Source organism: Pipra filicauda, unplaced genomic scaffold (genome assembly GCF_003945595.2).
Source record: "Pipra filicauda isolate LSUMZ 115617 unplaced genomic scaffold, ASM394559v2 scaffold416_size611912_pilon, whole genome shotgun sequence".
Classification (NCBI taxonomy): domain Eukaryota; kingdom Metazoa; phylum Chordata; class Aves; order Passeriformes; family Pipridae; genus Pipra; species Pipra filicauda.
The window spans coordinates 142,757-203,704 of NW_024104550.1; the positions used below are offsets into that span (position 1 = coordinate 142,757).

General features: G+C 48.6%; 6 protein-coding genes and 1 long non-coding RNA gene across 13 annotated transcripts; 2 read left to right on the forward strand and 5 right to left on the reverse strand.

The window, feature by feature from the left end:
• Window positions 1-12,699: 12,699 nt before the first annotated feature.
• PTS (6-pyruvoyltetrahydropterin synthase) lies at window positions 12,700-16,513 on the reverse strand. The gene is made up of 6 exons (XM_027734532.2): window positions 16,407-16,513; window positions 15,066-15,145; window positions 14,301-14,323; window positions 13,701-13,757; window positions 13,343-13,413; window positions 12,700-13,181 (listed from the first exon to the last, which is right to left on the reverse strand). The coding sequence occupies exons 1-6, from the start codon at window positions 16,478-16,480 to the stop codon at window positions 13,040-13,042; spliced, it is 447 nt and encodes a 148-aa protein (XP_027590333.1). The 5' UTR covers window positions 16,481-16,513; the 3' UTR covers window positions 12,700-13,039.
• A 1,463-nt stretch (window positions 16,514-17,976) lies between these two features.
• On the reverse strand, window positions 17,977-35,345 carry BCO2 (beta-carotene oxygenase 2). Of its 4 annotated transcripts, none has more exons than XM_027734484.2 (13): window positions 34,712-35,345; window positions 33,744-33,836; window positions 28,195-28,399; window positions 27,173-27,384; window positions 25,612-25,727; window positions 24,034-24,136; window positions 22,821-22,949; window positions 22,527-22,687; window positions 21,848-22,015; window positions 19,747-19,884; window positions 19,373-19,555; window positions 18,918-19,028; window positions 17,977-18,642 (listed from the first exon to the last, which is right to left on the reverse strand). In XM_027734484.2, exons 1-13 carry the CDS (start codon window positions 34,818-34,820, stop codon window positions 18,529-18,531), a joined length of 1,842 nt encoding a protein of 613 aa, XP_027590285.1. In that variant the 5' UTR covers window positions 34,821-35,345; the 3' UTR covers window positions 17,977-18,528. The 4 variants fall into 4 exon arrangements, with proteins under 4 accessions (XP_027590285.1, XP_039241434.1, XP_027590289.1 ...); XM_039385500.1 differs by having other exon boundaries at window positions 22,548-22,687; window positions 34,712-35,341; XM_027734488.2 differs by lacking the exon at window positions 34,712-35,345 and adding an exon at window positions 34,424-34,613.
• LOC120324079 lies at window positions 34,260-43,295 on the forward strand. The gene is made up of 3 exons (XR_005565081.1): window positions 34,260-35,075; window positions 41,657-41,858; window positions 42,929-43,295. It is a non-coding gene; the product is annotated as an uncharacterized LOC120324079 (long non-coding RNA).
• TEX12 (testis expressed 12) lies at window positions 39,070-44,863 on the reverse strand. 4 transcript variants are annotated; one of them, XM_027734493.2, is made up of 6 exons: window positions 41,586-41,865; window positions 40,992-41,100; window positions 40,836-40,898; window positions 40,162-40,273; window positions 40,008-40,059; window positions 39,070-39,842 (listed from the first exon to the last, which is right to left on the reverse strand). In XM_027734493.2, exons 1-6 carry the CDS (start codon window positions 41,687-41,689, stop codon window positions 39,698-39,700), a joined length of 585 nt encoding a protein of 194 aa, XP_027590294.2. In that variant the 5' UTR covers window positions 41,690-41,865; the 3' UTR covers window positions 39,070-39,697. The 4 variants fall into 4 exon arrangements, with proteins under 4 accessions (XP_027590294.2, XP_027590293.2, XP_027590292.2 ...); XM_027734492.2 differs by having other exon boundaries at window positions 39,070-39,857; XM_027734491.2 differs by having other exon boundaries at window positions 39,070-39,857; window positions 39,960-40,059.
• IL18 (interleukin 18) lies at window positions 44,552-49,082 on the forward strand. Its single transcript, XM_027734490.2, has 6 exons — window positions 44,552-45,033; window positions 46,502-46,575; window positions 47,185-47,193; window positions 47,711-47,848; window positions 48,420-48,565; window positions 48,694-49,082. The coding sequence occupies exons 2-6, from the start codon at window positions 46,509-46,511 to the stop codon at window positions 48,925-48,927; spliced, it is 594 nt and encodes a 197-aa protein (XP_027590291.2). The 5' UTR covers window positions 44,552-45,033; window positions 46,502-46,508; the 3' UTR covers window positions 48,928-49,082.
• Window positions 49,083-50,496: 1,414 nt separating this feature from the next.
• SDHD (succinate dehydrogenase complex subunit D) lies at window positions 50,497-55,377 on the reverse strand. Its single transcript, XM_027734494.2, has 4 exons — window positions 55,293-55,377; window positions 55,054-55,152; window positions 52,526-52,670; window positions 50,497-51,207 (listed from the first exon to the last, which is right to left on the reverse strand). The coding sequence occupies exons 1-4, from the start codon at window positions 55,330-55,332 to the stop codon at window positions 51,042-51,044; spliced, it is 450 nt and encodes a 149-aa protein (XP_027590295.1). The 5' UTR covers window positions 55,333-55,377; the 3' UTR covers window positions 50,497-51,041.
• An 822-nt stretch (window positions 55,378-56,199) lies between these two features.
• Window positions 56,200-60,642, reverse strand: NKAPD1 (NKAP domain containing 1). Its single transcript, XM_027734525.2, has 5 exons — window positions 60,540-60,642; window positions 58,867-58,967; window positions 58,508-58,663; window positions 57,953-58,006; window positions 56,200-57,579 (listed from the first exon to the last, which is right to left on the reverse strand). Exons 1-5 carry the CDS (start codon window positions 60,606-60,608, stop codon window positions 57,057-57,059), a joined length of 903 nt encoding a protein of 300 aa, XP_027590326.1. The 5' UTR covers window positions 60,609-60,642; the 3' UTR covers window positions 56,200-57,056.
• Window positions 60,643-60,948: the final 306 nt, after the last annotated feature.

Consider the following 60,948-nt stretch of genomic DNA (forward strand, 5'->3'; position numbering starts at 1 on the left):
TTCCTGAAGCAGAGCCCGGAATTCCAAGTGCTGCTGTTCTCCTGGGGGCTCCACTCCTCCACCCACCAACAGGAATATTCATTTAACTCATTCCTTTCACAGATTCACGAGAAGACAAGGCAGGGGAGGAACCACTCACTGGTGCTGAGCAAGGAGAGACAGACAGGGAGATAACTGCTGTCTGCTTGCCAGAGGAGAATAAAAGCCCGAGTCATTCCATCTGCTGTCACACTGGTAGCGTGGGTGGGAGCCAGGGAAACACCCCAGCAGCCTTTCCAGAGCATCCCTGGGTGCCTGGGGAGCCTCTCATTACCCAGGGGTTCTGTTTACTTTGGCACCTGCCAGCCCGACTCTGCCAGCCCAGCCAGGGCCAGATCCTGAATTCCCCACCCTGGCTCTGATCCCGTTCCAGCCCGAGGAGACATGAGGTGTGCCAGGCTCCTGTTGGCACCACCAGGGTCCCACAGCTCCCTGGGGTGTTTTTGGGTGCTGCTCTGAGCACAGTTGAGCAGTCTCAGCCCTGTCAGCTCCTGCTCCACCCATCCTGCTGCTCTCTCCAAGGATTTGGGGCGCTCTGGGAGCCCGGGCTCCTTGTGAGCCCCGTGACTCAAACGCTCCTGTAACACATGTGGGTGTCCCTCAGTAATTTCTGCTTCCTGCCCTTCCTCCATAGTCTTCACACCCCTTGGATTTGCTTCATTACGTGGGCTCATCCCTGGATAAATTAAGGACTGTGAAGTCACCTTGTGGGGTAAAAATATTAAATGTATTGCTTCACAGACCCCTCCTTTTGACAGTTTTCTGGCTGGATCCCCTCCCCACGTCAGGCCTCAGCTCCCACTTTCCCAGTGAAGTTCAGCCTCTCCAAGAAACCGATGAGGAGCAAACCTGAAAGGCCCCAGGGAGCAGATCCTGTAACAAACACAAACACTGTCACTTCACCAGCCCTTACCAGGATCAGTTTGGCCCTGGGTAACTTTCTGTTATATTTGTGACACGGTCCCATCCTGCCTTTTCTTTCCTAGGCTGAATTCTCCCCGAGAGTCCAACGCATCCAGCTTGAACCCTGTCCCAGTGACGTGCCTTTGAGTCACCCCCACCACCCAAAGGATGGCACAGGTGCCTTTTGCAAGGAGCCTTTATGTGAAACTGCCCCGGGCAGAAGCGTCACCAGGGAGGCTGGGCTTGCAAAACCCTTGGTTTCCCTTGCCATTGGCTTTTCCCCATTCCATTGGCTTTTCTTTTCCCCGTTCCATTTGCTTTTCCCTATTCCCTTTGCTTTTCTTTTCCCCATTCCATTTGCTTTTCCCTATTCCATTTCCTTTTCCCTGTTCCATTTGCTCTCAACCCTCTGCTTCCATTTCCATCTGCTCTCACATTGCTGACTTCCTTCCCGTGTTCCTCGTGGTGCTTCCAGAAAAGGTTGTTCAGCGGGTGGGGAAGAGCATTCCCTGTTTCCAGGGGTCCCTTGGAGGAACCCTCTCCTGCTCCCCTGCGCCAGGGGGGACGTGCAGAGCCCTGAGCTCAGCCCTGGGCTCACACTGGGCATCAAAGGAGCCGCAGCACTGCCCAGGGAAGCTCCCAGAGAAGCTCCCAGTGGGGCAGAAGGCAAGGGCAGAACCACAAGGCAATGAGGCTCTGCGGGAGCACCTGACTCTGTGAACTTGGCACATCAGAAAATCTCCCTTTCTCGTTTTCTCCACACTCTCTGCCTTAGGGTCAAGTTTACCTCTGACCAGTGTCAGCACCACTGAGCAGGTACCAGCTCTTCCAGCACATCCTCTCTTTCCCTGACCTCTTTCCTGCTGCTCTCCTCTCACTCTGCCTGTCCTGAACTCACTTATTCCTCTTCCTGCCCTTGCCCTTTTTCTCCCACTCCTGTTCAACGTTTATTTGAAGCATTTAACACACCAGTTTCTTTCTAAACCTTCAGGCCACTGGCAGGGCACTGAAACCCATCCGGGTGAGGTGCTTTGGGGCTGGACCAAGGGAAGATGAGCACAGGGAGGGGAACCCAGCCCTCCCCCTCACCAGCACGAGTGACTCAGCAGAGCCAGGGAGGAGGTGGATGGAGTGGGCTTGGCAAAACTGCAGTGTGAGGACACCAAAAACGCCTCCAGGAGTTCCTGTGTGCCGCCAGTGATACACCCCCCTCACCAGGGCAGGTCCAGATCAGGCTTTGGAAAACAATTTTCCACTGGAAGAGCGGTCAGGCACCGGGAGGAGTTGCCCAGGGAGAGGTGGTGGAGCCACGGGCTGGACGTGGTGCTTGGGGACGTGGTGTGGGGGTGACTGTGATGGGGCTGGGGGGGTGCTTGGACTCAACAATCTTGAAGGTCTCTTCCATCCTTGATGATCCTGTGATTCCGTGATCTGCAAGTGTAAGGGGGGAAGGAAGACCTTTCCCTTGTCCTTTTTGGGGGTGCAGCTCCTCTGCAGTCCCTGTGCACTCAGCGTGGGGCTCCTTTTCATTGCTGGAGGTGACTGCCCTCAGCACAGTCACTGCTGGGAACAGGCTCTGGAGTGATCCCTATTTCAGGGAACCCAGTTCAGGGCCATCCCCTGTAATTACTGAGTGTCTCACACCCTGGTTTCGCTCTGCCCTGTCCCTGTTCCTTTCCCAAGGAGGTGGAGGGTGAGCGGGACGAGCCCCTCCTGCCTTCAGGAACAGGGAAGTGCTCCTGGTGTCCCAGTGTCCCCAGAGGTCACAGCTCTGCCCCAACAGCTCGGGGAGCACTTGCACAATCAGCCTCACAATCAGCCAGTGGTGGGTGGGGAAAATGGGGAAATCCAGGCAAGAGGAAGGAGAGGAAAAAAAGAAACTCAGTCTTCTTTTTTTCACGTATTATTTGAGGGGTAGAGCCAAAGTGACTTGAGAAGAACCACCCAAGGGATCTGTCAGAAGAATATGTTGTGTGCATCAGGGGGGCTGTGAAAGGGGGTCATCAGAGACTGTCCTCTTGGCCCTTCACAATCCAGCTCTTTCCAGGCACGAGTAGAAGCTATATTTGAACATGTCTACAAGGATGTGCCCTGCCTGGGTTTTCCACACTTTCTGGAACTGTTTGGCCTTTCAAGACAAGCCTGGACTAGAGCTGGAAATAGGGCTGGATGCTCCTCCACAGTTCCAGAACTGCAGGAAGTCCTGCCAGAAGTTCCAGGACCATGAACCTGCAAGCACACCCCAGTGTTCACCGTGCAAAGGCAGCTCAGGGGATACACACTTGATTTCCATCCTCAGTGCTGTACCCACTGTCCATTTTAGCCCTTCCCAGCTGGTCACCCCTTTATTTTCACTGGTTGCCCCCGAGGATTTCAGGTAGGAGGAAGTGCTCTGTGTCAGTGAAATCTCCCCCTGGGGTGTGTGCCTTGATGGGGAGGAGGAAATATTTGCATTGACCTCATCAAAATCCGGGGTATAAATAGGCTGGGGAGTGTGAGGCTTCCTCAGCTCCCAGGTGCAGGTGTGGGAAGCAGAGACACCAAGGTGGATCATGGCAACTTCCCTCCTCTTGGCACAGCTCCTGCTCCTGGGGACACTGGTTGTCCCAGCACAAGCACAGACAGAATCCAAGTGTGCCCAGCTCGGGAATGTGACCGAAGGCAACTTCTCTGTGACAGTGACCCCTGGGGTGTACCAGGCAAACACAACCTACCTAGGTAAGGCACCTCTTCTGCAGCTCAGAGAGCTCCCACTGCACAGAAATGTGTCCCCTCTGTCCCCACCCCGCTGCTTTCCTGAGCCTCGTGGTGTTCTTAAACGTGTTTAAACTGTGTGAGCTCTGACACTCTTTTTCTATTTTGTTTCCCTTTGTTTCAGGCAGGAGATAGATAAACAGCACTAGTTGTTACCTCTGTGTTCCTATTTCGTGTTCATGCCTAAAGGGTCTATCCTAAATTCTCTTTCCTTCCTCAGGATGCTTTTTTCTCCCTTTTTGCCTCAGCTTGCCCAGAAGGACCCGAATGCTCTTGGAAACACAGAATTTGGGGGGGGAAGTTGTTCTGTGGTTTTGTTCCCTTTCCTTCTCCCTGACAATTTGCCCTCCTCAGTGGCAATGGCTGTAAAGACAAAGGGGAAGGGGTTACTTTGATGCTGACAAACATTCAGCACCAATCACAGCAAATGGCTTTTCAGGCTACGAAGTGGAGTTAAATGGCAGCCTGACCCTGTTAGTTCCCTGCCAGCAGATCTCCCTTTGCCCTGAGGTCCAACAAAACCTAAATCCTGAGAAAACAGCAGAGGAGAGACACCCTGGTCCCTTCCTGCTGCTGTGAATTGGCACAGATTCCCTCAGACCTCCCCCGAGGAGCCCCCACTGCAGTTGGTCGGTTTTTTCGTGGAGAAGTGTTTTGTTCCCTGCTGTTGTTCACCCAGGACAGCAGGGGCTGAACCTGGGACTGAGCAGTTCCTATTACTCTATTCCTGCGTGGGGAGGGGGCTGTGGTGAGTCCCCCTCTCTTTGCAGGGGTCACCTCGTGCCTCTGTCCCAGAGAGGGACACAGAGATCAGTGGGAGAGCAAACACTGCCTGGGCTGGAAACCCCGAGGCCGTGGGGGCTTCCAGAACACACAGCTCACTTTGTCCACCTTGCTCTGTTCCCCAGTGACAATCAAGGAGGCCCAAAACAGCACTGACAAGCCCACGCAGTTCGTGCTGCAAGCCCTGTCCCCAGGGAACGAGTCCCTGGGGCAATGGGTGGGGGTAACCCTGGAGAACTGCAACTCTGTGGACTCAGCAATACTGAACAGCACCCAGAATGCAGCCAACTGGACATCTCCAGGCACAAACGTGTCCTCTGTGCAGATAAGGTAAGGCTGCCCCTCCGCCCGGGGATCCGGCTGGCACAGTGCCTGGGGAGCAGCACCCGGAACCAGGAACCCACCTCTGCAGCAGGGGCTGGGAAAAAACCTCCTGAGGCTGCTCCAGATTTTCTCTTCAAAATACCAGGGGGACATTTTTGCAAAGCCAGTTTTGGTGTCCAGGATCTGGTTTCAGGACCTGCTCCCATCGGTGGGGATGTAGATTAGTCCCATGGAAATGAGGGCATTGAACAGCCCTCATTTCCATGAACACTAATGGGGTTGCATCAGTGGGAAGTGTTTGTCAAAGGAAACCAGAGCCATTAGTCTGATGGAAGGAAGGATGCAAGAGTTCCTGACAAGAGTGGCTCTAATTACAAGGAGCAGATGGTCACAGTTAATTGCCACCCTGTTACAAGGCATGGCTATCCCATCCAAAGAAGGGCAGGAAAGCAGCCAAAGTGGGATAAAGAAACAGTTTCAGATGTTAAAAATACAAAAAAAATGCAATATGGCTGGAGGGCATCATAAGTGAGGTCAGGATGACTCCAGAGTTCCTATCTCATCATCTGCTTTTAATGTCTCCTTTCTACCCCTGCATGGGTCGACATGAGACACTCAGCTTCTCTCCTTTTGAGTTTGTTCTCCTCTCTCTTCCCTCCCTCCACAGGGCATACATCATCTTCACTGATAAATCCACCCAGTTCAAGACTGTGACTCTCACCAGAGGTAACTAATCTTCAGCTGGGCAGTTCCAACAGCTGGGGGAAGGACACACCAAGCAAGGGCTTCACTTGTGCCCTGGGGCTCGGGGAGAGGGGAAGGAGGGACTCAGGGCACCTCCAGCTGGAGAATATCTCCTCTTTCCAATAGTCAGCCAAGGCCATGGAGTGGCAGAGGGTTTTCAGGTCACAATGTTGAACTCAAAACCTTTTCAGGCTTCCTTTCTGCTTTAAGGGGCATCAAAGGGTACAAAGCAGAGGACAGGCTTATTTATTTCTGCACAGGCTTCACCACCTGTTTGCTCTGCCATGCAGATGCAAAGTGGAAACTGGGGCTTTGCTCCCACAGATGGTGTTTCTGGTACTCCAGAGAATCCCCATCCAGAGACTGATGATGCCCCACTGATGTCAGGGGATATATTCAGACCTCTCTTGGCGTGGGTTCCCTCCTAATTCCTGTGAGATCAGAGTTGAACACAGACTCTGGAGCAGGTCTTGTAGCTCAGCTGGTTCCTTTGCCCTTCTAATCAACCCCGGGGGGGGGTTTCCTTTCATTTCAGCAGCAGAAACAACCACGTCAGCACCCACCAGCACCCCCAGCTCGGTGTCCACAGTTCGGGGCAGCTCCCTGTTCATCGCTGTGCTCCAGCTGCCCCTGCTCCTGGCCACGGGCAAACTGCTCTCCTAGAGGCCAGGGGAGAAGATGGCCCAGGCTGTGCTGCCCTTTCCCTCCCTGGGGGTGGGAGGGCAGGCAGCTGATCTACTCAGGAAATGTTTCTGTGTGTTAGGATGGTAACTGCACTCCAAACATTAAATTATGAAGGTCTGTTTGAGCACCAGGCTGATCCTCCCCTCACTCCCCTCCCTCAGGGCCAGCAAGCTCAGCCAGGTGGGATGTTCCAGAGCAGGGCAGAGATCCCTCTGCCCTGGGTTTTCAGCCAGAAAAGCGCAAAGTGGGCGAGAGCAGCCCCTGTGTCCCAGGGGACACTGCAGGAATCCACACCTCCCTCAGCCCCTGGCATTCTGGGAAGCACAAACCAGCAGGAAAACGCCTGGAGAGGAAACAGGTCCCTTCCTCCTCAGGGTACCAGATCTGCTGAGAAGCTCCAGGAAGGGGGAAGCAGAATTGAGCCTGGGAAGGGAAACTCTGGGTTTAGGATTCACGTGTCTCAGCCAGTTTAAAGCCCCTGGAGGAGACCCCCTTCCCAGGACAAGCTGGAGATCCTGCTGGCAGGGCACCTCCAAAACCACATAAATTCCCTTGGGAATTTATGCTCTGTATTTGGTCCATCATCTAAATTTTTTTGTTTCAGTGGATGACATAAAGTTTTCTCTGTTTTTGTTTTTTTTTCCCCCCTGGCTTTCTGGAATGGCAGAGTGGGTGTTTTTTGTTCTTGTTTGTTTAATCAGACAGCTGATTCTGCTCTAGGGCAAGATTGTAAAGGCCACCGAATGTCTTGATTTTATTATTATTGTTTGTATTTTTATATGGATAATGTTTATTGAGAAATTTTCAAACTTAACGGAAAGCAATTTGTTTCTTAAACTAATCTGAATAAATTAAGGAATGAAGGTTGGTTCTTGCACCTTCCATTATTTCCTGGCTCCCTGTGAAGGGGGTGGGGGGGCTCGAAGTGATTCTGATACTGTGAAATATTTGGCTTTGATCCCACAGATGCACATGAAGAAACAAATAAAGGTGAGGCCTATTTCTGCTGAACAAACATGAGAGTAAATTCTAACTCCCAGGCAGTGGAAGGTTTGCTCCTGAGCACTGAGGGCTTGGCAGTAAAGGAGCCTGAAAGCTTCCCACAGGATCTGGGCACCCCAGGAGATCATTGCCCCTCACCATCTGTATTTCTCAGACATCAAGTGTGGATTAAGAGGGATTTTTTTCCTAATTCCTACAGGATTTTCTGAAATAGTAACAGCTGAAATTAAAAGATTCATACCTGCTGAGGCTGCTTTTGCTTTAAAGTAGGAGCACCTCACTCAACTCTATTGCCTGTTCAGATTGTCCCTTATCTCCCAAAGCCATGGTTTGCACAAAAAATAAAGCTCTTCCTCCCTCTCACACCCTCAGGGTTCTCAGTGCAGGTGGAAATTTCGCTCGTTTCATACAAATTTCCCCCCATTTTCCTGTTTGCTGGGGGGTTGCTGAGGGGTTGGGCTGTCCAGCCAGAAGTCCCGAGCACAATTCCACAGATGGAATTTTAACCACCCGGTGCCTGGAGTGATGCACTGGTGGAATGTTCCTGCAGAATTTAGGGGGAATAAAGTTTTAGGGTCCAGCCACTAAAACTGGCATCTGTTCAGCAGGGAGGGTAATGAGCAGAGATGGGGATGTGGTTTATCTGCTGCTACTGCAGTCAACAACACCCAATAAAACCCTAATTAGTGCCGTAAATTACTGCTCCATTTCAGTCTCACTGTTGACCCATTTACCTCCCAAGATTACAGCCCTGGGTAATACATATGAAATTACTTTTAACGTGGGTAATACATATGAAATTACTTTTAAATATCCTCGTGGCAACTCCTATTTACCAGACTATCTGTGAGCTCAGGAAGTGCAGAGATGCCCCAGAGGGGGGGCTCCTGCTGCTTTGCCCCATTGCTGGAGCCTCATCAGTGGCCTCTTCCTTAACTTCCACCTTGTTCAGCAGCAAACACCAACATTTCCTTCCACAGCCCTGTCTAATTTCCCTGCTAAAAGTTTATTTCACCAGCATCACCAGGAAAAGGAGTGCCAAGGGGAATTTGTAACCGGGAATTTGAAGCCAACATATGGAAATTCTCTGGCTTCAGCTGGAAGGGAAATAAGAGTGGGGCCTGCAACTCCCAAGAAGCTCAAATCAGTGGGTGAAAGACACTGCTGAGACTAAAACATGTGAGAATGAAAACCAGGAATGGGATGTGACAGGGACTTTGCCTGCAGAGGCAGGGAAGTGGCTCTGAGATCTCCCAGAGGAGCTCTGAAGCCCAGTTCTTCAGGCCACATCTATGAAATCCTGAGCTGACCACGGGTACAAAGCAGTTACTGGAAGTACTGAGCTTTAAAACAGTGATTAATCATTAATAGGGTGATTACAGATGGACAGAGCTCCATTAAAAATGTTTCCACCCTTCCACTGACTTCCTGTCATCCCTGAACTTTTAACAGCTCCTGTGCTATCCCAGCTGATGCAAACCACCCCAAAAATCAGCAGAAGGATCCCAAGCTTTTGGAGTACAGGTTTCACCTCTCATTAACATGACACCCTGGGTGTCAGGGGAGGAAGGGCATAGCTCATCCTGGGAGCCACACAAAAATCAGGACTAAATTTTCTCAATTTGCACCACAGCAATTGGTGCTTTCACAGGTATTTAAATGTTACTCTCAGAGCAGACCCTGAGTTTTCCAAAGAGTGTCTCAGCAACCTGGGAATAAAAAAATCCCACCCCTGGCACAGCATGAGCCTGTTCTCCCTCCCATCCTAATGACTCTGTTGCATTCCCAGACACCCACACCCACTCCAATAAAAGGAACACGGGAGTGGACAAAGCACACAAAGCCCTGAGATCACTGGAGCCAGGGCTTTGCCACAAACCAGCTCCCCGTGCAGGGCTGTGAGCACACCCTCCTCCCTCCCAGAGCACACAGGACAAATTTATGCTCAGTGCAGGGGGAGAGCCACAAAATGCCCCTTAAACACCCCCCACACACTCTTGTTCTCTTCACCATCACTTTTCCTGTGCCCTTATGTTCTGCTTCCACTTGGAAATCGATGGCAGTTGGAGCCAGGGATGGAGCAAACACCCCAAAGAGCTTTAAAGCCCAGTGTGGTGGTTACTGGCTGGACTAAAGGATGTCTGCAGGAGGAGGGAACTGTGCTGGAGCATCCCTGGGCTGCCCCTGCCTCTGGTCTGTGTCTCTGCAGGCAGAGCCCTGGAAAACCAGGAATGGGAACAGCAGGGAAAACCCTGGGAACTCTGAGGCAGAGACAGGGATGGCCCTTCTCTGGGCAGCTCACTCCCACTGCTCACAGTGACCTTCCCAACCTTTTTGCTCCCTGTTTTCTCCCTCAGCAGCTCCCAGGACTCCAGGTCCCAGCAGCAGCAGTGTCGGGGTTGCTGATTAACCCGTTCATTGTTGGGGGTACAATAAAAAGCAGCCCAGGGAGTGGCAGCTGAGCCTGAGTGGCAGAGCTTGGCTCAGTCTCCCCCTCTGTAACCGTGTCCCTCCTGCTCTGTGCTCCTCCAGGGCTGCAGGGGTGATGGGAACACCATCAATCCCCAGCTCAACCCACAGTGCTCCCCTGGCCACAGGGCTTCAGGCACGGAGAGCAGAGTGAGCCTTTTTCTCCCTGAAATGAGGCAGAATGAGGAAAAGTTCCCTAAAAAAAAAAAAAATTAAGTAAAAAAGAAAGCTGGTGTTGAGCAGATTCCCTTTGAAGCTGGGCGGCCTCAAACTTTGCTTTGCCTCTAGTTTACAGAACCAAATGGTGACACTGGCTGATATATTAAATATAAACCTTCTTAAAACCTGAGTATTTACCTTTCCGTGTGCCAGGAAGGCAGAACTGGGTCTTTCCTCTCAGTCCCTACTAAACCCATCAGCACATTCCTGCTCTTCCTGGCATTACACTGCTCTGTGCATTTATAGGCACTAGAGCTGGAAGTCCTGCCCTCTCCTGGGATCAGCTCTGACCTTCAAATTGCTGTCTTGGGCCCCACTGTCACCTGAACAGTTCTCCTTCAAACAGTTCCATCACTCAGTAACTAAGTTATAGCACAGAGGTGCTTAAAGTTTAATTATGTGAGTTTGTTCTCTCCCTGTAAAACCCTTCCCTCCCTAAACTGGGAATTTGGAGGCTGGAATTCCCTGCATGGAGCTCACACACACCTGCGAAGATCAAGGCCCCTCTAAGCAGGAGAAGGGACAGAATATACTGTAATTTCAATGACAATTCCAACTCTGACGTTGCCAGCCCTTCCACCCAAGCCACCCCCCGGGCAACCCATTTATTTCCATCTCCCCACATCTGCTGAGGTTTAAATCAGAGAGATCAGAAGAGTTTGTATTAAGAGATCTCCAGGATGCACACAGCAATGAATACAAATACCCAGGCTGTGGTGGGACTTCATCAGGGCTGTGTTGCACTGGAAAAGAACAGGAATTTGGTCTGTTTTTTCCCTGCCTAGCACCTGACTCCATGCCAGTAACAGCCCTGGGCTGTGCTACACAGATGTAACCATTTGTTTGCTTGTTTTTTTTTTTGTCAACAGCTGAATTTCTCCTCTGATAAAGGCACCACATGATATGTCCTCGTCTTCATGACTCACTGAACACACCAAATGCTCTGTGAATCACCACCAGCAGCTCTCATCCAGCCTGATTTACATCATCTCAGCAAACCACAGTGACACACCAGCCCAGGGAGCAGCAGGAGGGGTCAGATAAGCTGCAAAACCTCCCTGGCCAGAGCCCCACTGAAAAAAAAGCTGAGTGGTTCCACATCTGGGGGGGGAAAAAGGAGGGAGAGGGAGCCAATGTGTCACCAGTGTGTTCCCTTTACCTGCTGCACTGAGCACCCTCTGCTTGGGTGACTCTGCAGCCAACTATTCACCAAAGCAGCACCTTTGGGAAGGGGGAAAAACCCCAGTGCTGGAGCTCCCGTGGCAGAGGGAAGGTTGGAATATCCCTCGTCTCCAGCCCTTTCTTACTCTTCCCTTTTTGAAGCTCGTCCAGAAAGTTTGAGCGAAGGTGACTCGAGGCAGGAGACAGCCCAGACCTGTCCTCGTGTAAAGCACTCACAATTAAAAGAGAAAAAAAAAAAAGCAAACCAAGTGTTTCTTGAAAGTGTAAATCCCACTTTCCAGCAGAACTGGTGGCTGCAGAAGGACACTCTACCCTCAGCCTGCAGCAGAGTGTGGCAAGGTTAACTATTAGGCAAGCTTCATTAAACCTTTCTAAATGCTGCTGTTTGCTCCCATTATTCAAATGCCTCATTTCCTTGTAAAGCAAGGGAATTACTACCCTGGATGTCATTTTTTTAATTATGTGCATTCAGTTATTCCTCATGGCCACAGCTAATCACTCCTCAGGACGTTGCCCGTGGGGTGAAGAGAATCACCCCCAGCACAATCACTCCTGCCTCTGGACAGACACCGTGACCTCGTGGCTCTTAACCACAGGAACTGTACCATCACCATCCCCTGACTGCTTTTCCATGCACTTGGCTTTCCCAGTGTGCCTCCAGTTCCAGGGATATTCAGAACAATTGAGTTGGTGTTCATTTAAAACCATCCCACAGCCTCAGCCCTCTGTAACAACCCACACTGCTGCACCTCCCAGCCTGATGGCTGGGGCATACCAAGTGCTTCTTTTGGCCACAAAACCCTCCCAGGATGGGATCTGGTGGTGCAAATACCAAAGCAGCTGTTGCTCACAGCAGCAGGAGCAGGAGCTGGCTGCTTTCTCCATGAAGTTTGATTCAGTTCCTACAGAACTCTGTAAAAATCTCCCTGAGAAAACAACACTCGTTGTGGCTGCCAAGAAGCTTCCAGGGGGGTTCTGTGGGTATGAACTCAAGGTTTCCCAGCTCCTGTCCTGCTATTCCAGCTGTCCATGACCAGCTGCAGTGTGGGAAGTGTCCTGAGGCAGGGATGAGCCCTCAGCAAGGGGAGGGTCGTGGCTGTGACTCCCTGAGCTGACACTGCAGCGCAGGGAACCGAAGCAGTGAGGAACTCACACTCCAGGGAGGGAAACTCGGCCAGAATTCTCTAAGATGAAGAGCTTTCTCCCAGCAAAACCTCCTCAAGAGGGGCATCTTTGGGGTGATTTAAGGGTTTGCTCTCACCTACTCACACTTCCACCCATCCAACAGGGCACTGCCACCACGGGGGCAGAAGCACTTTGCAGCTCCTCAGCTTCTCCTGATGATTCCCGTGGACACACTGCTCCCTTTGGCTCTTCAGCTGGGATTAGGAAGTGCCTTGTAAACAACTATGGTGCTCCCTATACCAGTTCCTTTGACAGAGAAAGCCCTGCCAGCCACGGGAAGGAAGGAGCCTGTAACACAGGAAATAAAGAGATAAGAAGAAAAGAGATAATCAGATAGTCCTCATTCTCAAAAATGCTTCTCTGTTTCATCAAGAAGCAAAACAACACCAAAGCCCACATTATTAAATGTAATAAATTAATTCAACATTTAATTAGAGAAAAATCAAAGCTTTTTGTGACCAGACACAACATACATTTTGCCAAAAATAAATTTTGCCCAAAAGCTGCTTTATTTCACACGGCACAGTTGCAGATTTCACATCAGCCCTGGTGGTTTGGGTTTGCAAAACAGGAACATCTTGAGAAAAAAAAATGAACAAATTCTGAGAAGCAGAGTGGCTGGATTGCTGCAAGAATTCCTGTGTGTCTGTCCTTATACAGCACAGGAGCAAGGTCCAGGGGTGGGAAACACAGTGAGCGGGGTCAAAATAATCCACTGATGTGATTGTGACCAGCTGAGCTGAGGCTCCTTTCACTTCCCAGCCGTTGTTTCTTCTCCTTTATAAACAACAACGTTCTGCTCCGTCTCGTGCACCTTCACCTTGTAAAGGATCCCCGGGGGCAGGAGCCTCTGCAGGTTCTCCCAGATGAACACGGCGACGTTCTCCGTGGTGCTGGGGGGGAAAGGGGGCACAGTCAGAGCCCACGGCAACCCCCGGGCACCACAACGGGCTGGGGGGGACAGTGGAGGCCACAGGGAGCCACGTGGGCACCTGATGGTGCAGGACTGAGCCTTGGGGACTGTTCAGTGCCAGGAGGAGCCCCCGTGACCCACCTCACCACCTGGGTGAAGTACGGCACGTCCTTGTCCAGGTTTTTGTGGTCCAGCGGCTCCATGATCGCCTCCTGCAGAGAGAGGAGGGAGAGCCTTGTCCCAGCTGGTCAGGGGGCCTGGGGTTCAGACAACTATGCACAAGGGACTGGAAGGTATGTACAAAAAAGAGGGTGAGAGCCCTACATACGGCCGTGAAACTCCTGGTACCGCTGAAGCATTTTAGTCTCAAACCGTTCCTTAATTTCTCCTTTATTTCCTGCCATCATCATCTCAGCATGTCTCTCCACTCTGGCACTGCACACATTGCTGAGCTCTAACCAGTTCTCCCAGGGGACATGTGGGAAAACAGTGCCATTACCTGCATGTATTCCTTGAGGTCTGTCAGGTTCATAACCATTCCTGAGACTGGGTCAATCTGCAGGGAAACCCAAAGGGAGATAAGCAGCCTGGCCTCACATCCTTATTACCTGCACAAATCAGACATAAATATCTGTGCTCAGGTCATCTGAGCCACGAGAGAAATAACTTTCTACTGTCACAGAGTTCCAGCTCTACTCCTGTGATGGTCCCAAAGGCTTGACACAGCCTACAAACAACTCCAGTGGTGCCACTCTCTCATAAAAGCTGACTCCAGGGAGGAACAATTCACTGAAAGAGTCTTCAAGCAACAATCTGGAGTGATGATAAGCAGGAAAACGGGCATTAAACTGCTCTGTTGAACAAGCAGGGACAAAACAGAGCCCAGTCTGAGCTCAGGGCATTCTCCCTTCCAGGAAATCCTCCTCAGAGACAAGGTGAACAGGACAGTGATTATGGAAAACCTCCTACAGTGATGAACACAGTTCCCACAAACACTCTGGGAAATGCAGCCCCTGGGGCAGCACTTCAGCCCTGTGGGACAGGGGGGCACATCCATCCTGCCCCCTCAGGAAGAGAAAAAAATGCTGATTGCTCTTACCTGCCCACGCACCGTGACTGTGACTGAAAACAGAGAGAGGGTCAGGTCACCAGGAGCTCAGGAACCCAAAGCCAGCCCTGCTGCTGTGGGGACAGACACCCCCCCACTGCTCACCCCAGGGACTGGGGCAGGGCTTTATGAGATGTGGGGGCAGCTTCTAAGTCTTCTGATGTAATGGAAGAACAGAGAATGAAATTAAGGGATGAAGTGTTTGCCACTTCTCTCGGGACTAGAATTGTTGTGCCTGTAAATCAGCTTAAAATTGAGGGACAGATCCTCATTTCAGCACCCTTTAACTTATCTTCCCTGGCAGAGGTTTTGGGGCACCCACAATACAGTGCAAACAGGGAGCCAGTCTAGGAGCTGGGGACATCTAATTCTGTGTGCTCAGGGTGCAGGGAGGAGGAGAAGGACTTGTGAAAACAACATTCAAATAACGTTTACAGGCTGTTTAATTTGCATGTCTTTTGCTTAGAAAAATCCTCATTCAAACCACAATGATTTTGCAGAGTGTAAACAAGTAGATTTGATTTATGAAGTGACATTCTGAGATAAATAGTTATTATCTATTCAACTGAATATACTGCAAAGCTATTCTTCACCCCCCTGCTGCTGAGGTTTCCTTCTAATTCTTAAAAAGACACAAAACCAGCCACTAAAAACTATCAGACTGGGCCCTGAGTGGCCCAGCTCTCCTGTGGGTTATTCACACCCTGAGAGCAGCCTCTGCCCATCACCACAGGAGGATGGAAGTCAGCTCCTTGCCTTTGTAGTTGTGTCCATGGCCATTTGGGTTGTTGCATTTCCCAAACAGCTTCAGGTTTTCTTCATCACTCAGTGATTTACTGTGAGAGAGGCAGACATGGCATGTCAGGGTCCATTCCAGGTGCTCATGGCTTCACTTCAGCCCCCATTGCTTTTCAGCTCTCCATCTATTCCCCCTCCCAAATTTAACCCACCAGTTTTTCCTGCTCAGCAGGCACAAAAAAAAAAAAAAAAAAAAAAAAAAAAAAACAAACCAAAAAACCACCACCAGAATAGTATTTGGGCCATACTGGAAAACAGTGAGGGTTTTCTGCTGTGTTTTTTTTCATCTGTTTCATTACATCTGCCAAACTGCTGTAAATGTTCCAGATATGAAATATGGCCCAAAATCACTCTCAGAAGGAAGTGCTTGAGCAAACTGTGCACATCAGCAGTTACCACTGATGAATAAAGCTTAGGGAGCTTCTCCAAGGAGTACAAAGCGTGACCTCCCCCTCTGAATCTTCCCTTTGAAGCCACTCTGCTCTGAGGAGCGTTTCAGGTCAAGGCATGCTTCGGGAATAGCACAGAATCCCAGAATCAGTTAGGCTGGAAAAGATCTCTGAGATCATCCAGTCCAACCTGTGACCCAACAGCACCTCCTCCCCCAGCCCAGAGCACTGAGGGCCACGTCCAGTCATTCCTTGGACACCTCCAGGGCTGAGGACTCCACCACCACCCTGGGCAGCCCCTTCCAGTGCCTGAGCACCGTTTCTGTGATGAAATTCTTCCTTATGTCCAACCTAAACCTCCCCTGGTGCAGCTTAAGCCTCTGTGCTCCCATCCTGTCGCCGGTTTCCTGGGAGCAGGGAACTGTCAGGGACTTTCAGGTCACAGGAACACAGAATATGCCGAGTTGGAAGGGATCCACAAGGATCATCGAGTCCAACCCCTAGGCCTGCACGGGCCCATCCCCACGAGTCACACCCTGTGCCTGAGAGCATCACCCAAACGCTGCTTGAGCTCTGGCCCCGGCGCTCTTTAGGAACACGTAAATTTCGAGGAAAAACCCCAGCAGATTAGGGGAGATATGTTTACAAACCGGGAGATGTTTACAAACCGGGAGATGTTTACAAACCGGGAGATGTTTACAAACTGCGAGACCCGCGCGTCTGTGTAAAACAAAGAGCTCCAGTTCTCGCTAAACCCCGCCGGGCACGGACGGGCGCGATCGGGAAGGGGCTGGACCGAGAGGAGCCCGGCCCGGCGTCCGCGGCTCCGCCGGGCGCTACCGCGGGCTTTGGGGCGGCTTTGGAGCCTCCTGCCAGGGCAGGGGAGCGGGGCCGTGCCGGGGCCGCTCACCTGTGCAGGCGGTGGCAGGCGCTGAAGGTGACGGAGCGCGACAGCCGCGCCAGGCGGGCGGAGCGCGGCGACATCGCGGGGCCGGACGGGGGCTGGATCCGGGGCTGGATCCGGGGCCGGACCGGGGCTGGATCCGGGGCTGGATCCGGGGCTGGACCGGGGCTGGGAACGGGGCTGGACCGGGGCGGCTCCATCCCGGCCCCGGGGCGGGGCGGGAGCGGCGGCACCGCCCGCAGGACCCGCCCGCCGAGCGCCGGGGATGCTGCGGGTCCCGGGGATGCTGCGGGTCCTGGGGATGCTGCGGGTCCTGGGGATGCTCCTGGTCCCGGGGATGCTGCGGGTCCCAGGGATGCTCCGGGTCCCGGGGATGCTGCGGGTCCCGGGGATGCTCCTGGTCCCGGGGATGCTCCGAGCGCCGGGGATGCTCCGAGTCCCAGGGATGCTCCGGGTCCCAGGGATGCTCCGGGTCCCGGAGATGCTCCGGGTCCCGGGGATGCTTCGAGTGCCAGGGACGCGCGCAGGGCTCGGCCCCCGCTCTGCCCCTCGACCTCTGCCCCTCGGTGCCTGCCCGCAGCCCGCGGTGCGGTGATACAAAGAATCCTGGGATGTTAACGTGTTGGAATGGAGATTAAACTTCATCCAGGTTGCTCAAGGCTCCGCCCAACCCGGCCTTGGACACTGCCAGGGATGGGGCATCCACAGCCTCCCTGGGCAACCTGTGCCAGCTCTGGCTGGTTGCAGTTAGCACAAGGTTGTTCGTGAAGCTCTGACGCCTCCTTTCCGCTTCCTTCCTCACCAAGAAAAAATAAGAGTTTGAAAGGAGCAGCGGTGGTGCCTGAGCTCCGTGAAACGCCTCCTTAGCACCGTTCTGCTGCCAGGGCTGGGCATGTGGCCTCGCTGGGGGCTGTGCCCTGCCCGTGGGTGACAGGATACAGCGGGGCGGTTCCACTGGTGACATGGAAGTGACACGGAGAGGAGGGAGGAGGACACAGGGCCGGAGCACCAGCAGCGGGAGGTGTTTGCCATCTAGTGGCTTTGACCAGCTCTGGCCTGAGCCTCCCTCTGCCTCTCCCAGGACAGCAGCCCTGGGGCACAACCCTTTTTCTTTCCCTTGCCTTTTCCCAAGACCTGTTAGGAAGGTGAAGAACGGTCTGAAGAGATAAAGCCCCTGGAGCACAAGAGCTCATATTTTGCTCGAGGAAAATGGTTCGAATCATTCTCTGGGCTTCTCACAATGAAGAAATATAAAAAGTATTTAATCCAGGAGGGGAATCCAGTCCCCTGAAGCCTTCCCTCTTACAGACAGGGCTTCCCCTGGCACACTGACCCACCTCCAACAGCTGGAGGAGCCTGGATGAGAGCTGGGATTTGATCTGCTCTACTTACGACCACAGGGATATCAAGGCCACAGAGGAGTTCTACATGTTTCATACTGGTGTTTCATACTGGTTGAACTGGGAGGAGGGCAGGAACCCTGAGCCATCAGAGCCATCCAGCTCTGCTGTTTAAGCAGGAGTGAGGTGGAGATGTGCCATGGATGTGACCATGTGAGGGCAGGGAAAGAGAGGAAGAGACTTCACCAGGTTTTATTTGAGGGCAGTGCCAGTGTACAGAGAAAAGCACAAGTACAGCTGCTGTGAGCACCTGCATCTACCTCCTGGAGTCCACTGAAGGCAACCTGTATGCAGTGGGGGTGGAATTACACCCCTTCATTGGGCCCATGTGGTGCAGGTTGGTTTTACTCCTCTCCTCTGCCCTCAGCCAAAGTCACTGCCCCGAGCACCAATGTTCTCTCCCCTTCAGAGCACACTGCTGCCAAAGATTTCCATTTTCTCCCTTGCAAGCCTCAGCATGGAAACCTTTGTGAACTGCTGCTAGCTGGTCTATCAAAACAGTAAAAAAATTAAGATAAAGCAGTGGGGCTGCTGAATGAAGGGGCTTCTGCCTCCCTCATCCCCTTGGCTGGGTATTGTTAGGAACACAGGAGTAACTCAGAGGTTATGGTAGAGAAAAAGCAGTTCCCTCATCCCCAAAATAATGCAGAAGTGGGAGGTAAAAGCAGCAAAGGTTTCTTTCTGAGCCTGGCTTGGCCCTGAGTGCCAGGAGGTGACGAGGTGTGTGGTCAGTGGGCAGTGAAGATGCCGTGGAACCCATAAGGCATTTGCACTGGGACCTCTGCTCGCCCCAGCTCTCTGAAGGTCTCTGCATCCAGGACAAGCAGGAAAGCACTTTGGTTCTGCAGGAGGAAAAGAAAGCCAGAATGAATGGCCAGGCTGAACCTTGTTGCACACAAGGGAGCCCAAATGTCCAGCCAGGCCACACAGCTCAAGCCTGTCAGACAGTTGGCCAGGAGCACTGGAAGTCACAGGAGCCACTCAAGAAGCACTGACATTCCAAGGAACGCTCCTGGGGAGCAAGGAACTATCTGCCAGGGAGCCTCCAGCTGGGTTCTGTGCTTCAAAAAGTTAACTAATGCTTTGTGACTTTGACAAACTACCAACAGTAAGTTACCTCAGTGGGGGAGACCACAACAGACAAGATGACTCCACTGTCCTCTGCTGTGGCATTAGGCACTGGCACAAACACAGGCTCTGATGGGTAGGATCCATCCTCCTGCCAAATCTAGCAAGCACAGGGACATATGGATGAGCTTCATTTCATTAATACTTGTCTGCTACAGTTAGCAGAGCTGCAAGTTAGAGTGCTCCCCACAAAGATACCCAGGCACACTCTGTGCTCCAAGAAACTTAAGAGTTCAACCTTTGAATTAATCCTTTGGATCCCAGCAGTATGATGGTGCCATCCTCTCCTATTGGGGAAGTGTGTCACATTCACAGGGGGAGAGATGAAATCAGGAATCTCATCCCAGACCCACCAGGACAAAGACCCCCAAAGCCCCTGGTAAATGACATATTTTCAAAGCCAGTTCAGTGAAACTGAAAAAGGTTAATCTGACTCCAATTCACCTTGAAATTCTTGGTCTCCACATCAACCTTGATCAAGGAATCTCCGACCAAATGCCCGAATCCACACCCGTAGAAGTACTGGTACCTCCTCCCGTTGGACCGGGAGTAGTTGATGTGGGGGAACTCCAAACCCCCAACCTTTTCAAAGCCCTCAGGGTGGAGATTTTCATGTGTGCACCAGACCTAGAAGAAACATGCATTACACAGGTGTTGGTTTAGCTCTGACAGGGCAGAAGACCTGACTGGTCCCACCACCACTGTGGGGAAGAAATGTTCTGGGAACGGGGAAGAAAAAAGATCTGGGAAGACAATGGCACGGGATGGCAACTGTTGCAGGCAATCTCCCCACAGTTCTGTGGGTCTTCAATACACACCTTTCCATCTGCATCTTTCACAGCCCTTGCCAGGGTATAAGGCAGTGGGTTCAGGTTTTTGCCCACAGGTGTGTCTGGATCCACGTGCAGAGGGAGCACAAAGCGGCGAGGGAAAGCTCGGGGGAGCGAGGCATAAACCTGTTACAGAGACAGCAAGTCATGGGCATGGAGAGAGGAGAGACACTGCAGGCTTAATGCATTTTTGGGGCACAATTCGGAAGTTTGAGACATTCCTCCCAGCCCTAAAATCATTGTCTTCTTTCTGCTATGTGTTTTACCCAGTTCTGGTAAGGTAAAACACATCATAGAAAGAAGTTCTCTGCACCTTCCAGTATTAGAGTAGAAAACAAAAAGACAAGCAATTGAAAGGGTCAGCATTGCTTTCACAGGATTAATTAATTAATTAATTCTGAGTTGAGTATGCAAATCCCTCCATTATCTTCCAAATTCAGCACTGGGACACACACTGCACTATATTTAGTTAGAACACTTACATTGTTCTCCATCACCCTCTGGATAAGTCTCCTTCTCCTCCAGATGGTAAGGCAAGCAGGAGACTGCTGTACCTCAGTTCAGTGCCTGAAGTTATCCTGCAGGATTTCCCTCTTCCATTCTCAGGCACACAAGGATTCATGTTTGGAAGTCCAGGGGAAGGATGGATGTACTTGGGGAGCAAAGGGGAGAGCAAACCAGCAGCCCCCAGTGTGACAGACATCCAGTGGTTTGCACGAGAGGAAGGATTCCACCATTGCCACTAAAGTTCTGTCCAAGCCAAGCTTAGAACCCCTCACGTTCCCATATATTAAGCCTTCTAAATAAAACAGGTGACAAGGGCCCTGCTTTGGTGGTTTTCAGTTACTTCAATCCGTAACTCACCAGTTCAACGTGAAACTTCACTTTAATCAGATGTGTTAATCCTGAAACCCTGTTTTCAAAGCTTTTATGGTTCATGTAACCCCAGTAACTCGGCTGAGGAACTCTGCCAGATAAATTATGGTTTAGTGAGCAAGCAAAAGCACTTCAGCATGGTTCATGGTTCATGTTCAGTCATGCCTTGGGCTTCTGAGGAGCCGTGAGCTTAAGGCTCTGTTCTGAAATGACTTGCACTCCCCTGTGTGTGTGTACAGTTTAATGGTTATGTGCCTGTCAGTTAGAGAATGTGGGTTTTGGAAACACGAGCCTAATGTTGACACAGGGACACCTTCAGCCAGATCCAATCCTGGCTGGTTTGTGCTCAGGGAAGGGGGGACAAAAGCCGGGATCAGTTTGCAAAGCACGAGATCGTATTAACCTTCTGCTGTACTCGTGTTCAAAACATGCTTGAAAAAAACCCAAACAAACAAAGGAAAGCAGAAGGAAATGACCTGGCAGGGAGACAGCTGTAGTGTTCTCAGGTCAGATCTGACTGGGTTCTAGACAGCTCAGAACACAGCGGGAGGAGGTTCAGACCTGCCTGGGCATGCAGGGCACGGCGGGTTTCCACTCCACACATCTGCAGTGCGAGACACTGAAAGCACCCCTGCCTTCCCCACGTGTGACCTATGCAAAATAACACCTCCAACACGGCCTCAAATGGGGCCTGTGGCAGAGATGGATAAAATAAGCAATTTATTAGAACGTGCTGTTGTGAGGTGACAGCGCCGGGGCTTCCGTGGCGTTTGAGTTTCTGTGATTTTCCTCAGCAATGCCACTTCTCTGAAACAATGCCTTTATAGCACAGGGTGTCTTCTTCCCTTTTGAAGTCGTGCAAAAGCTTGCCTTGCATAATTTCTCGGGGGAAAAATATTATTACACTGGGATAAGGAAAAGGAATGTGATTAAAAGCAAGGTTTTAAACCAGGAGGACATTCTGGCAGGCTCTGGAGCTCTGTGTCACACACCAGTTTTAAACCTTTCAAGGGAACACTCCATGGAGATTATCTGCTAAGAGATAATTAAGCGGATCATTAGATCCCCATTTTAGTTTTTTACAGCTGTGGGTCCTTTCCCCAGGTCACATCCTTGGCCTCGTGGTGCTCTCCATTCCAGCAGCCTGAGCCTTGCTGCAGAAAAGGAACTGGCCCAGCATCAGAGCCTGGGGAAACAGAGGCAGAGGTCTCACCTGGTCCAGAGCCTCCCCAGCCCTCCTCAGGTTCTGCAGTTTGTACAAGGCCAGGCTGGTGCCGTCGTCCTGGCAGCACAGATCCAGCACCACACAGCCACAGTCCTCAAAGGCATTGATCTGGTGGAAGGTGACAAAGGGCTTCGTGTACCACTGCCCTGGCAGCACCTGCAGGGACACAGGGGAGGCTCAGGCTCCTCTCTAAAGCTCCCAGCCACCCCTCAAAGGCTTTTACACTCTCTCTCTCCCATTTCATCCCCCATTCCTTGGGATCTGCCTTGTGTTACTACAGAAGGGCTGCTTTAAGCCAGTAACTAGGCAAAGACAGATGAAGAAAAGCCAAAATCAGGCCAGGCCAGGCCCCTTGATGTCCTGACTCCCTCCCTAGAGCATCTGTCCCAGGCTGGAACTGACCTTTTATACCCCTGCATTTCAGCCTCATGAGCCCCAAGCTGCTTATTTCTGCCTGTTCTTTCAGGGCTGGCAAAGAAGTGAATCAATAGAGAGGGAACTGCAGGAAGTAATCCCATTTCTAATGAATTTACACCCGTGCTTTAAAGCCTATATTGCAGTAGCTCCTGGACTGATTCATCCAGCTCCCTGGGGCTGCTGCCAGGCACTCTCCTCTTGGGATCTAAGGTTCCAGAGCAGCTGCTGCAGAGGCCAGAGATGCACCCACCTCCCCAGTGTGCTTATTCACCACGTGGAAGTAGGTGTTGCACTGAGGCTCCCAGCTTATCCCGTCACAAATGGTTTGGCCACGGAGCTTGGAAGTGACAATCTGGAAGAGATTCAGCTTGAGGGGTTGCTCAATGAAAATGATGTAGTTTTCAGTCATTCCTGAAAAGAGAAGGAAGGAGACATCACCCAGGTATGAGATGGGAAAACACCCCAGGGGCAGGGGGCACTGGACAGCCCTGTCTGCCTCCCAGCAGCCCAAACCCCCGGAGTCTGAGATGGAAAACTGCCTCACCAAAGCTGTGATAGTAGGATGGTTTTGCCCTGTCCATGGGAGGGATGGAGCACAGCACTTTTGCTCCCTCTAATGTGTCAGTGCAGCCTGAGCTCTGTGGAGGGACCCGGATGATGTTATAGCTGGACCCTGGAGGGGAGAAAGGGTGTTCAGCACCACTGAGACTTCACAGGCAGAAAACCAAAGTCAGGCTCTGTCCTTCCCACTTCCCAAGAGCACTGGAAACCACAGTCAGAGCTTCACTGAGCAGAAAAATCAACAGCCTGTCATCAAGTCACTAAAACAATCTACAGAGGATTATTTAGCAAAACAAAACAAAACAAAAGATTGAAAGAAGAAGGATCTTCTCAGGCTGGTAAAGTGCCAGCTCATTTTACTGTCTGCAGTGCATTCCTTAGGTTATCCCATAATAGCAGGATCAAGAGCAAAACCAAGTTCATAGCTAGGGTATCAAAGGAAATGAAAACTCTGAGCCTTGGTGATGCTCAGTTAATAAATCTGAGCACGTGGGCAGGAGAGAATGGCATGTTTGAATAATCTAGAGTTTGGTCTCTCCAGCTGAAAAAAGCATGTGCTACAAAGCTGGATATTGCTCAGGGCAAAAGGAAATGAAAGCAGCATGAATGAAAAATGATCAAAACTGGGAAACTGTGGAGTGAACTGAAACCAGCCTGAGGAATCATAATAAAGGGCAGTGGCTGCTTTCAGAGACCTCAGGCACCTGCAAAAGGAGGTTTTCACATAACTAACAGTGAATGCCAGCCCTGGGCAGCCACGTCAATGGAATTAGATCCCAACTAGAGATGCTCATTGTTTTGAGAAGAAGAAAAATCTCCCATAAAATTCAGCTTTGCCTAATGTAGCCAGGTGACTCATAAATTCCATCTTCTCTCCTGCATGAACCCGTGTGGTGCTCATCAAAAGCCAGTCACTGCAAGTGAAGATGGGACTCAAAAAATCATTTTCCCTTTTCCCAGCAAAGCCTGGGAGAGGGGAATCTGCTGGATACTCACAGGCCAAAGTCAGATGGATGTGAAACTAAACGCTGAGAGAGGCCATTGCTGTGGGACTGACTGGCACTGTAAAACAGAACCAGCCTGGCTTCTCACCACTTTGACTCAAAGAGAAACAGCAACTTCAGATGTTTCTTCCACCACTGCTCCTTGGAACAGCACCCAGAAGTGTCCTGTGCCCCCTGGCCAGCCCAGCTCACCGTGTTTCCCATAGGAATTGCCCATGTTGTAGGTCGTCCCATCAGACTCGTAGTGGGGATGAGCAGTGGCCCCGTTCACTGCAATGAACTGGCTCCAGTCTACCTGCAAATGCCAAGGATTTTCAGTCAGTGCAGAACTTCCCTGTTGCTCTGCAGAAAGCCACAGGCTTCCATGGAAGTCTGAGGAAGAAAAGCAGACTTTATCCATTGTTAATAATGTGGGATCTGGACTTAACTCTTCAGTTTGCCTGTAGTCTTCCTGAAATCCTTGAAAATTAATGATATTTCTCTCTGTGTTAATCCTGCCAGTAAAATGGGACTAACAGCACAAGCCATTCCTTGGGAGACACGAACATTCCAATTGGCACAAGTGACACAGTGGGAATGTTCCCATGCAAGCATTTTAGCTGGGACCCCATGCTATAAGCACAGACAGACGTGTGAAGAGACAGTCACTGCCCCAAAAAAATCACCAAGAAGCTTAGAAAACCAGGTCCCATCTCAGATTGGAGAGTTTAGATGTGAAATCATCCCTTCCATTTCTTCACTTAGCCCAAAAATAACAGTCTGCATTTAAAAAAGCAGCTAAAGGGGATTTTTTTTTTTTTAAATGGAAAGATGGCTCGACAGAGCTGAACACTCAACCTAAAAATCCCCACGTGTCTTCCCATCACTGCACTCTGGTTTACAAACCAGATCAAACGAATCACCCAACTCTCCATTTCAGTGTGTAAACTGAGTTTCCTCATGACTCACTACTGATCCTGGAGGGAGAGAGGGACTCCTGGAATGCCTCCCTCAGGATCTGAGGGCGCACTGAACCTGGTGTTTTGTGGTATCAGGTAGTCTGGTTAACACACAGGCACAGGAGTTAATCCTGATTTAGGAGGGCAGAATCCTTCTCACAATTAAACACCCAAATCCCCTCGGAGGGTGCAGCCAGGGGGACACAGAGCTGATGCTGTCATGTCACAGGCCATGTTCTGCCAAACTCAGCCACACTCCTGGGAGATGATGCACAGGACACAGGGAAAGACTGCTCTGACTTTCTGTTCATTTGCTATCAGGGGAGAAAATAAAGGGGCAGCTGAACTTTGAGTTGACTTTACATTGAATTAACTCATTTGCAAGAGAGTTTTAGCCAAGACTTGAAGGACAGTTCTGGAGTGTTTAAACAGATGTGAAAGGCAGAAAAAGGGAAGAGAGATGAAGTGACAGGGAGGAGTGCAGCTCTGAGATCAGTGATGACCTTTTTCCTGGGTGCACTTTTACTCTTCACACACTGGTAGGTGCAGACAAGCCCAGACATGCAGTGAGAGCACAGGAAGAGTGGAGCTGTGCCCAGACCTGCATCTGTGTCTCCCCTTCCCTGCCACAGTGGGCAGTGACTGCATCTCACCCCCGAGAGCTGCCTGGCTGCCGAGGAGATTTTTCAGGGCCTCAGGCACGAAGAGATGCTCATGGCTGTGGTCCAGACAAAACCTTTTGGAATCTAAGATGCTCTTAGGAGCAGCAGCAGATTCTGTACCACCAACTAAGGGTTCTGTGCCACAGTTCCCTCATCCCACCTGCCCACACCTTTTCCTTCGTTTCAAGCGTTTCTGGGTCCACCTTGTACATGAAGATGTTCTCACTGCTGATGTAATAATCTCCTTTATACAGCACGTAGTTCACATTGGCATTGTCACTGGGTCCTGAAACAAAATCCTGGGGTTGGGCACAGCTCTGCTCGAGCTCATGTCACATTATCTCAAGTTACACATGTTTAAACAATAAACCCATTTGCAATGACATTAATTCCTCTGTGGCTGATTAGAAATACCTCACTAATCTACAAAGGCACTCAGGGAACTGTCTGTGCAGGTGAACTCGGGTTAAAGGGACAAGGAGTAGTCCTTGCAGAAATCACTGCAGTGAAGCCAAGGTGATCTTCCTATTTCTCTACGCCCTCAGCTCCTGACCTCTTATTTGTTCATATTTTTATTTGTCCCTTTCCTCCCCAGCCAAAGCCCCCTCCTCTAAAAGCCACGTGAAGAGTGCCATGTTTGATTTACAGCACTGGAAACGAGAGGCAGGACTTGAAGCTACAACCTGGGCTGAGGGGAAGGCAGGGATGCTCTTTGTGTGGGACAAGGGATGCTCCTGCTTCCTTATTCCCTTTCTTTCTAAAACTGAGTCAGGGAGATGCCTTTTGAGAGCTGCAGACACACACAGCCAGAGCTGCTCCTGCTGCTCCAAGGGGAGCTGGGACTCACTACCAGGTGGCTGGGAAGAGCTGAGGGAAAAGCTGTTCCCACAGTTGAATGCTGTGTGTGTGGTGAACACACAGCCTGAGGCTGGGAGAGGAAAAACCCAGAGGACAGCTCTTCCTGTAGTGAGGAATTCCCTCAAGCCTGTGAAGAGTCCAACAGGCAAAGGGGGGGCGGGAACAACCTGCTGGAGCTTGGGAAAGAAAAGGGGGATGTAGACAGTTCTGAAATGTGTTGAGAGAGCTGGGCTGGGGAGCTGGGGAGCTTCACTTGAGAACAGGTGACATGGCAGGATGGGGTCCATCTCCTCAGGGAAGGTGAGAAGCAGAAGATGGTCACACCACGAGCAACAAGTTGCAAACTTCAGGTCCGTTCTGGTTTTAGTGGGAAGCCCTGTGCTTCATTAAGCCAATTTCTTCCCTGACACACATAGGATCCCACAGGCAATGGAACTTCCCCTCCTGTGCAATACCACCTCTCACCCTACCCATATAATCTGCACCTTAGTCTAGGAAGGGAAGGATTAGCCCACTTACCCTACGAGCTTAGCAAGGCAAAGCGTTTTAAGGGCAAAGCTGTGTCCCAGGTAGAACACAGGTTGTAATGCTCATTACCAGCACTGCACAGGTTGTTCTTTGGAAGCAGATTTCTGCTGGAAACTTGCAACAAACTGGAAGCAGGTGACGTGAGGTGGCACACTGAACCGAGTGTGCCTGTGCCAGCCCAGCCTGACGCCCACTTCCATCATTTTTCCTGTCGTTATTCCCACGGGGCACACGCTGAGGAAAACCACGGGCTCAGCATAAGCCCACCAGGCTTCCTCACCCCTCCCTTCACAACCAACCACAGGCTCCCCCAGACAATTTCTTGTTTCTTAGAGCCCCCCTTACGTGGCATCTCGAAGCGTGACATGAAGCGCCCGAAGAGGCTCTTGCAGGGGTCTGGCATTGCCAAGGTCCCGAATTCCGAGAGCACGATGCGGTTGTGCTGCCTGTTGGTCAGGTAGGAGTTGCTCTGCAGGAACCTGCTCCTGTAGGACACCCTGCCAGCCCTCAGCTGGAACTGGTGCAGCAGAGCCATGCCATCGAACCAGTGGTTAAAGCTTCCAGGAGTTACCAATGAGGGATTAAAAAAAAGAGATAAATAAGCAAGAGATTTTAAAAAGGGATGAGAGATAAGAAAACAGGTAGAAAAAGATATTAAAAAGAGATCAAAAAGAGATAAAAAATACATAAATTAGTAAATTAGAGGTTAGTAAGAGGTGAGTAAGAAGTCAGTAAGAGCACTGGAATTAGGCACTACATGAAGTTCTGATCTACTGTTCCCTCTTGCCTTTAGGTTTTTATTATTTGTAAAAGGTAATGCCCAGATCCCACAAACACTGAACCGGGTGCAGCTTTGTTTGGGAAAACATTTGAACTGAGTGAAACAAAACAAGTGTATTTGCAGCTGTGGGACATGAAGTCTGAGATTGGTATGTGTAAGTTTGGGGGGAAATACTCTGTACTGGCAAACCAGTCACTCTGCAAAGACTCCTGCACAGGGAATAGAATGTCCAATAGAAATTACTGCTGAAAGCCCAATGGCACAAGGAGGAGCCTTTAACTCTCAGCTCCTTGAAGGATGTTATTCTCTCTAAAACAAGAAATCTGTGAGACTCTCAGAAAACCTGATGGTCTCTGGGCATGTGATAAGATGATAAGTTGCTGCCATCAGCTCTGCTGGAGGAAGGGCTTGTTTGTCACTTTGGACGTCACTTAGAATGGCAAGGGCAGGAGTTGCCTTCTTGAACTATTTCAATATTTGCTTCTAAAGCAACACACAGAGTTTAGTGCAACCAACTTCCCAACTCCCTGCCCTGGAGTTCAGGGATGGACTTTTGTCAGTGGCAGAGGACTCACTCGAGACTTACCTGTCATTGCCAAACTCGAACTTCCCGGGCCCAGTCCTCAGAAGGTTGCCATTGATCCATTTGGGAATATGCCCTTTGACCTTGGCTGGGATGGGCTCAGGGGTCTCCTCCATGCTCTGCACTAAGGGGGAGATGCATTGCAGCCCCCTGGGTCTGTGGCAGAGGATTTGCTCTTTGGGTGGGCTGGGAAGGTAATTCTTTAAACCTGCAACAAAAGCAGGGAAAACAAAGAAGAAGGAAATTAGGATTTTCCCTGTAATAATAAGGTGACAATTGCTAGAGGTTGAGTTTGGATGTCTAGAACAACATTCAGCAGCCAGGCTGGAGTGGATGCTCAGGGTGAAGCTGTGTTCCCACAGTAACCCCACACATCCCCAGGGAGCTCAAAACCCAGTGGATTTAACTCCACTGTAGTTAACCCATGAGAGAGACACCAGTTCTGCAGCCCAAAGGAGGTAATAAAATATATGATGATAACTTTTAACTGCAGGAACTTCTGTTTGCAATTGATTTCATAAATAACTGAAAGAAAAGGGAAAAACAAAAAAAGGAAAAAACAAAAATAACTGCAATCCCTCCCCAAAAATGGCAATCAGGAAGAACACAAATGCAACTGAGCTGAAGGACATTTACAGGACAGGACAAAAGAGATTTACCAGTTATATTTGGTAAGTAAATAAGCAGTAGCAGAAAGGGATAATTTCTGATGGAGCCTCTTGTTTGACTGCAATAACCCCCTGGTTGGTCACAGCTCCAGGACAAAAGCACCAGGAAAGCATGAACTGATTGGAATGCTGTGAACTCCCAGTGATGTCAGTCATTGGCTCCACCAGCCTGGTTTGCAAAGCCTCATCAACACAAGGATTGTTTGAGCAATCCATTTAGCTGCAGAGGTGGATTTACCTGTTGCCTTTCCTGCCAAGGCTCCCTGTGCACAGGGCACTGGAGCTGCTTTGCCTCTGTCCCTAAGACCACTGAACTAACCTTGAACTGATGGCTCCGAGCTCTAAGTGGAATCCTGACCCAAAGGACAGCGTGGCACACAGAAACCCCAGCCTGACCAGCTCTGGCACAGGCACCACCACACACTGCAGGAACCCCAGACCATTTACTGAACTTGCAACAGCAATTAGTTCTGGTTTCACCAGCCACTTTCACCTCTGCTGCTTCCAGCCTCCACTCTTCAGCCCAGGTGACTAAGTGGAGCCCTGCACACTTTACCTGTCAGCCTCTGGAACTGTGAGGAATAAGTGGGTGTTCTTGCAAAGGTTGTAGCACAGTCACAGTTGGAAGCAAAAAGAAAATGCCCAAGGGTGGCAAAAGGTCAGTGCCAAAGAAGGGGCAAAAAGCCAGACAGGGGATGTGGCAAAAAGGTGACAGTTCTTGTATTCCCTCAGATGGTTCAAGATTTAAGAATAATTAACAAAATAGTCAAGCCTAGACACCCTACAGCTCCTGATCCTCCTACTTTTCTGAATCAAATTCCCTCTTCTCACTGTTCTTATTCTGTACTGCACTGAAAGGATGCATTTTGGAGTTGTCCAATTACTGAGGGTAGAAAACCACCCTCTGCCTTTGAGTGGGAACAAGAAGGGGGGAAAGTAATTAAGCAACAACTTCCTTGGACTGTTGCCACAAGGATACACTGAATCCCTTGTTTGGTTTGGACAAACCTCACAAAAACTTTTAAATGAGCTCTCATTACCTCCACAAGGTTCTTTCAGGATGTGGATGATTAACTTATCTCAGGGAAGGACAGAGAACCAGTAGAAGACTCCACTGAGAACCTGCTTAATTTTTTAGCCAAAAAAGGACTGAGAGTCTCTGAAAACAAAACTCAAATGGTAGAGACTGAAGTTAAGTATTTAGGACATATTTTAAAGCATGGGTCATGATGTATAGATCCAGAAAGGGTTAAGGGAATCTTGGAAATCCCTCTACCAAAAATGAAGGAAGAATTCCATCAATTTTTAGGGCTAGTAGGATTTTGTAGGGCTCAGATAGAAGATTTTCCAACAATTTCCAGACCACTGCATGATTTGTTGACTCAGGGAAATCCAGAAGTAATTATTTGGATACCTGAAGGGAAAAGGAGTTTTCAGAAACTAAAAGAGTAAATTAATTCAAAACAAACAAACAAACAAATTGCCCTGGACTTGGCTTTTACTCACAGCTTTAGCAAGGATAAGAGCCAAACCCCAGGAGTCTTCACTTATCTCCATATGAGATAATGTTTGGAATCCCTTGTCTGGTTAGTTTGCAAAAGGACACACCACACAGAGGTAAAAATCTCCAAAGCACCAGAAGTCTGAGACTTCTCTTAGAGAGAAGTCTTTCTCTCCAGCTAGAGGAGAAAGAAGGAAAACCTGAACTTATGCTACGTAGAAATCGTGCCCCAAACGTCTGCTCAGATGATCCTCCCAATTTCCAGTGACCAACAGTGAAAAGGAGATGAAACTTTTGCTCCTGTCTCTTTGTTGTCACCCGTGTAGCAGTCAGGAAGAAGGCAATATATTTTTGGCATTTAACCTGACCAGCTGTGGGGTCTGGGGAGGGCCAAGAGGCTCCGAAAGCTGAGCCAGCACAGCCAGAACGGTGGCTCAGTAACCCTGGGGAGGTTCATCATGGCACAGGATATTGGGAAGAAGAAAACAGCCCTTGGAGTTATATCTCTCCCTTTTATTCCAATAAAAGCTTCATTTTTTTTTTTTTAGTTAGCTCCTCTGTCTCCTGGTTTTTTATGCAGCTCTCAGTCCCTGGATTTTCAGAATTTGCTCCCATCTCCATCTTGCTGTTTCAGACAGAATAATTGCCAAAGAGCCCAGTTGGCACACAGCATTTTTCTGAACTTGCTTCTTTAGAACAACCATGAACAGGGTGGGGGTTAGGCCTGCAGGAAGGCAAACTGCCAGATTCCTTCCAGGTACTTCTTCAATTTGCCAATACCCAAATCCCTCTTTAGCTCTCTAATACGATAATAATATAATATATTATAAGAGGTAATTAAGATTTTTAAAACAGAGATCAGAAAAGAGATAAGAAAACAGATGGAAAAATATTTAAAAAGTACAAATTCAGCCTGTGTAGCTAAAGCAATTAACCTCCAACCCCATCCATCCTCCCCCTCGTGGAATTCAATTAAGCTCTGATTAAATCCTTTATCAAGCACTCAATCTGATCCCAACACTGGTGCCACAGAATATTTTCTTACACAGAAGTAGAAGATTTTCATGTCAACCAACCCCTGGCAGGTTCAGTGACTGCCATCAGAATTTGCAGAACTGCAGCCTTAGTTTGCTGAGCTGCAGCTTGCAAAGATGCCAAATATGGATTAAAAAATGAGAGCAACATGTCCCTAAAGAGACATTTTGCATCCAAGCAGGAACAAAGATGGCATGACTGAGGATGGCACCACATCCAAACTTTCTGGACATACACTGTAAATGGGAATTTTGGAAAGGTACTTCACAGAAGAGCCCGACCAGGACTGGAAAAAGACCTCCTGAGTCATCCCCTCCCAACTGCTGTCCCACAAATTCATATATATGAACTCTACCTTAAAAATGACTATGTTTCCTGGCACTTATTCCCCCTTTGGATAACTGCTCATTGTCCAGCTGATTAGAAAAATGCTTTCAATTTACAAAAGGACTTTATTCATGGGACAGTTTATCCCCCTTGTTTTTTCTGGCAGAGCTTTGGTGGTTTGTGTTTGCCAGGGGTTGTATTTAGAGTGAAGAAGGGTATCACTTCCTAACCTAAGTAAGCCAAGGTTTTTGTTTCCCTTGTCCTGTGATAGCCATTCATGTGCTTATTATCTTCTTGAAAGCTGCTCTAGTTAGAATTCATCTCAGAATTCATTCCAAGACAATGTCTACAAAAGAATGGACTGTATACAAGAAGTGAACACCCCGTCCTATCAGACCAGAGACTCAGAAAGAAGCACAGCAAGAGAATGGATTATTTTTCCTTCTGGAAACCACTCAAACGAGCTCCAGACCCTGAGAGAATTGCATGCAAGTTGTAATCAAACCATGACATCCAGGTGAGGCAACACACGAGTTTTTCAGAAACATGACAAGTTATCACAGGATAATTCTGAAGAGCCAGGAGGAAGGGAGGGTACAAGGATTTAAAAAAAAATTAATCCTGCACTTCTTATTAAAAAAATTAATATGAATAATAAACCAAAAATCTATTTCATTTCATTGCACCCAATCTGGATGCACTGAACATACAGAACACAAATAATTCCTACTTTAACGTAATTTTCCTGAACAATTGCAAAAAAGGTGTACCACCTTCAGGTAAAAATTCAGTCATAAATCATAACTGATTGTAACTTCCAGCTACCCAAGAAGGGATCAATCTCTGCAAAAGACAGAAGACAGACTCGTTTGCAATGTTACACAACACGTAATTAAAACTATCTATGGCTTCCATTCTTGCTACACTTCAAGCTGGCAGAACTTTAATACACAATAAAAGCTCTACAGTCCCAGTGGGGCTCACGGAACACAACAAGTGAAAATCAGCACAGTATCACAACCTGCCCTCTCAGAAATCTCATTTCTTGACTACAGTTCCCATCCTACTGCAAGCATTTAAAAATACCTCAAGGTTTTAAAAATAAGCTTTAAAACTAAAAATCAGCACGATATCACAACCTGCCCTCTCAGAAATCTCAGGTTTTTTAACTGCAGCCTCCATCCTACCTTAATGGTTTAAAAATAAGCTTAAAGCTGAACTTCCTTTGGCACAGCAGAGCAGAGGCAGTGCCAAATAGGGAGCTGTACATTTTCCTCAATTCTTTCCTAAACATTGCAAGCAATTATTCCAGAGTTATCCCAACCTGGCAGTTCTTCGGGTGCTGTTTCTGCTCACAGCAAACTGACATCCCAACACTGAGTTACATCCAGAAAAAGTGGGATGAAGGACAAGGTTCCTGAAAAAGTTTCTCTAGAGAAGAAACCACCCCAGCTGCTTTGTTTGTCACAGTGGATCAGACATTAAATTGTACTTGAACAATCAGAAAATCTTTCCTGGTGGATGGAGGAAACACAAAAGCCATTTGCCAACTGGAAGACTGGAATCACGTCGCAGGGAGCAAATCCACCTTGATTTTAACCTACGGATTCAGCTCCAGGGCACAGGGACACCTCCATTTTGTCTCCACCTGCAACTGCACAGTTTAATTGCTCGGCCCTTCCAGCTCCCTGTTCTGTGATTGTGGGCATTAAGGGGCACAGTTTGGTAAACACAGTGCTCAGGGTATTCTTCAAGCAGGGAGGGTGAAGCAAAAAAATTCTGCTTTCCCCGAGAATCATTTTCATCCAGGAGAATCCTCTGGCACAAGTCACGACCGGCATCATGCTCCCTATAAAACACAGGCTGGCACAGCACGGGGAGCAAAACGATTTTCCCCATCGACCCAGCCCAAAGTGAAGTTGCTGTACTGTGGATTTGTGCCTCCAGCCCTCCCTCTCTGCCCTTCCCCAGCTCAGCTGAGTGTCCCAGGCTGGTTTCTGCACTGGAGGGGTTGCACTTGCCTGGTGGGCGCCGGGAGGTCCCCGTGCTGGGCTCCTTGTCCTGTCTGGCTGCTCGGTTTCCCATGGTCAGGGGCTCGGCCACCCACTGCCTCGCTACCAGCCAAGGAAGCAGAGAGGAACACAAAACAAGTGACAGGAAACACGGGGGAAAAGAAATGGAGGAAAGGAGCAGAGAAAGGCCCGGCCAAGGGAGGAAAGTGTCGGTGCAGGGGAAATACCTGCTCGTTTCCCAAAGGCACCAACAGAAACGGATCTTACACTTTGGGGTGTTCTGGTGGCACATCGGAGAACTTTTCAGATCTTTGGATACCCCAGGAGCAATGCTTTGAATTTAGGAAAACACCACCATCACCACCATCTAACCCCAGAAATTTTGGTGAATTAAGTTGTGATCTTTGCTGGTTCCCATTGTGTGGAAGCAGGTCTCAGACCAAAACAAAACAAAGCAAAAACAAAACAAAACCACCAAAGAAAAACCCCAAAGCAAACTGACAAAACCCCAAACAAACGAAATCAACGAAAAAAAACCCCAAACAAAAAACAACCTAGGCAGTGCAGCGATAACACAAATTGCCGGGTTTGGTTGTGATGCAAGATCCCTTGGGGTAGTTTCCATCTTGTAGGTTCAGATGGAAGCTCCACCAATGGTCCTGGCTCCAAACCACCCCCTCGCAGCCCACCTAGAGCTGCCTCCCGTGCGCAGGGAATCTGCTGGGCACCGCTCTGCCAGCTCTAAACCATCCGTGTCTGCTGTAATCCTCGCCCCTCCGTTTCTCTATTCAATAAATCACAGAGAATTTCTAGCATCTAACAGAGCCCTTCGGGTCGCTCAGCTCCGAATTTCTGATCGATGGAGGTGAGATCGCCCTACCGACCCGTGCCAGCAGCAGCAGCAGCAGCAGCAGCAGCAGCAACCCTCCTCCCAAGGCGACAGGACAGAAGGGTTCGGTTGTTTATTGCGTTTTTACCTGGAATGAATTGCATCAAACAGCAGAGGAAATACTGCAAATGCGCAAGCAGGAGGCTGACGGCGGGCAAAAGGATTTGGGCTAACATATTCCGCCGGGCAGAAGGCATCGGCTGGGAGGTGGCGGAGCGGAGGTAGCGGTGCCAGGGCGGTGAGCGGGAGCAGTGATGTGTCGGGAGATGAGCGAGCTGCCTGACATCATCCTTTCACAATAAGAGCCGGGCGCTGTGTCCCGGCAGGGCTGCCAAGGATTCCTTGATCCATCCAGCTGCCCACGCTCCGCTCCGCGGCTGCGGCCGGGCCGGGACCTGCCGCCGGTCCTGGATGCCGCCCCGGCCCCCCGATGGCGGCCGCACCTGGGCCAGGTGAGCTCGGAACTGGCGGGGCGGTGCCGCCGCTGGGAAAACGCTCTAGCGCTACGTGCCTGTTGTACCTGGGGAGCGGGAAAGAAAGGGGAGATGTAGCAACGGATCCGGGCAGCCGGGATTTTAAGGCGGTTCTCTCGAGGTCTCCCGTCGCCTTGTCTTCTCGTTCGCACATTAAAAAAAAAACCCGTCTTGTTTTGCTGCGAGACCTGAGTAAGCATTTTGCAGCTCAGTGAATCTCGAGGCTTTAGGAATGTTGGCTGCCACGCCAGATTAGCCCGTCGAATCCGACAGGGAAGGACCAGGCTGTGCCCTGCTGTTCCGAGCTAAGCCGGACCTAGGACAGAGCCTTCCTCCGGGATGCGGGGAGGAAGCTGCCAGCGCTCTGCAAATGCGCCGAGATGAAACCTTTGTTTCGTGGTATTAAGCAGCTCTTTGAAGCTGCCCTGTGCCCTGAGAGGGAGCGGGGCGGCACGCACAGCTCTCCAAGGACCCCACTGCACAGACAGATTAATACTCATCCTAAATCTTCTGCTGCAAATTAAGCTCGTTTCTTCCTGTCCTTTCTGCACGATCCAGGGAACACCTGGCAGCCCCAGGTGCTTTTTGCACCCCATCTCTGACCGTGCCCTCCCCTGAGCTGTGCTTTCCTAAACAAACCCAACTGCCCTAACAAACCCAGCTGCGTCAGCCTTTCCTCACCGATCACTTTTCCTTAACTTTTCATTTCTTTTGGTTCCCACTTTCTTTTAAGTAAGACCAAACTACCACAGAGAGAAGGACAACTATGTTTCCTTGTCTTACTTGCTGTGCTGTACCAAACACATTTCAGCTGGTATTTCACCACCCAACACCACCAAACAAACCCTAGCTGTTGTTCTGGTTTGTAAGAAACACTTATGACACCCCTTGTCCGTTTTAAATTTTATTTAGATTTCAGCTCGACCCTTTGTCTAATTGAGATTACAGTGAATTTTCAATGACTTCTAGTTTGCTGCTGTTTGAAAAATTAACTGTATTCTCTAATGACCTTCTTCTAAACCATTCAGGTTAATGTGGAATAAGCAAGGCTGGAAGCAGATCTCTGTAGGATAAGCTGACCTATCAGGAAAAAAAAATGAGTATTCATTGACTTAAGTAGTCCCTACTTCCTGACTGCTCTTATTTTATATAATATCATACAGGATGGTGCCAATTGCTTTACACCGAGCTATGCCCATCTGTTATTTTTCCACAGCAAGTCAGCTTTCTGATCAAGGATTTTTTTTTTTTTAATTTATTGTTCCCCCAGTCATAGTTAAGAAGCTTCCTTCAGACCCCCTCCAGGCTGGGAGCTGCACTGACTGTTTTTTTCTGGCTGTTCCCCCCCCCCCCCGATGATGCCAAGCCCCCTCCCACTCTGCTCTCTTCCAGTGCCACCCCAGTCATCAGGAATTCAGCCAATTCAGAGAGGAAGCACAAAGATCCTGTGATTAGCAAAGCTGCATTCTGATTAGTTCTACACAGCCTTAAACACATCTATGACCTGCTCTTTTTCTATTCTGACCCCCCCATTCCCACCTCTGTGCTAAAAGGCAGTTCCATTTTCAGTAAACAGTCACAACCAGCCTTTTTCTCAGGGAAGAATTCTCGTCGCTGACTATCTGAACTCTCTCTGCATCATCTGTTATTTCCCATTTTCAGCTTTTAAATAGAAGAGCAATCAGAAGAACCAAGTTTTTTAATCACTTACATTTTCCAGCCTGTGGAGGTATTCACGGCAAGCTCAGAACTGCAAAAGACTCAGTGCCAAAATCCCCCTGACTTCAAGAGGGTCGGAACTTTGTCTAGGCTGTTTCCAGGTTTAAAAACAAAAATCCATTTATATTGGGTTACTGATCTGTAATCTTAGACGTTCGTGTTAATTTACAGGCACTGGGGCTTAAACAAGGAGGGGAGAAGCTTAAAGAAAACGTAGTTACCAGCTGAGCTTCACTGATCAGATTTTGCAGCTTTAAAGCCAATTAATTTTCTGTCCAAACCTCCTTCAGTAAAACGGGAAAGCGGATAGTGGTGGGATGGGTGCCAGTGGGGCTTCACGTGGAGCTCCCTCCTCGGGGACAGGATGGAGGAGCTTTTAGTGGCACAGCAGAAAAGAGAGAGACAACTTGCTTTGTTTCTCCCAACAAACACCAAAATATGTGAGAGGAGGCAGAAGCATCATTCGTGGGGTAGGTGAATTGTAGACAAGTAGGAAAACAGTCAAAAGCTATTTTCTAATGGCTTAGAAGCAAAAGAGTGTGTAATGAGTACTCCCAAATATTCAGATATTGAGTGGAACACTGAAGGGCAGCCAACAGAAAAACACTCTCTATTTTTGGCCAGCACAATAATTAAGGAAAGCTCCCTTTAATCAGGAAGGGATTAATGTATGATTGATTAATTGCCATTGCTGACATGTTAATTAACTTCAGAAGAGGAGAGGCTGGTTTATTTTCAATGGATGTTTTAAGTTTTGTACACTTGCCATTTCAAGCCAAAACGTTCTAAAACTCCCTATTTAATTAATTTTACTCGGTTTACTTATACATATGTCCTCACATATATTCATGCAGCAAAATCAGAGGGTTTGTTGCTGTTGGCAATTTAAAAACTTTTAATAAGCACAACCACATTGTTCATATGCTCACCTAGGTTACTGTGGCCATACTTCCTGAATTTACTTTCAATACCTCTTCAAATTCCCCTTATTACTTCTTATATTCCATGCTATTAAATTATAACATTAAATGACAACCAATTGTTTAGGAAATCACTGTAGAAAAACAAGTCATCATCCAGAGAGTTATGTCTTGGATTTAACTGCATTTCCATGCCAGACTAAGCAGTTCTTAATTGTCCTAAAAAGTGGAGCTTTACTAATTTTTATTGGATTTTATGAAGTTTTTTTAAATAGAGCAAATTGCTGCAACAGTAACACTTGATCCCCTGAGGGAGGAAACTCATAGAACTGTTGGATCACGTAATCTAAGTTCTGTTTCTTAGTAATACTTGGACATATTGGCCACAGAAACTAAATCCAGATCATCTAAAAAGGCTGCATAATTTTCCCAAGCACAAGCAGAGACAAATGCAAGTAACAGGCAGATATTTGTCAGTAATGAAACTCGTGCAATTTTTCTTTAAAGGCTTGGATAAGTGACTGTGGGTAAATGTCTAAATTCAGAGACTTTAGAGATGTCAATTTAAAACTCTGGGGTTTGTCATCACTGTAGATGAGCGTAGATTTTAGAAGCCCTTAGGACAACATATTATAAAGTTTCACTTCCTGAATCTTCTTCTCTTTTTCCTCCCACATTTTTCTGTTTAAGCAGCACTACCAAGAGTGACTACAAGGTGAGATTACTAGGAAAAAAAGAAAAAAAAAAAATAGGAGACTGGTAAATATGATGCAGACCATTGGCAAGACTTTTGAAGGTCTTTACATGCTAAAGATGCAGATAGGCACCTTACGGGATTTTCCAAAATTCCTAAGCGTGTAAGACGCTTACACCACGATTAGGCACTTGGAAAATCCTGCTAAGGACATATCTTGGATCTTTAGGTACCTAAATCTCACCCTCCAGGTCCAGTTCCTCTCATGGTTTGTTCTAAATCGTGTCACTTTGGACACGTGGCACGTGTGCTTGTGACTTTTAGTTAATAAAAGGAGGGAGAAGGAGGATGGATTCAGTCTGAAATGATTTTAAGAGAAAATTAATACACAGTCCTGGTGGGGTAACAATGTAAATATATCTTATTCTAGCACCAGGGCTTTCTGGCACTTTGCTTTATTAAATAAGCCTCACAATTTGTACATGATCCTCAATACATTCTGTGTTTCATCTTTTTTAACAGAGTTTAGTGACAAGAGAGAAAAAGGGCTCGAAAAAAACTCCTTGAGCATCCTTAAATAAAGTGAATATACAGCAAACAATACTCATGTAGCCAAAATAAAAGAGCATTTTAGACCACGTTATTATTGTCTAGTTATTTATTGACATCACAGCAAAGTTTTGTGTGCTTTAATGTTTATATCAAAATGGCCATGAAAAGCTGTACAAGTGTTAAATGCATTTTCAAATTAAGACTTTATACATTTCCCAAAGTATTTTTCTTAATAGAACTCTCCTATTTCTAAGCTGATCTCTTCAACCTGTTTGTATTCTGAGACAAAACTGAAATAACATTGCAAGTACATTCTACAAAGACTTAAGCACCAAAACATTTTCTAAAGTAGAAAGAAAAAACCCCGAAAACTAAAACAAACCCAGAAAATGATTAGAATTAAATAATCTGAGGTCCTTTTCCACTTACAAAATTTTGTGTTTCATAGGGAAATTTCCGTACTATGTTCAATGGGTTAACAAGTAAAATCCTTATGTTTTAGTGTTTGAAAACCTTGGAGTCACAGGATTTAAAAGAGATATTAAGAACTGGTTTTACTAACTATGTATAAGTCGCTGCTTAAGTTGTTGAAGGTTTCCTGGAGTGCCGTAAATATTTACCTAAGAACCAGACACCATAACACTCCTCACGGTTTGTTTGAATACACAAAATAGACTGAGTTTGGCTCTGCACTTCTGCAGTTGAGTGAACTCCATTTATCCCTGCAGGGTGTTTGCCATGACAGTGAATCTCTGTTTCAGACTCTCCCTTTTCTGCTTTAAGTCCTCGTCTATGTCCCTCGCTTCTTTTAAGATTCCTTCCAGTTCTTGGACACAAGAAGCCTCCATCGCTGCTGTCTCACTTAAGTGAAAAAATCTGTTGTTAAAATCAACACCAATGCCATTAACCTTCTCACTACTTAAAGCTGCTTTTATGCTTTTCTTAAAAACATCTTGTCCATTAGTAGTTCCATCTTACCTAGAGAATTTAGAAAGAAGCTGTACAAATAGCACAAAGTTAACTTGCCTTATAATGTTAGCATATTTTGATAACAAGGTCATAATTTCTTTGTTCATATCTGCGAAAAGAAAAAAAAAAGCAATTTTATTTAAATATCTGAGCGGATCTCAACATAAATTAGGTAATTACACACTCACTTTCAGTATATTTAATACATCACCATTTAAAACCTTTTCCAGTGGTTCAGTGTCGTAAAGGGACTGCGAGTCCTCAGAAAGAGCCAGATCTGTTTTGTCAGGGAAGGACAGCTGAGGATTTTCTGGCGCTTCATTCTAATAACAGAGCACATTAAAAAAATACAGCTTCTGGGACTTAAAACGAGCTTTAGCACGGAGTTTAACTGAGGGAAAGAAGAGGTTTAAAAAGACCTCGAGAGAAGTGTATTTAGAGAAAAAGCAAGCGGTGTTGGCTTCGGGGCATCACGAACGGGCACAGCATCTCGGGCAGTGGGTGGGAAGTACCAGCTTGAGATCTCTGTAAATATATACATACTTTTTTATACATACACTAATATACATACTGTATATATACATGTGTGTGTATATGTATATCTATGTATTTATAGATATATATCAGTAAAAGCCAGCGTATGTCAGCAGCTCGCCCTCAGAACGTTCCACGTAACTGGGTCTCAGTGCACGCCCAATTCTGTTGGTCTTCAAACACTAAGGGAAGCTGCGGTTTCCTTACACAAGAAAGTCATACCTGGTTCCCCAAACCTCCCTGAAGTTACGTGGAGCTCTGGGCCCTCCCTCCGGGCCAGGAATCCAGAGCAGGACATGGAATGAGGGTCCCCGTCCTCCCTCCCTGCCTGCCTGCCTCAGCACCGCTCACCTCCATCCTCTGACGTTTACTCCCGCTCTCATCAGATTTTTGCGCGTTGCTCGCCATCGCTGCCTGACAAAGAGCACGGGGGGTTTTGCTGAGCCGTCACCTCGTGCGGCTGGGGGGGATATTTGTGCAAAATCGTGTAAAACCTGCAGCGCTCACCTCTGCGAAGGAGCTCTCCTCCCCGCCGAGGGGCAGCGCCTCAGGGCGCCCTGAGGGGCTGGAGGCGGCGGGGGCAGGTCCGGGGGTGTCCCGGCACAGCCTGGGGTGCCTGGAATCCATAGCCAAGGGGATTTAAACCTTTCCCGGTCCCCTCCTGCCCAGGGGGACCACGGGGACCCTCAGACCGGCGCCTTCCCCTCCGGCTCTGGGCGGGCCCTGGGCAGGGAATGGCCGTGAGGGGCCGTCCGTGAGGGCACGGGGGTCGAGGGACGGGGGACGGGGACAAGGGATGGGGACAAGGGATGGGGACAGGGGATGGGGACAGGGGATGGGGACAAGGACAGGGGACAAGGGATGGGGACAGGGGATGGGGACAAGGACAGGGGACAAGGGATGGGGACAGGGGATGGGGACAAGGACTGGGGACAAGGGATGGGGACAGAGGATGGGGACAAGGACAGGGGACAAGGGACGGGGACGGGGGATGCCCCGCTCCCCTCAGGGCTGGCAGCACCCCCAGAGCTCCTGCCCAGGCTCCGGAGCGGCTCCTGCCTCAGCCGTCCCCATCCCTGCCGAATTAAAAGATTATTCTACCTGCAGTCACTCAAACATCGAGCTGTCCCCCCAGATAACGTGTTTCGTGTCTCCTCTAACCCGGTCCCAAGTCCCTGCAGCCCCTGAAACGCCGGACGGATCATCCGCCGCTGGATCCGCCTCAAAACTCGAGCCACTGATCAGTAAAACCTGAGACAGCAGTCACTAAAATGAGCAACTCCGCCAAAAATGCACAACTGCCGAGACCAGCTCTTCTTCAAAGGGTTTCTCTGCAGTGAAAGAAATTATTTAACGATTTGAAGTCATGTTGAAGTAAATTTTGCCTCTGGGTTGTTTTGCTGTCTTTCTGTGTTGTTTTTTTTTGTTTTGTTTTTTGTTTTTTTGTTTGTTTGTGTTTTTTTTGGGTTTTTTTGGTTTTTTTTTTTTAATATCTCTAATTTCTTTTTTTAAGAAAGAAAGGATCTTAATCTCACATATGTTATCTGATTAGGCTCTGAAATTAAGATCTCGGTACAAGAAATTAAACTGCTGAAGGAACGAGAACTAAATACTTCCCCAAAGTAGAAACAATATTCAATATGCTGACACAGCCCAATTCACTTATTCTTAAACATTTTATAGATATTTATGTTATTAGCGATACTATCTAAACATTATGAAATAGATATGATAGATTGGGCTTTGAATTTGGCCTTAAGGTGTTTATTTAACTGGGTTATAATTAGTAGGTTAAGATATTTTTATTAACAGACCATGTGAATTAGAAGAAATAAAACATCTGAATTTTCTTTACCGCTTTCAGTACGTTATGGATGTGATAGTCTGTGGAGAAACCTCAGTCTAAATATAAAATAAATTAAAAAATTATCTAAGGTGTGAGAGTTAACTCTTACTGGAGTTCCACATCCTTCAAGATTGGAGAAAAATCATAGAAGTGATTACTCTAAAAATAGTTCCAGTTCCCTTATTATTGGAGATATTAAATGCCAGGAGAAATGAAAGCTTAAATCTTATCACAGAAGCCATTGTTTGAGTTAGAGTCTGGTCCTTAATAAATGCAAATATTTACAGAGGAAGAGAAGGGAACGCCTTTTATTCAGTGTGCTAAATGACCTTATTGATTTTTAGGCTCTCAAAGGCTGACAAAAAAGACCAAATCCTCCTTCCTGATAGTTTAGTATGTAATATCAATAGACCAAAAATATTAGTGCCAGCAGTTAGTACAAAGTAAATAATATTGGCTGACTGGCATTGGTTTTGCCAAGTATAATATTATTTAATGTTTCATTAGCTATCTGAACGTGTATTTAAACTTAATGAGAAAAAAATGGCTAAATGGTAAATTATTGATACAGCATCTTTTTTTTTCTATTCTTTTGCAGTGAAATGAAAAGTATCTGGGAATAAGAATCACCCAAATGGGGAACTGCCCTGAATAAAGCTCTGGTGCCCAAATTTTCAAAAAATATTAAAAATCAATTGGAGTGAATAAAAGAGATGTGAATATTACTTTGAAGCAGAAAAAAATTATTCAGAGGAAGAAACTTAAAAGGGCTGAACTGTTTATTTTAATTGAAAGAGACCAAGAGGCATTTTGATCCTACTTGCAGAAAGGAACTATTTGTTACGAAATGTCTATCGGGAAAAAGTACAGAAATGGGTGACCAGAAAGAGAAGTCAGTTAAATTTAGAAAGATATATATTTTTTTTTTCTCCTGTTAGAACCAACCATTCAAACAACACACCAAGGGGTATAGTGGAATTACAGCTGCTGTATATAGAAATCAGCTAATTGAGATCCAAATTAAATTTGGATCTCCCTGGGATGCAGATTTAGGTAAACACAACTGTAACAAAACAGGAGCCTGACATGGAATGATACAACTTTGATGTCCTGCTGGAATTCAGTGAGTGTCTGTAAATAGGGATATATATTTATTATTTGAAACAGCAGTTACCAAAAATGTATTTTTCCTTGTTTGTCTCTGGCAAACAGGAGGTTTTACTCCGTTGGAATTAATAAATCCTTTGGAATTAATGTCATCAGTTTCTCGGAACAAGTTTAAAGAAAGCACGTCAGTTCTGCAGCTGGTTTTTCTTCCAGCATGTCAGTGACGTGCTGGAGGGTAAACCCATTCAAACCCACAGTTATTAGTAAAACAGCATTTTAATCTTTATGGTTATCATTTCAGATGAGATTGGAAGCGTGCCTTTGACCTCAGAATTACCTGCCTATTTTTATCAGATGGATATTAAAGCATTCCTACCTTTTTTTTCCCCCTCTCCAAGGGCAGTAACAGGCACGTGGGAAGGTGAGGGAGTGTCTTGGGGTCTTAGCTACATAAGTAGCTCCAAGGGAGGAATTTAGGCGCCTCTTCTGGGATAATCTCTCGTTTCCTTCCATCACTTGCTGCCTTTCGGGGTTTTGTGTGTTTTTTTTTTCATCCCTACAAGTTCAGCCTCTCCCATTTCCCCATGGAGCTGCACAGCCGAACGCCCTCCTGCCTGGCTAATGATCATCATTACAAACAGAAAAATCGAGGCACGGGGATTTCCACCAGCGCCACCAAGTTCTACAAACTTAAACCCCCAAAAAAACATCGGTTAATTGCTCACTCCCAAAGCTGCGGTTCCTGCTTTTTTAGGGCCTTAATTACCCCATCAGCACACGGTGGTGGGCACTGCAGCTACAGCAGCGTTTGTTGCTCCAGAGCCCCCAGGGGCAGCACGGAAGGGGGGACAGGGAGGGGTTATCCCTAAACAGGCGCCCGGACTCCCGCCCTGGAGCTGGTTGTGTTGGAAGGGATGCGAGGCGAGGTGCCCGCGGTGCCGATGTTATCCACAGCCACCACACGCAATCTTTCCAATCCCAAACCGGTTTCCGGGCAGCGTGCGGGGAAGGGGAAGCCGGGGATGGGGAAGCGGGGATGGGGACGGGCGGTACCTGTTTTCCAAACCTCACGGACCGGCTGCTGCGGGGCCAGGCAGGGCTGACTGACATCACGGGAGCGCATCCAGCCTTCCCCACCACCCACATTTGCATATGTGCCGCGTCTCCGGCGAGGGGAAATGCCGCGCCACAAACGCAGACGTCGGCAGATATCCTGGGAACGCGCCCCGATCTCCTCTGCCGCAGAGCTGCTTTAAGATTCTCCCCGCCCGGCCCCGCCGCTCGGCCACCGCTTCCCCGCGGCTCGGGCATCCCCCGCGGCTCGGGCATCCCCCGCGGATGGTCTCGGGAGAGCCCCGGCCCCAGTCCCGACCCCGATCCCGGCTGCGGGAGCGGGTCCCGGCGCTCCCCGCCCTCCGCCCGTCTGTCCGGCTCCCAGCATTCGCCTGCAGCTCGCCGAGGAGACTGCAAGGATCACCGCGGGCTCTGCTCCCAACATTCGCCTGCAGCTCGCCGAGGAGACTGCAAGAACCACCGCGGGCTCTGCTGCCACCCACTTCGAGCTTCTCCCGCCCCGCAATCCCGCTTTTCCACAGGGTGAGTCATTCCACGCCACCTCGAACAGTCACCTAAAAACTTTCAGCCTTTCAAGCCTGCTCTTTTTACTGCGTCACGGTTGGACTTGATGATGCTGGAGGTCTTTTCCAGCCTTAATGATTCTGTGATTCCGATTCAGTGATCAAGGGAAGAAGCGCAGCCACTTTACGCGTTTTACCCATTAAACCAAGGGCCTCAGATCAGTAAGTCCTGCCTACCCCTTCCCCTCCGCTCCAGAGTAACAGCGCAGTCCTTGGCTTGGTGGTTATTTTGCTGTGGATGAGGCTTGCAGGGGTTGGTGTTGGGGTGTCTCGTTTCTAAGGCAGGGGGTGCATGTTTGCAAACAAAGATGCAGCGAACCTGGGTGTCTCTTCTGCACAAACTATAGACCATTAGGGTTTTTTATAAGGAGGATAAGAAAAAAATCACTCTCAAATACGTACTTAAAAGTGCTTTACTGAAGGGACAAGGAAATTCCCCAGTCCCTGTGGCTGATGGGTGTGTGCAAGTTGATATTGCTCAGCTTCTTTGTATAGAAGATCTTTCTGGAGTGATGAAAAAGCTTTGGAAGGACGCCGGATATTCTGATTGCACAATGAAACGCCAGTGCAAGAGCCGGATCTTCCTACTGTTCTCCTGGTTTTAATGCATTTATTTAGTGCAAGGGATATGAATAAAGCTAAAACCGATGCTGAGGAATGTGTCTGGTGCAGGGAGGTTTGCAAGCAGCAGGTTGGGGTGCAGGTTGAAGTGGAGGCTGAGCTCTGGGTGGGAGCCCAGGACAAGAGGCTGTGAATTGCCACACCTTTGGCTGACAAAGGGCTTGAAGAAGGCGAGAACAGCCAGGGATGGTCCCAGCAGTGAACGTCTCTGGCCTCGGGAATGTGGCTGCCAGGGAATCTCCTGAATGGTCAGACTGAGTCACTTCGTTAACACCAATTATTCTTCCAGAATCCCTGGTTGTATGTTGGCATTAGAGGCAGAGTGCAGCCCTGGATCAGTTCTAATTACCCCTGAAGTGTTTAAGAAGGGCTGGAACCTCTCAGGTGCAGAACTTGACTGGTCTTCAATGATTAGTTCAGGGTTTGTTGGATTTTGTTTGGGGTTTTTTTGTAATAAAGTGATTGTTGTTATTCCTAAGGGAAATATATCCTTTCTTCTTCCCTCTCCTCTGTGTCACTCTTGAAAGAGAATAGCTGTGAAATCAAGATCAGAATTCAAGTTGAGATAAAACACCATAAGCAAATCAATGTTACTGCAAAATAAATTCCATCCAAACTTCCCGAAGAACCTCCACAATTCCAACTCCAGGTGCCAAAGACACAGCCCTTTGTGGGGGCAGTCAGAGGGGGAACTAAGTTTTGGGTATTTTGGCAGTTCGGTCTTTCCTAGGGGAAGTCTGTGTGGATTTAGGTTTATAAAGAAGCATTGTGCTTAACTCTGAACCCTCTCCCTGCACCTCTGGCAGGGTGAAGATGAGTGCTGATGAGATCCTGGTGCGTGCAGCAAAACTTGGAAAAAACCTCTGCCTCTATTTTATTGGTAATTATTATCTGGGAAGCATTGAATAACTTTTCCTGCTTGAATACTGATTTAATGCAAGTAATTTGTTGGTCTGATTTCAGCTAATTTTGCCATAAGCTTCAGTTTTAAGTGTTGTAAAGGACACTCAGAAAGTTGGAATACTGTGGGGTGGGCTTGGAGTAAGGGAATAAATTCCAGTCTTATAAAGTCAGTCAGAAAACAGTTTCTTCTTTATAAGCAATTAGATCCTTGTCCGTTTGCTCACTCAGAATGAAGGTTCTGATTAAAACAAAAATCCTCATGCAATTATTCCTCAGTTACAGGCTTAAACAGACCTGTTCACCCTTAAATAACCCTAAACCATTTTGCATACCTCTGGTTTGGTGGTAGCTGCAGTTCTCAAATGACTGATGTTTTCATCATCACCATGAATTTGTCTGGCTCACAAATAAAAACACTCTCTGCAGTGACACCAGCTCAGCCTGGGGAGTGCAACTGGGAACATGTAGGTGGCTGCCTGGCTCTCAGCCTTGCCTGGGTGGAAAGTGGTTTCTTTTGTGGGGGCAGAGATTAATCTTGTTTTTCCTGTCCTTTTTTTTCTTTTCTCGTCGCTCACTGGGGACCAAGACGACGATGGTAAGCTGAGAGCTCATCATTTGTAACTTCACCACCAGCTTTACATGAACTAACGTGCTGGTGTTTTACTAACCCACAGATGCTCTGTGTGTGCCTTAGAGGACAAGTTTCAAACTTGGCTACTGCAAGAAAAAGAGAGCTACAGCTGCCCTGCTCCTTCTTGGAGCTCGTGTTGCTTTAATTCCTCCTGGGGTACAGGGCAGTGCCCTCCCTGACAGCACCTTTTCATGCCATTCTAATTGCTGGGCAAGAGACAGAACTGTTGCATCTGAATTCTCACCAACAGGCACAGCAGCTTCTCTTGCTCAGATATAGATATTGCTGTATTCTGGGAAATCCTGGGTTGCCACAAGCCAGAGGTGGAAAGAATGACACGGCCTTCTTTTGTTTGAGGTTGTCATTCTAAGAACTCATGACACGTGATGTCCTTAACAACAAGAACAAATTCACAGGGGGCTGTCAGAGCTGAGGGGACTACAGCTGAAATATGAAGAAATCTTCCTTGTTATCTCCACAGAGCTGGAATGTGATGCCTTCTGCAAGGAAAAGGCTCTGCACAGAGTCCTTCGGAACGTGAACAGCCAGTTGCTGGTGGTTCGCCCAGATCTCAACCTGGCAGCCTTTGAGGATGTGACAGACCAGGAGATGCAATCTGGTACCTGTGCCCACTGCACTGCTCCTTTACTCTGCAGGGGGTTTGTTCTCTCCAGCACTGACTCTAAAAGATGAGGCTGAGAGTAAGGACTTAAACTTCGTTTGTAAGAATGAAGATGAGCCAAGAGAGCTGAAATTTTGTGTCTTGTGCATTGGGGAAGGATGAGGTTCCTGGATTAGGCCGAGCCTGCAGTGTGTCACAAACAGAAAAAGGACTGTTAAGAGCTTTGGTTAGCTCTGATCACAGAATTACTACTTTTTATGTTGGATTACAGAAAGTAATTTTAAAATTTAAACAATGTATTAGCACTAAAAGTTCTTACTTTCTTGTAACAGTAGTAGTTAACAATATACTTACAGTTTTGGCTTTGATTTTTTTTTGGGTGTTTCAGCAGTTTATTCAGACCTGTATTTGTTGCACATATTTATTTATGAGTCCCAAGTCCTGGCCCTTGTATCAGGAGGATTATCCAGGGAAGGCAGCCAGCAGTTGCCAGTGGAATGTAAGACATAACGAGGTGGTTGCAGCTCTCTCCTGAGCACACTATTAATAATAAACCATTTTTACTCAGGCCAAGGGATGCACTTCACCATCCACTGCTACAAAACCACCACCCCTGCAGCAGGGCTGCCTGTTGCCTTCAGTGTGCAGATAGAAGGCAGAAGTTATTACATGTGCTGTGAGAAGGAACGTGGGGAAATGATCGTTCGATTCAAGGTGAGCCTGTGCCTCCCACGCCTGCTCTGCCTGTCGGGGGCAAACTGAACAACCCAGACCTGGCAGAGCTGCAACAGAACTGCTCAGCTCTTGTGCTGGCACTAACACCTTCCCTTTCTCTTCCTCAGGAAGGAGAAGTTCCCAAAGACATTCCTGGTGAAAGCAACATCATCTTTTTCAAAAAGACGTTTACATCGAGTTGCTCCAGAGCATTTAAGTTCGAATACTCACTGGAAGAAGGAATGTTCCTGGCCTTTAAGGAAGAAGGCTGCTTAAGAAAATTAATCCTAAAGAAATTGTCAGGAAAAGATGGAGTGGATGAAACCATGAAGATAAATTTATCTGAATTCAGTCAAAATTAAAGTCACAACCTATGATGACAGACTTCCAACAGTTTTAAAATATATTTTGGCTTTTTATAAGAGAAACTTCAGTCTTTCTTTATCCAAAACAAGCCAGTTTTCTGTTTTAACTACCCTAAGTCAGTACTTATAAAAGAAATAAACATTTAAAATAATAAATGCAGGTTTTTGACAAAAAAAGAAGCAGAAGAGTGTTTTCTAGTCAGGTAGAAGAAAATTACCCAATGAGGAAACAACGTGAATGTCTGTGTGTACATGTAGAATTTGATCCCTAAAATCTTTAATGCCTGTTGAGCTAATTGAATGAGGTACCTCAGAGATGCAGGGGACCTGTTTGGGGGAGGGAAGGAAAAACACTTAAAATAACAGATTTCATAGCAGCACCTGGTCAAAAAACACTTGGAGAGTGCCTTTGTTTTGCATCATAATTATTTCCTGAGTGTCTTCATCCATCTCAGCTACACGGGACATTCTTCTCCAGGTACCAAAGAATTAAGAGCAAAAGTTAACAGTAGTTCCAGGGGTTTGATTGAGTTTCCAGAGGCCTGAGGAACACAGGGGACTCAGGGAGGAAGGTGTGTTCACTCCCTTTTCACTCTGCTCTCAGAGCTGCCACCCCTGACATGGGAGAGCTGGACTAAAACATTCCCAGAGCTCTTAGATAAATAATTTCTCATATAATTATCTTAAACCACCACCACGTGCAGATGCACCCTGGGTTTGGGCTCAGAATGGGAAATATCAAACACTTTCTACGATATAAACTCCCACTGTTCCCTGGGACTTTCCCATGACTCAGATCTGTACCTTCCTCAGTTGTGACAAAATAATGATTGTTATGTTGGTGTTTAAACCAGACCACAGCAGGCAAAGCACCCAGCTCATTCTCACCACAAGACTGAAAAAACTTGGCCAGTTACCTGCTTTTGCCTATGATTGCACAAGTAAGCAACTAACTAACTAACTAAAATTAACAGTCCAGATTAAAAAAAAACAAATCAAAAAGTCTTGTAGAATTTAAACAGAACTTGGGCATTATTGCATAATCAGCCTGATGGCAGCACAGAATTCTCTTCCTCTTACCGTTAATAGTACCACAAATGTACCAGCAGAATGTGGAAATAGCTGTTCACTGCCAGCTACAGTGAAGGTCTGAAAAGATAAAGTTCAGAATCTCAGTTCCCCCCTGAAATGCTCTAAGCCCTGAAGACACCCAGAAGAATGAATGTTGCATCACCCTCACGGCGAGCTATGACAGGAAGGCTGTGTTTGTTGCCTTTTCAGTCACCCAGGACAATACAGAGCAGTGCATTTAGAAAACAAACCCCCAGAAATGCCACAGATAAACATTCACATTCCGGGGAAACCCTGAAGGTCAGATGCTCCTAAAATCAACAGGCAAAAGTATTTTTCTTCTAGGCCAATTGTTCTGTTTTCTAAGGGACATTAATTACTCTTGTATTAAGTCTAAGTCACTTCTAAGAATTAAAGGTTTTGTTTTATAACAGCCAAATGAAGCAAGGCAGAGGAACAGTATGAATTAGTAACAAATGGTTCAGAAGCACACACAAGATTTCTGTAAATTCTTTATTGCATGGATTAAGAAAAAAGTATTCCCTTTTCTACACCAACTCTCAGGGTCCAAAGAGTTACAGGGTCTGCCTCGCATACAGGCCAGTTGTTGTGATGTCAGAAGAAGCAGTTCAATTTTCCACAAGTTTTACAAAACAGGAAACCAAACAACAGTTAAAAAACACCCACCAGAGCTCTCATTACAAGGACAGTTGCAAGCCTGTCACCGATGTAATTAATTCATCCCAATTTACAGCGCAGCTTAAACCACCTCGCTGGTGTAATTAATTCATCCCAATTTACAGCACAGCTTAAAGCACCTGGCTCTGATGGACATTATCCAGCTTAAATCTACTGTTTCTTTTCCAACATCTTCGCTGCTGTTGGGTGTTTAATTCTAGAGGGCTCTGAGCTCCCTGCAGGACGTTCCCACTACGGACCCTTGGCTTTGCGCTCGTTTCGTGTTAAATGGTGGTAAAAATATGATGAAGCAGAGGCAGCAGAGAACAACAATCGTGTGTGTCAGGGGCTCTGGTGGCACCTCAGAGGCTCCAGAGCATGGCCACAGCCTTGCAGATCCCCACGTCGTGGTAGTTAAAGTAGCAGAGGCCGGCGAAGGTGGCGGCCGACAGCACGTACAGCCCCGTGTTGGCCACTTTAATGGCTGTGTCTCCGTGGACATAATCAGTGATTACCTGGCCAAGACCCCTACAGGACAAGAGAAAAAAGCTGGAATCAGGCAAGACCATCCACTGAAATCCACCAAATCCACCCAGTTTATGCCAGCATTCCAAGATGCCTCAAACATTTATTTTTTACCCGCTCACATCAACGAAAAGAGGAGGCGTCTATTTAAAAACCAAAATTGCACATGTTCTGTTAGAAAACACACATTGGCTCCAGGTTTTGTTAATGGCACTGAGGAAACAAGGTGCTGAGCACAGCTCCTCAGACAACAGAATCCTTAGAATCCTCATCCAAGAGAGAGCAGCTTATCTGACTCCCAAGGACTGAAGAAGAGGAAAACAAAGGAAATATCCTTCAGGCTTCAAGAGCAAGGTGTGGATCTGGGACCAGCCCTTGCCACAAAGGCACAGAAAGCTCCTGGATGTGTATTGGGATTAGAAGAGTGGCAACCAATAAAATTACCATACTTTGGGTTTTTTTTCTATATCTGTTAGACTGAAAATGACCTCCTGTCTGGATTTAAACCATCCAGCAAGAGAAGACACAGGATGCTGTTAAGCTCTGGGGAGAACCTCTCAGTCAGAGTGAGGAAAGTGCAAGAATCCCTAGCACAAATTTTGAGGGGAAAAACTGAGATTTAAGAAAACCTGGCACCACGAAGTACCACAAAAATCTGCTCTATCCTTGTGGCAGGGAACTCCAAACCAGTCTCACCTCAAGAAGGTGAAGGCTGCCAGTCTGGCCAACCATGCAGCTGGATCCACTCCTTGTCCCAACTGATTAAGGACCACAGCAGAACAAAAGGAGCAAGCATCCATTCCCCAGGAATCAAGGAAATAGCAATCCAGGTCTCCACTGCTCTAGTGGAGTCTTTGCTGTGAGCTCTTTACAGAACCTCATCCCCACTGGATTACAAAGCCAGCCCACAGCACAGAGCTTTAAAGGAAGAACTTGGTTTATATAGGTTTGCCCTCTTTCTGTTCCCTCCGTTTGTACAACACTGATTCTTCTACAAGATAAAAACACCCAAGATCCTACACATCCAGTGGCAAGGAAGTGCTCCTGAGGTCAGAGACTGTGTAGAACACTGGAGGATTTTTATGGATTCCTCAACAGTAATATATATCCTGTCTTCTGAGAGAACTGTGTGGCAAAGGAAGGCCAAGGTACAACCACTGCTGTGAAAGATCACCACAGCTCAGAGACCAAGGATGTTGCTTCTTTCCAGGTGTTTTGCCCTACATCAGGAAAAAAGCCAGCAGAGTTGCTGCCATGGACAGATTTCAGCCAGAAGGCTTGGAGCCACCCTGACTTCAATCCTGAGGGACTCTGTGCTTACCAGTGGCCGTGGAGGGTGAGGGCAGCAGCCAGGGAATAGTCCACGGCGGGTCCTGGGCACAGGTAGGCTGCAGGGAGGAGCCCCAGCAGGAACACACTGACAGCTCTCTCCCCTGTCCAGTGCAAGGATGCAGCCTTGGAACCGCCTGCAAGGAGAAACAGTTCTCAGGGCAAAGCCCCTCTTCCAATGCTGGGACCTGAGAAGCAGAGACCTCCCCCTGAGCAGCACCACACGTGTCTGCTGTGAGCTGTTACTGAGCCTTCCTCCAGGCAAAAGGAGATGCCTTGGAATTCCTGCTGTAGAACATAGATCTGTTTTCAGTGTCACTGGAAAGGAGTGTCTTTAAAGGCAAAGCATCTTTGTCTGGTGATTTTCCTGCCATTTACTTCTCCCACTTTCTGAGAAATGGCTTTGGGACCCAGACAGACCCAGCTACGAGATCCAGCGAATGGCACATCATGGTGACTCTGTGCAGTCCTGCCCAGGAACCAACATTGCTATTTTTAGCTGTAAAGAACAAGATTAAACTCGGGGACCACCACCTATGACCTGAGGGATTTCAGTCCTCCACTGATACTCAGCTGGGCACAATCTGAACCACGTTAACAGGTGACTCTAGAAACAGAAATATCAGTTAGGGAGCTCTGTAACCAACTTTTTGGAATCATGCAAATACAGTTAAGGAGGAAAAAAGCCAAAAAACACCTAGAAGGTTGTGGAGCAACCCAAAACCTTAACAGCATAAGCAATACTTGGATGTCAGCATCATCCCGGGCTAAAAACATCAAGAAATGACTCTACAAAATTACCTTTATAATACAATACCCCAAAGTGCTTACCTAACACACAGATAACATCCATCCATCTAAACCAAAATACAAATGTTTATTTTTGCGAGGAGAAAAGAAACTTAGAAAGTGACAAGATAAGGAAAGCAAAGGACCTGAAGCAAAACACGAGAGGGATTTGTGGACTAATAAGTCTGTGGAATAATAAATGATAATAAAAAATAAAGCTGTCCCTGTAGAACTCCATGGCCCAGAGCCCTTCACACACACGCAGGAAGTCTGTGGTTAATATGAAACCCAGAATAGTAAAGGAATGAAATGGCTTAGCCATGTTTAAGCCAATTTCTTTTCTTAATCTTTTCAGTTAATGAAGCATTTCTCCGTGTTTTCCACTTGAAGGTGCACTGAAATGGCTACAAACGCCCTTAACCTGCAGTCACAACACTGCTAGTGAATCATAGTAAGTTTAACCTTCTGATTCCTAAAAACATTTCAGCCTTTTTTTCCCACACCATTGTTAATGAGCAGAGATTTACTATTCAGCAACAAGTCGATATCTCCTACTTAAGGACTCCCAGCACTCCCACACTGGACACTGACATCCCAAACACCAGTTTCAAATCCCAGCGGTGTGACATCACACAGACCTTGTTTTAAATCAGACCCAGACTAAGTGCAAATCAAAATGCTGTTAAGTGCAAATAGTGCTGCTGAAGTTGATGGCGACACATTACAGACAACCAGAGCCACCACAATAGCACAATATCCCTTCTGCCCTTAGTTACTCACAGCTGCCACTTAAAATCCTTTACCTGGCCAAAAAATTTACGGAATCACAGACTGGTTTGGGCTGGAAGGGACCTTAAGCTCATCCCATTCCTGTGCCCTTGGCACCACTGTGCCACAACCACCTCCATCACCTCTGTCCTTTATCCCTGCACCTCTCCTGGTCCCTTGGCAGACCCAGACCAAGACCTGGTTCCTTTTAACCCTTTTTAATAGAATCATAGAATGCTGAGGTTAGAATGGACCTTAAAGGTCATTTAGTCCTGAACACCCTTGCCCTGGGCAGGGACACCTTCCACTGGACCAGGATGCTCAGAGCTCCATCCAGCCTGGCCTTGAGCACTTCCAGGGATAGGAGAGGTACCACCTGAACAAGGGGGCTCCCCTGACCCGGGGAAAACCCCACACACTCACATCCACAAACACACTGTGGTGGGTTACCCTTGGCTGCACAAGTGCCCACCGAGCCACCCCCAGCCGGACAGGGGAGAGAGAATAAGATGGAAAACAACCCATAGGTCGAGACAAGGCCCTTCACTATAGCAAAACCAAAAGCGGGCGCACAAGCAAAGAGGAAAAAAAAATAGCAGGTTTATTCTCTACTTCCCATCAGCGAGCGATGTCCGGACGCTCCCCGGGAAGGGCTTCGGCCGCTTCCCAGAAAGAGCTTCAGCACCTGCGGCTCCGGGAGGCAAACACTGTAAATAACGACTGTCCCCCCCTTCCTCCTTCCCTTGGCTTTTACACCTCATGGTTTGGAACATCCCCGTGGCCAGAGCGGCCCAGCGGGTCCCGCGGAGTCCTGCCCGCCCGCAGCGCCGGGGCTGTGCCGGGGGGGATCACCACCGCCCCCAGCCCGCACTGCCGAGTCCAGCGCTGCCAGGGGGCTCAGGGGAACGAAACCGCATCTCAGCCCGCCCCGACCCCCCCAGACACGCAGAGCCAGGCACGTACCGTGTCCCTGCGGAGCCGGGCCGTGGCTGTGGCTGTCCCGGGCCGGGGCGCTGCGATGGGCGGCGGCGAGCACGGCGGGGCGGCGGAGCAGGGCCAGAGCTGCGGGGACAACGGGGGCGGGCGAGGCGGTCACCGGGGGGGTCCCGCACCGTCCGGGGGTGTCCCGCACCCTCTGTGGTGTCCCGCACACCCCCGAGGGGCTCCGGGAGCGCCGCTCGCCCGCCCCGCAGGTCACTCACCCGTGGCGGCCCCGCGGGGCCGCAGCAGCGCCAGCGCCATGTCCGCTCCAAGGGCACCGCGCCCGGACACGGAAACGGCGGCGCCGCTTCCGCTTCCGCCGGGGCCGGGGGGAGACGGGGAATGCCGGGAATACTGGGGATACCGGGAATACTGGGAATACCGGGAATACTGGGGATACCGGGAAAAGGGGGAGTGCGGAGGGAACCGGCGGTATAGCGGGGACACGGAGGGAACCGACCCAGCCCCGGGGCCACCCGTCCCGACCCGCCCGGTCACACCGGGGAGCGGCTTTATTGCAAATATAACAGCACGAGGGAATGGGTTCACGCTGCCGCAGGTGGATTCCTCCTCTGTGAGGTTTGCGCTGGCACAGGGTTGTGCCATCCCTGGGAAGGGTTCGAAGCCAGGTTGGAGCGACCTGGTCTGGTGGAAGGTGACCCTGGTCAATAGGAGGTGTCCCTGGTCTATGGAAGGTGTCCCTGGTCTATGGCAGAGGGGTGGCATTAAATGGTCTTTAAGGTCCCTTCCAACCCAAAGCAGCCTGTGATTCTGTGTGATTAATCCTGCCTTACACCGCACACCACCAGAGCCCGGCGCTCCTCACCCGCGCGCTCGCCGCTGAAACACCTCGGCACAAGGGAAGCTGTGCAAAATAAACACCTCTGTGAACATCCGTGTGTGCTAGAGCAGCTGCACTGCTACTGCAGGACTGAGCAGAGTTTGTGCAGTCTGTGCTTGTTCAGGCTGTGCCCACAACGATCACACCACACAGTGCATACCCCTGCTGGCTCCTTCCCTTATTTCATCTCCTCCAAGTCTGGTCAGGCACAAACAAGGAGAGCACAAGCACCACCCAGATTTCCCAGCTCTGTCCCCGGGCTTTACTCCAAAACAGTGACAAAAGCATCAGACACATCTGGGTTTATTCATTGTATTAAAAGGCTTGGCTCTTCACTGCAGGGAGAGAGGCCCGGTACCAGTTTCTCCAGTAACACACTGGGCAGACCAGAGACAGAGCACAACACCCACCAAGGCCTCTCTGTCAGCACAAATGGTTTCAGCATCCCCAGAGAGAGTGAAGGAAGGTAGACACGATGGCCAGCCACCAGCAGGGTTGGGAGAGGAGTCTAAACCGAGCAAATGCACTGGTGTCTCTTCTTCATCTTTATGGAATTAGTCACTGCACCTTCAGCTGGAATTAAGAGTATTCCCTCAGCTCCCTGCTGTGTCCAGCTAACCCTGTGCATGCCCCCACAGGTGTGCTTTTGGTGGAGGATGGGAAGACAAAGCTACTGTGGGGTTAAATCCAGTGGCATTTCCTCTGTTGTCAGACTTGTTGTCTGTCCTCTCTCCTGCTGCCAGTCCTGGCCATTATTTAGGTAACCCAGAAAAGCAACCTGTTAAAACTTAATTTAAAAAAAAAAAAAAACAAAAATGGTGCAAACGTGCCTGCCTCCCCCCTGCAGAGAGCATGTAATGTTTTCGGGCATCAGAGGTCAACCTGGTCACAGAGAAAGAATCTGAAGTTGGCAGGACAAGCCTACTTGTCAGACAGGTAACTGCTCTCCTGGATTTCCGAATGCCAAGTCCCTGGAAAGCAAGAGAGCATCTCCTGCAGGCTGCCAAGGCTCAGCTCCTCCCCGTGGGCTGGCCAGATGTGCATAAACCACAGTGCTGGGACAAGTTGTACCATGGGGCAGTGCTGAACAATAAATACCTGGCCCTGTCCTCCCCCTCACAGTTTGAGCTGCAGCCCAGACCCGTCAGTCCTCATCTGAGCTGTCCTCAGACTTCTCATCACCCGCCACCTTCCAGTTCTTCCTCTTGCTCCTCTTCTCTGGCACTTCACTCTGCCTCTCCGACGCGGAGCTGGCACGTTTCTTCCTCTTCCTTGGGGGCCGTTTCTCTTTCCTCCCCTCAGACTCACTGTCCTCAGAGCTGCTGGTGCATGAGCTGCTTGCATGGGAAAAGTCACTGTCCTGCCCAGAAGAAGAGGTAGGTTCCTTGGCAGGCACTTTCCTGGTCTTTTTCTTGCGCTTGTGTTTTCCTTTCCGGGTGCCTGGAGTCTCCTCTGCCGAGCACTCGCTCTCCCGGGAGGAATCTGTGGAAGTTTTCCCCTGCTCCTTTTTCTTTTTCTTCCTCTTTTTGTGGGAGCGCTTTTTCTGCTTCTTCTTGTGGGATTTCTTTGTTTTTTTCCTCTTGTGGGACTCACGGGCAGTTTGCTTCCCCAGGTGGGATTTCTTCTTCCCGTTGACAGCGTTTTGCTCATCTCCTTCTTGCTGGTCACTGCAAAAAGAACAGGAGGGTGTTCACTGTTGATGATCCTCCTGGGTGCAGGTTAAAAATAATTAAATTCTGTCTAAGATCTTATTTTTCAGTTAAGTCTCCACTCTCCAGGACAGTGCAAGGATTTATTTACCTTCCAGATTCACAGGTTTTAGTAACTCCAGCTAAACCTCAGTGTCTAATTACTATAAAAGATTTGATCCCCTCCTAAGACTTGCACCACATTAATTGATTTTTTTTTTCATGTAACAGTAAGGCTTTACATTCAAGGCTGATCTATATCCGAAATTTAAAACTCATGGAATTGTAAAATTCCCTGCCTAACTTGACAGAAGGAGGATTCTGGATCCATCAGTGAAGCTGCTTGCCTTACCTGTCTGTATCGAATTCTTCAGGGTACAGCTCTTTATACCCACTGTGCCCCCACCTGTAAGAAAGCAGAACCATCTGTCAGAAACAGGCAACGTGTTTGAGGACAAAAATACAATTCTGAAAAGCCAGAGCCACAGAAAGGACATGAGTTTAGACAGGGAGGAAGGAAATATGGATGATTTGGTTGGTGCTAATTAAATGTACCTCAAGTTCTCACTCTCTTTTCCATTTATAGTTAGAGAAAACTACAACTCAAATTTCTTTGAAACAACCCTGGAGAGCACTAGTTTGTGTTTCTTGAGATTCTTTTAAGTTCCTTGGGCAAAGTAATAAATATTAAGCTTAGGGCTGAGCTTTTGCTGCTTACTGTGGCTTAGAAACTCAAATTAGATGTTGTGTGACACTGCAGAAGTTTGTACATGTCACTTATTCATTCTCAAGATGAACCCAAGCATTATTTTATAGGAGTACACATTGAACAGAAAAGTGTATACAGGACTCCAGAAAGGTATTTTAATTACACTTATAATCCCAGAACATGAATCTCCCCACAGACCTGTCTGGCATGTTGGCTTCACATTCATAGAGCTTTTTATTCCAGGATCGGGCCCTGAGGAGATCATCTTCCACCAGGTCAAGGAACTGGGGGTTCCTTGTTTTCCACTCAGCCCTGTGTCCCTCCTCATCGAAGCCATCGCTGCGCATCCGACTGCTGGGGGGCGAGAGAACAGGGTCCTTCAGCCCAGCCCTGAGGGAGAAACCACCCCAGAGCCCCCCAGAACCCAGCTAAGTCATTAATAACCTTGGAGATTACACAGCTAGATGAAGGCATAAATGGTCAGACTTAAGCACAGGCCTGAGCTCTTTCCAGGGACTCATTAAGGAGAGAATAGCTCTGTCTGTGGTGTGTCTCACCTGGAGGTGTCTGACAGCATTCTGCTTTGCCTTTTCCAGTAAGTCTCTTCTGTCTGCTTCTCCCACTCCCTTATTTTCCACATTTCTGTCTCTTCCTGAAGCTGAAAAGTCACAGAAGGGAAACGAGAGTTTAACATCAGGGAAACTTCGCAGTCACGTAGCACCTGACATCAGCTCCAGCCTCAACACTCCTGCTGAGAAAATCCACAGCAACCTTTCCTACCCTCAAACAGATTATTTATACACATATTTAGCTGTACCAAAAGGACAATCTCTTGATGGTAGTTCCCTACCAAAGCACATAAGGAGAAACATAAAAAATGGTGGGTTTGACTGATTTTACCATCTCAGCTGCCCTGTCATTCACTGCCATCCCAAACATATGGACTATTGCAGACTCCAGCACATGAATATCACCTGGAAGGACCAAGCCAACAATACCCCAGCATGTAATACTGTGTGGTTTGGCACAAATTTATGGTTGTAGACGTTGACTGTACATGAGTGACTTTATAAACATATGGAATAAACGAGTTGGACCTGCTAAATTACAACAGGGATTAATTAAATACTCTGCTAAAGTTAATGGAGTTGCTTCATCTTGCACTAAAATCCTGCCTGTGCACACTAACACAAAGTTCAACTTCTTTGATGTGAATAAAAGTACATACAGAGTACAACAAGGAAAAAAACCCCAAACAATTAAAGATTTGCTACTTTTTAAAAGGCAAACCGTAATTTTCATGGGAAGTCCTGAGAGAATGTGCTTTTCACTGGGCAAGTTTATAAACAGCATATAAGTAAATAAACAAGATTATAAATAAATATATACACATTCCCTCCCCGGGGTGAGAACTCAAGAAGAACAGGGTTAAACTGACACTGGGGAAAACCAAAACGGGGTTACACTGAACTCGAGACAAACAGGATTAAACCGAAAGTGAGACTAAGGAGCTGACGATGGGGGCCGATTCAACAAACTCCTTTTTATCTCTGGCAAACACTCCTGCTCTCCCCTCGCCGGGTCAGCCCCGGGTGGCACCACTGGGAGCCGGGGATGTCCCCGCACGCCACGATGATCGCGGGTGGCACCACCCCGGGACACCGGGACGTCCCTGGGGCCACCACGATGATCCCGCACCAGCGGGTGACACCCCCGGGATGTCCCTGGACACCACGATCATCCCGCACCAGGGGGTGGCACCACTGGGATGTCCCCGCACCCCCGGGATGTCCCCGCACCCCCAGTATGTCCCCGCACCCCCGGGATGTCCCCGCACCCCCAGTATGTCCCCGCACCCCCAGTATGTCCCCGCACCCCCGGGATGTCCCCGCACCCCCAGTATGTCCCAGTACCTCCAGTGTGTCCCAGCACCCCCAGTATGTCCCCGCACCCCCAGTATGTCCCCGCACCTCCAGTATGTCCCCGCACCCCCGAGATGTCCCCCCACTCCCGGGGTGCCCCCGCACCTCCGACATATCCCCGCACTCCCAGTATGTCCCCGCACTACCGTGAGACCCCCGCACCCCGGAATATCCCCACACCCCCAGCATGTCCCCACACCCCGGGATGCCCCCGCACCACCGTGAGATCCCCGCACCCCCGGGATGCCCCGCACACCGCCCCCCCCGTACGCCCGCCCCGCCGCCGCCGTGCCCTGCCCTGCCCGCACCTTGTTGTGCGCTCCGGTGTGCCGGATGACGTTCCGCAGCAGCACCTTCCCCACGGGCACCCGGGACATGCTCGGGCCGCGCCGGGGCGGCCGCGATGGCGGGGCCGGGGCGGAAACCGGCGGGGCCGGGGCGGAAACCGGCGGGGCGGCCCCTTCCGGCGGCGTCTCCCGGGGCGACGGGCGCGGCCATGGCGGGCTGGGCCCAGCGCCGGGCACGGCCCTCGGCCGAGGGGCAACAGAGCCCTGCTTTTCTTGGGGGGGGGGGGGGGGGGAAAACCCCAAACTCAAAATACACACCCACCCCCAAGATCGTGATTCAAAGAAATCCAACTCTCAACAGCGTGATACTGCTAAGACAGTGTCCGAGGTCACCCCCATCCTGGGTCCTCGGGTCCTTCTTTTTGTGGAA

Coding starts and splice junctions, on each gene's coding strand:
- NKAPD1 (XM_027734525.2), bottom strand. CDS start 60,608: ATGTCCCGGGTGCCCGTGGGGAAGGTGCTGCTGCGGAACGTCATCCGG. Junction 58,664..58,866: donor ATGCTGTCAGACACCTCCAG/GTGAGACACACC, acceptor CTCGCCCCCCAG/CAGTCGGATGCGCAGCGATG. Junction 57,580..57,952: donor GAAGAATTCGATACAGACAG/GTAAGGCAAGCA, acceptor TTCTTTTTGCAG/TGACCAGCAAGAAGGAGATG.
- IL18 (XM_027734490.2), top strand. CDS start 46,509: ATGAGTGCTGATGAGATCCTGGTGCGTGCAGCAAAACTTGGAAAAAAC. Junction 47,849..48,419: donor AGACCAGGAGATGCAATCTG/GTACCTGTGCCC, acceptor ATTTTTACTCAG/GCCAAGGGATGCACTTCACC. Junction 48,566..48,693: donor AAATGATCGTTCGATTCAAG/GTGAGCCTGTGC, acceptor TCTCTTCCTCAG/GAAGGAGAAGTTCCCAAAGA.
- BCO2 (XM_027734484.2), bottom strand. CDS start 34,820: ATGCCTTCTGCCCGGCGGAATATGTTAGCCCAAATCCTTTTGCCCGCC. Junction 22,016..22,526: donor TGAATAAGCACACTGGGGAG/GTGGGTGCATCT, acceptor GTGTCCCTGCAG/GTGCTGCCAGGGCAGTGGTA. Junction 19,885..21,847: donor CTGGGGAGGCTCTGGACCAG/GTGAGACCTCTG, acceptor TCTCTGTAACAG/GTTTATGCCTCGCTCCCCCG.
- TEX12 (XM_039385501.1), bottom strand. CDS start 44,766: ATGCCCGAGCCGCGGGGGATGCCCGAGCCGCGGGGAAGCGGTGGCCGA. Junction 40,274..44,490: donor CCGTGAGGTTTGGAAAACAG/GTACCGCCCGTC, acceptor CTCTGTTATTAG/AATGAAGCGCCAGAAAATCC. Junction 39,858..39,959: donor CTTCTTTCTAAATTCTCTAG/GTAAGATGGAAC, acceptor TTTTAACAACAG/ATTTTTTCACTTAAGTGAGA.
- PTS (XM_027734532.2), bottom strand. CDS start 16,480: ATGTCGCCGCGCTCCGCCCGCCTGGCGCGGCTGTCGCGCTCCGTCACC. Junction 14,324..15,065: donor CCATGGACACAACTACAAAG/GCAAGGAGCTGA, acceptor CTCTGTTTTCAG/TCACAGTCACGGTGCGTGGG. Junction 13,182..13,342: donor TACTTCACCCAGGTGGTGAG/GTGGGTCACGGG, acceptor TTTCCCCCCCAG/CACCACGGAGAACGTCGCCG.
- SDHD (XM_027734494.2), bottom strand. CDS start 55,332: ATGGCGCTGGCGCTGCTGCGGCCCCGCGGGGCCGCCACGG. Junction 52,671..55,053: donor CCCGGCTCCGCAGGGACACG/GTACGTGCCTGG, acceptor TTCTCCTTGCAG/GCGGTTCCAAGGCTGCATCC. Junction 51,208..52,525: donor CTCACCCTCCACGGCCACTG/GTAAGCACAGAG, acceptor CTTGTCCTGTAG/GGGTCTTGGCCAGGTAATCA.